Source organism: Phodopus roborovskii, unplaced genomic scaffold (assembly GCF_943737965.1).
Source record: "Phodopus roborovskii unplaced genomic scaffold, PHOROB, whole genome shotgun sequence".
NCBI lineage: Eukaryota > Metazoa > Chordata > Mammalia > Rodentia > Cricetidae > Phodopus > Phodopus roborovskii.
Genome location: NW_026125489.1, coordinates 8754121 through 8815178, shown reverse-complemented (window position 1 = coordinate 8815178; position 61058 = coordinate 8754121). Strand labels below are relative to the sequence as shown.

General features: G+C 42.9%; 1 protein-coding gene across 1 annotated transcript; it reads left to right on the top strand.

Annotated features, from left to right (window-relative positions):
• The first annotated feature begins 7700 nt into the window (after nucleotides 1-7700).
• Nucleotides 7701-11918, top strand: Il22 (interleukin 22). The gene is made up of 5 exons (XM_051176193.1): nucleotides 7701-7892; nucleotides 8263-8328; nucleotides 8444-8587; nucleotides 9436-9501; nucleotides 11841-11918. The coding sequence occupies exons 1-5, from the start codon at nucleotides 7701-7703 to the stop codon at nucleotides 11916-11918; spliced, it is 546 nt and encodes a 181-aa protein (XP_051032150.1).
• Nucleotides 11919-61058: the final 49140 nt, after the last annotated feature.

Below are 61058 nucleotides of genomic sequence, written 5' to 3'. Positions count from 1 at the left end.
TTCACTGCCAGCTTAGTTAACACAACCACTTGGCATAAGCCAAATTAGTGGTACCCATAAATCTTCCTGATACCATGGAGACCTCAGGTGGTCCTCACACCCTTTGAATTTCCTTCGACAAAGGCATTCAGTCTCATACTCCAATCCTCTTTTCTCCGTTTTGCTTTTCTTTCTGTTTTTCACCTTCTTGCATGCCCATGTCGTCATGGAAATAGGAGACTCAAGCAGGCTATATTGTCACATGATAAAGGTCAATGCATTTCCTACATCACTAAGGAAACCAGACATGTATACTACTAGACCTCCATTGTGGATTTAAAAAAATTTTTGACATGTTATTTTGCATGGCGTGTTTACTGGTTTCTAAAGATGACTAAGAGTTTCCTCAGCCTTGTACCACCACCACTAGACAGCTACCAGTGGGAGCTAATATTTTGAGATGGGCAGATATGGGGAGCTCTTGTAAATTTGCAGCTGCTGAAGCCAAGTCTTGGGAGAACACAAATCCCAACAGGGACCGGAAGAATAGCTTGCCAGGTGCTAGACAAGCTGCTGCCTGCAGGCAGCAAAGAGAATCAGTCTGCTGGACCAGGGAGCTGGAGACAGAGATGCTCTGCTTAAGCAAGCTGGAGATGGAGATGAAGATGCTCTGCTTAGGCAGGAGATGGAGATGCTCTGCTTAGGCAGGAGATGGAGATGCTCTGCTTAGACAGGAGATGGAGATGCTTTCCTTAGAAAGGAGATGGAGATGCTCTGTTTAGGAAGGAGATGGAGATGCCCTTACAGGAGATAAAGATGCTCTGCTTAGACAGGAGATGGAGATGCTCTGTTTAGGAAGGAGATAAAGATGCTCTGCTTAGACAGGACACTGGAGATGTGGTTCCTCTAGGTATTTATGTCTGGTGTCTCCAAACCTATCTTTCTCTAGCTGAGATAGAATATTCTTTCTTTTCTTGCTGCCGGTTATTGTTTCTGCCCCACTGAGCCCTGGGTACTCTTGTTGTTGTTGTTTTTTTTTTTTTTTTTTTTTTTTTTTTTTGCCTTTATTTTTCAGTTACAGTGATGCAGATGGGCTAAGAATGATGAACAGGTTAATGTCACCTCTTTCCAAGTTCTTTTAGGTGTTATTGTTCTCTGTTAGCCTTTTTAAATGGAGAATTCACCCCAAATTCTTACTGTGCTTGCTTCCTGCTTAGTTGGGAAACACAATATGAACTGACACTAAAAACTGGAGGGAAAGGGTTAAAGGGAAAGTTTAAACATCCCTTAATATCCTTAAGGGGATGTTAGTGGTTTAACCCATCAGGGAGATAAACAAAGAAACAAGGTAAAGAAGTCCCAAGGTCTCAATCTAAGGAAGGGAAGTCCATATGTCTTGCTACAAGTTGTGATCGTGGACACCTATATAATCACCAGACACTGGGTGACTTCCCTGGCATGTGAGACTTATTTACTCCTCAGGATTCTTTTCAATGATGGATCCTGAACAGGTAGGATAAGATAGACCAGGATAAAGGCAGAAGGAATACATTTAAGGTCACGGGGTAGTAAAGAACCATTTAGAGTGAATGATTTGAATAGGCTCCCTTTCCTTATGGGTGCTGATGAGGAAGGAGAGGATACTGGTGTCCAGGACCAAATGGGTAAAAGAAGTGATTAATATGATAGGTGCCTCCTTCTCTGATGAGCAAAGAACCAAGATCTAGAACACTCTCCATAGGATGCTCTGGAGAGGGAGATAAAGAAAATCTGGAGTATGTCCCACATTTTATTGTCTTTTGTTGAATAGATGGGTAGTTATCAACAAAGGCTCCTAGAATGTGTCCTTACCCACTGAGACCTCTTAGATCCATAGGACTGGAACTGGACAAAGGGATGGCTGATATTTTTCTGCACTCAAGCCTAAACTAGAGTTAGGCTAAAGGAAAAAAAATGGCCTCTTTAGGAAAATGTCAACTAGAGTATTATATTGTTCTATATTGATTTCTTTGTAGGAGGGAAGGTATTTATTAAGCTTTTTCAGGTTGTTTTTCTCCATTTACAGACATGAACTAACTGATTGTTGTAAAGTATTGTAAACAGTTGGTCCCCTTGGGTCTAGCCAGTGAGGGTCAATGGTTAGACACTGGCAAAGGCTGATAGTTCTGTTGTCATAATCTTCCTTGAGGATGAATGCCACTCACCCATGAGCCTACAGAGGACAACCCTTCAAAATTTATTGCTCTGTGTCTTATCAGACTCTAAAAGGAAGAAAACACTTCCCATCTCTTGTCAATTCTCATCCCCAATACACGATCCAACAGATGATAAACCCATTAATTATGCAGATTATATGCAGACACTTTGGGTCCAGCTACTTAGCAATGGACTCAACAGCACATCTCCCAGCCAGTAAAAAGCCACTGTGTTCAGTTGTACTGACGAGCACATGTCTTTTGTGTATACATTATACTGACTAGTTGCCATGTGTTATTTGCGCTCACTGGGAAGGTGGCTTTGGAAATGGGATTTGGCTCCTCTGCTTCAGATGCAACACATTTGTCTCAAAGAGTCCTTCAAAGACCTCCTCCTTGAGTCAGTGATAGTGAGAGAGGAGAACAACAAAATAGAATAAGAGCAAAGGCATTGTGTTCTTTAGAGTGGTTAAAGGGAAATTATTGCTAAAAGCAATTACTAGTGCTTATCTCATGTTATAAGAATGACTACAGTAAAGCATCTGATGAGATGTCATCCATAGAGAAGACCCTCTGTCATCGTCATCATCATCATCACCATCATCATCGTCAAACTTCAAGTGTAACGCCACCATTGTCATCCTAACAGGGTTTCCTTGGCTGATGTCTGCTCCTTCTTAGTTGATGTTTTTGCTGTGTATCTATCAATTCTATCTGCTGCCCACACTCATTCAAAACCAGAAGCATGAGATTACTCTCTGTACTGCATTTGAAGAGAGTTTTGATTGTCTTGGGTTTTCTTTAAGGTTTATCTGGGAACTTACTATGCCCCACAATTTAGCAGAATTTCCATGGATAATATTAATTATGTTATGCTATGTATGTGGTTTTCATTAAACTCTCTTTTATTAAGGTGGTGGTGTGAATCTTCTGACTTCAGCTATGTTTGTCTGTAGAAAAGTACCACAGTTGGGATTTTAGATTCTTAGAAGGAGGGTGTGGGCAGGGTAATTGGACCACACCCCAGCTATTCCTCCAAGCTAGAAGTACTCAATTCTACCCTAATTGTATATGGCCTTGAGCTCTTTAGATGAGCTAGAGTATATAGTTTGGGGAAAACGAGGGAGAGGGGGCTTTTCCTATTTGACTATGAGGAAGCAACCAGGCACACAGAGTAAAGGCTTTTTCAGTATGGTTGCTTTTACATCTCCCATGCTCCTGTGAATAACCCCTTACTCATATTCTGCAAGTAAGCCCCAAAAATTAATTTGTTTTTCAGGGTGAATACTTGAAAGAACTGAACATTTGTTTGTTACTAGAACCTTATGAGGTTCTCAACAAAATTATTGCCACAACAAATGGTAAAAACAATGATTCATGTATGAAGATTAAAGTGGTTGGATGTTCCTAGAATGGGAAAGAAATCTGGAAACCTTATACAAATTACAAAACTCCGAGTAAAATATTTAAGATGTGCAAAAGACAAGACTTAGAGATGATATAGATGATCTTAAAATTTCTAAGATCAAAAGTCAGGCAATATTTCAATCAATGGAACTATTCCTCGGCTCTTGATAACAATTGCAACTGGCTTAAGGAACAAAGGTGCATGTCTAATCAAAGTTTACCCCAAAGATTCAACTTTGCCCAACCTTTATTTAAATACAACACAATGGTCAGTAGTTCTGAGTGGTGTAACTGACCTAGCTATTCAACAATAATACTTTGAAATCTATACTAATGAGGACAGAGGAATTTAAAGGGACACCATTTTGAGCCTTGCTCTCCAAGGTCAACGAGGTCTCAAGGAACTGTGGAGAAACTCTTGAGATGTCCTATAACAGTGGAAAGTTACCTGTTATCTTGTTCAGGGAGGCCATGCGGACCACACTGAATGGATTCTCACCAATGTCTAGTCTACACAGAGGAGTGTCAACACAGAGGGAAAACTTCCTCAGCACTTCTGAGTAAGGCTGTGATCAAGCAAGGCCTATGGCTTATCCTCACATAGAAGGAGCAAGCTGTTCAGAGAAAGGCAGAGGAGTGGGAGATCCTTCTCAAACCCAAGTGACTTCTGAGGAGCAATCCTCAACTGACTTTGACAATAAAAAAGAAAATGATTAAGTTTGTTCATTTGATGGTCTTAAACTCCCAACAGAAAGTTTATCTGAAGATTATGATTGTTCTTTCTTAAACATTCCAAAGGATTACACTCCAAAAACATTAACTCTTAAATTAATATGAGATGTTATTTAGATGGCTATTTCTAATTACTCTCTTCATAATAAGAATAATGCTTCTCAGATATAAGAATTTAGACAAGTAATTTTAAACCTTCCTAATACCCTTTAATATAGTTAGTTCATCATGGTGTGGTGATTCCCAGCCAAAACATTATTTTGTTGCTACTTCATAAGTATAATTTTGCTACTGTTATGATGTAATGTAATGTAAATGTAATGTAATGTAAATATTTGACATGCAGGATATCTGACATGTGGCCCCCAAAAGGGTCATGACCCACAGGTTTCGAACCACTGCTTTAGACTCTGGGTCAGTTCAACACTGCAGTGCTTACCTGCAACTAAGAGAGACAGGCCCACTTTTTAACCCAAGAATGGAATGATGGCTAATTTTTTCTCCCTCTCCATTCTCTGGGAGGCCATCTGTGAGGCACCTCACACTGTCATTCTCGTCACTCCGACACCTGTCAAAGTGCAGGAGCTCATCTCTTACAGTCCAAAAGGTGATTCTTGAGAGCCCATCAAGAGATCCTATTGGACTCTGACTTAGACATTATACAGGATCTCCTTAGTCTGCTCCCCCTGTTCCCTGCCTAGAAATCAGAATGCTGATAACTCTTCCCTTTACTTCTCCTTCACATCTTGCTCCAGGCACAAATCAATAACTTCCTTTCATCCATATGTCTGAGGTTTGTACAAACTAAACCACAGAAACACTTTTGGGGCCCTTGGACAGGACGGGTATATGGACTGTCATACATGATGCTCCTGTTCAGCTAGAAGAATCTAGAATGGTTACTACCCAATTCCTTATTGGCAGTTAGGGTTACCTCTTCAGGAGGAGGAACGATGAAAATAAGAGGTAGGAACTGGCTAGGCGTGCTAGAGTGGAAAGACCCCAAGGAAAAGCAAGCAGTTTCTTTCTTGGCTAAAAACCAAACTTGTGCCTCTTGGCTGTCTCATCTTTGCTAGAGAACAAAGTGCCTGGGACCTCTGCATTTTGTCCTGGTTCCTAAGTGACTTTTGAGATTACCTCTACAGAGTGGGGGATATTAGAATAGTCATTAAAGGCTTGCCAAGGGAGAATGCATTCTAGTTAAGAGAATTGAATCTCTGGCTTGAGTAGAGACCTTACATTAAAAAAAAAAAATTAAAATTCTTTCTTAAAAACACATTGAAAATGGCTTGGGTGAGGTTGCTTAGTGTTGCAGTGTCTGCTTTGTTAGCGATTGGAGGCTGTTCGTGTGCATATCATAGAAAAATAAGTAAATAGAATGTGGTGGTATTATAGCCTGTAATGCTAAGTGTGAAGTAGCGGCTACGCATAGCAACATCGATAGGTTGCAAGACCATAATCCTGGGTGGAAAAAGCAAGGAAGAGAACTGTTGCAATAAGACAAGAATAATCACGCACACACTAAACAATAGTGCATACAAATGCATATTAACATGTGTGCAACTTGCATGGAATAGCAATCATGCACATTGGAATACGAGGTCTGATGAATATAAATCTTTTACCTGAGATGACAAAAGTCTCTCTGTACCTTAAAGGTTTGTATTTTAAAGATTGCATTCCTAAATGTAGATTTTAGGGACCAGCCAACGAATGGGAAATAGATTCATTCAGTCATTCATTAAAAATCTATTCATCAACTGCGGTATGCCGGGTACTATTCTGGGTAGTACGGGGAGGGAAGAAGCAATAGCTGGACCTTCAGGTTGGGCATAGCACCTGGTTGGCTCCTTCTGGCAGAGATCCAGTGTCATCCATAAGTGTCGTCTGGGAGCATGGCGATGATGCTACCCTTTGTCTGGGGTGACTTGAAGATTCATGAAGAGACTGCTGCTGTGAACAGAAATTAGTCAGTAAATATATATATGTCTCTTGCTTTTGTCTTCACGGGGGCATCTCTATGCTTCATCTGCATTCTAGCAGCAATCACTGCTGATGTCCTCTTTGCTGCTGTTGGGAAACCTACATACATACAGCCCCAGACCGCATTTTGTTTTAGTGAATCTTAGTCACACTCATGGATTCTCTGTGTGCTAACACTGACATTAATGGTCTGTCCAATGGACAATGTGACACATAGGGCGCATGTTACCATTTGTAATTTGTTACTGCTTTGTAATTTTCTGTTGTTTTGTTCTGTTTCCTCACAGTTATTTATTCTCTACCCAGAGGCAAGAGTGAAGCTAGTAAGGAGAATCAGGTCAAATGCCAATCAAAGATGAGCCATGAAGGCAAATCACCTCTATTTTCTGTGAGTTCGAGGCCAGCCTGGTCTACGAAGCAAGTTCCAGGACAGCCAGGGCAACACAGAGAAAACCTGTCTTGAAAAACAAAACAAAACAAAACAAAATGGAAGGAAATGTTGACTGGATTGTTCACTACCAATATTTCCAAACTTAAATTGATCCTGGTTATGATTTTATGAGTATATCTTTATATTTTGACCTACTATAATTGTTTGCTCACTCAAAAAGAGTCTCTGTCTATGCACAACCTGTGGGAATAGAACCTGTGAGAAGGCAGTTCTATTAGCCAACACTGTTATTTTAAAAAAACAAAAAAAAACTAGTTGTAGATAAGCATTCTGTATCCTAAAAATAAGAGAGAGATAATTATTTTAACAATTGAAATTATCTCCAAAATTTTGTTATTGCTTATTTAAAAGCACAGTATATAGGGCATGGGTCTTTTATTTCTGGTCACTTCTAAAGAGATAAGAATCTATGAAGTTGAAAGGAAAATGAGTCCGTAACCAAAATGCTGACTCAGTTACTACAGGAGATCAAAGGTGATTATACTCAATCGGAACCTACTACGACAAAGCAATTGTTTTCTTTGAAAAACGTAGCGTTTAGACAGTTTCTGGGATTTGCCTGCAAAAGCACCGTCTGGGCTCGCAGAGTGACGTTTTAGGAAAGGCTTCACGTCTCAAGGTGGGAAGGCTGGGAGGTGGCATTCTGTGGCCTCCTATGGTGGTTAGGAAGTTCTCAGAAGACAGAACTGGAAATTAGATAATGTCTGATGTCATATGGTTTAGATACCAAAAAATTGGGTGTCCCGATGGCTATAAAAGCAGCAACTTCTGCCTCACCCATCACAAGCAGAGCCACCGAAGCAGGTAAGTGTACAAACTGATGCAAAGAACTGGTCTGTTTGGTGGGATACTATCTGGTTAACATGTTGCCCTCACGCTTTTGCCTCTTGCTCCCTTGTTAAAAGGGTCTCTCCTTCCTTGGTTATCAACTATTCACATTTGCATTGTCTGTGATGGCCGTCATGCAGAAGAAATCTATGAGCCTTTCCCTCATGGGGGGGCCTTTGGCAGCCAGCTGCCTGCTTCTCATCGCCCTGTGGGCCCAGGAGGCCGCAGGACTGCCCGTCACTTCCCACTGCAAGCTTGATGCGTCCAGCTTCCAGCGGCCATACTTCACCAACCGCACCTTCAAGCTGGCGGAGGAGGTACACAGGCGCCTCTCTTCCCCTTCGGGTCTACTTGGGATTCAAGGGGCCCTTGTCATTTTCTCGGGAGCATTTTATGAGCTCTTTAGCCACACGTTGCCTCCATAGGTAGAGACTTTCTATCTCTTTGAGGACCTGATCTTAATTAGAACCTTTTTCTAGTTGGCAGTTAGGAGGCATCCACTGCATTTTATCCACGGAGGAGCCATTTGAAAGTTAATCTGTTACTGACTTCTCACTTCTCTGGGCATTGTTCTAAACTCATACACTCAGTGGCTGGTCTTTAGAACTTATGGGAGCGTGCATTTCTACTTACAGGCTTCTCTTCTACCTCCTGTCAGCCAGGCACTTAGGCTTTTCTCTCTTCCAGGCTAGCCTTGCAGATAACAACACAGATGTCCGGCTCATTGGAGATGAGCTGTTCCAAGGAGTCAATGTAAGTTCTCTGGGAGAGGAGCAGGGAGCGTATCCAACTCCTGCTTAGCTGCTGGAGTTGATGGATCCTGTGTGATGTCCTGTATTATGACCTACTGCCTCCTTTCTACCTTCAGAGGCAGAATCGATGCTACCTGATGAAGCAGGTACTCAACTTCACCCTTGCAGAAGTGTTGATCCCCCAGTCAGACAGATTCCAGCCCTACATGCAGCAGGTGGTACCCTTCCTGACCAAACTAAACAACCAGCTCAGCCTCTGCGTAAGTCTTTCTCTTGGCTCCATCCATCCCCTCTCACCGTCTTCCCTACTCTTCTATTCCATTTAGAGCATGTGGCCCTCCTTCCCGACCCTGACAGTGAGTCTGGCAAGTGGGAGGGAGGGCCTCTAACATCAGAGGCCACTTGAAATTGGTCCCAAAGCGACTGCTTCAGCTTTAATTGAGTCATAGTTTGAGTTTGTAGGGGTAAGGCCTTATTAGTTTTACCTGTGGAAAGAAAGCAACTTGAGTTGTAACGTAATGAATAAATGCTTGGAACTGTTTTTTAAAAAAGCCCAGATGTGGAACTATATCCACTGAGTAGAAGTACTTGCGGGGATGGAATGGCACAGAGCAAAAAGTCAAAGGAGAAGAAGGAAGTAGGAGGTTCTCATGGTTTCTCATGGTCGGCTGGAAGTTGAGAAATATTAGTGTATAAGCATGATACCTCCAGACACCCTACACTGTGAGCCATGTCCATGAGGAGTAGCAGGTTGAGGGAGACCTTGCCTTGACTGGGAGGACCCACTTTTCATGTAAGATGCTTCCTGTCATTTCTTGTGCTTCATTCCCACCTTTGATGAGGTTCAGTTTAGGTTTCGTTTCTACCATTCTTGCTGCTGGTGGAAACCTCAGTAGGCTTCCCCAGATATGAGGACAGCTCCTCTGCAAGGGAAGTACCTGGACTTCAGTGTCCCAGAGAATCTAGGTCACCAGTGAAATTGAAATCTAGGTCACCGCGGGCAAAAATTACTGAATGCCTCCATTCCAGGTGAATGGTCACGTGCCTTTGATGCACCGAGGTGTAGGCTTTCACACGACCAGTTAGTGAGTTCTCTCTTATTTTGCAGCAAATCAGTGGTGATGGCCAGCACATCCAGAAGAACGTACAAACCCTGAAGGAAACAGTAAAACAGGTACTACTGAAGAGTGATATACTAAAGCCATTTAACTGAAGAAGCATAACTTTCTTTCTTTGCTTTTCATCCTCCCTTTCCTCTACCTTGTAGAGCTTCTTCTATGCGATCCATTTTTTTTTTCTGCATCTAGCTGGGCCTGTGTATCATTTAGTCTGTTTTAAAATCTGTAAGTCATGAAGTCTAGTAGAGAACTTTTAGCTCAGCTAGTGTCATTAGCATGGTGACAGAGCCAATGCTAGAAGTCCTGAGTCCTAGCTCAGCACTTAGCCAGCAGCCATATGTAATTATTTTAGCACGTTAATTCACTGGAAAAGTCTCGGTTCCCATTGGCTCATATAATTTGAAGAAGCATGCACTGAAAACCAGAAAGCTGGGTGCAAACTTACTTGATGTGATTTTTGAGGTCATTAAACGGATGCTCTGAGATGCGACCAAAATCAACCCAGAACTGTAGCAAAAGTGCTGGGCTTGCATACATGATGAATATTTGAATCGCTGATACTAAGAACTATAACCAGGATTATAGTACCTGGTAGCTACCGATTCAAGATTGAACACTAGAATACATAAGCATCTGATTTATTTTACATGGTTTCAGTAGAGCAGAAATACCCGTCATGGATTTATTACAGGGAAATAAATTTTCTTATGTTTTACTTCCACACCCTCAACAAGCCACTAGTGAGCACTCATCCGCTGTGAGCTAGTGCATAGCTCTACAGTGATCGACATCGCTTGCACGGCCTCTTTGGGGGGAAAGAACAGTGGCGTGGAGGCAGGCTCAGGGCAGAAGCGTGACTCACCCCCCACCCCCCCACCCCCGCCCAGCAGAGGCGTGATTGAGAGCAGTGAAAGGGAGGCCTTTCTGATTAAATACTCAGAGTTATCAGTGCTATGCCTGGCCTTGTCTCCGTCTTCTATCTAACTTAACGCTTTTCTTCTTCTCCAGCGAAGTCTGTTAGACATGCCTGTTTTCTTCTGCTGAGCATCAAAGGCTCTGTAGCTTTGCAGTGATGTGCAAGTTCTCTCGTTAAGGTGTTCATGACACTGACACACGGATTTGGGTGTTAGCATGCCAAAAAAAGGGCACACTTCAAAGGCATGTTTAAAAAGTCCTTGTTGTTCATCCCCTCTGTTGTCTTTGGGAAGGGGAAGTGTGTGAGGAAGATCTCACAGGAGATGTGATCTCCGCATAAAACTTTTTTTTTTTTTTTTTTTTTTTTTTTAAAAAGAAAAGGCCTTTATTGAACTTTCAGTCAATTTCAACCGCTGCCATGTGGGAGACTGGTTAGTCTCGATCAATTGGTTCGAAAGCACCGGCAACAGGGAAGGAATATTCTTCACAGAAGGCTGGTAGCCAGAGGGAACTGCTCTGAATTGCCCGGCATGGGAAGGGGCTTTGCCCTTGGCAGGTGTTAGGTAGGGACAACAGAAGGCCGGTTCATGGGGGTAGAATGATGGCAGAGTCAGGGAAAATAAGCCGTGAGATTTCATACATTTGAAAGTCATTAGGAAGGAAGTCTGGGAAGGAAACGTGGGAAGAAGGCAGGAATGGGAATGGGAACAAATGTAGAGGGCTGTCGAGAGAGGATTTTTCGTGGGACAACCTAGTACAAGGGCACTGATTAGGCAGAGGGATGTGTTTTGTGCTTGAATTCAGGTTTTTGTTTCCCATTGAGTTTGCGATTTTAACCCTTATCACACTTGGATGGGGAAGGAACAAGGGAATGTTATGATTCCTATCTGGTGCTTTACTAGTTAAAGCAATAGAAAAGATAAGCTTGCCAAAGCCTAACTATGTGGGTCCATATGTGGGCCCTTGGGTCAAGGCTGTTTGAGTTGAGCTCTCAGCAGGAGTGGGTCATGGACAGGTGCAGGGCTATGTCCTGGCATGGTAGCACTTACCATCCTTGGTGCCAGTGTGGGTCCCTGCCGCTCTGTATGGCTAGGAGCTGAGCGAATCTTTTCTCTGTCCCTCACTAAAATTTATTTTTAATTGGCGATTAATTGTGTGCGGGATACAGTGTGATGATCTATCTATGTGTGTATTGTGCAAGGTTCAAGAAGGCTGCTTAACCCACCCATCAAGAACTTTGTGAGTGAGAAGTGCAAGCAATATGGAGTGCCTGTGGCATCCTCAGGCATGATTTCGAGGTCTTTGGCAAACCACATTCGGCTCATGCTCAAAGTGCATTATTGCTGATTATTAATCTTTTAGAGAAGGCTGACACTTGGTTTTGGCACTCTGCAAGCTAACCACGCCATCTCCCCCTAACTAGTTCCTCCTTAGGGAACCACACACGTCCTCAAATCAGTTTGTGTTCTTGTTTTCACAGCTCGGAGAGAGCGGAGAGATCAAAGCAATCGGGGAACTGAACCTGCTGTTTATGCACCTGAGAAATTATTGTGTCTGAGCCGGAGAGACTAGAAAATGAATAACTGTCCCTTCCTACTAAAATAACCATAAGATCCCTGAACAGCCTTTTTAAGTACAGGAAAGTGAGAAGCTAAATTCCACCATCATTAGAAGAGCCTACAGGAAACCAATGTCACATTGTTTATAAGACCAGAGGTAGACTTTTTAGCTGCAAAGATTCATTTATAATATTTTATTGTAACTGATGATATAGGAGAAAAATGTTTTTCAAAGATTGTTTCCACATAAGAGATTACTTCTCAGTCCTTAAAAAAAAAGCCTATGTAACTCCAGTTCCATAATCAATACTTTATATGGAAGTTTATTTATTATAAGTATGCATTTTATTTATGCCAGTTTATTAATATAGGTTTATTTATAGAAACATTTTCTGATATTGCTATTTGAGTATAAGAAAAGTAATATTTATGATAATATTATGAAAACATGATATCTTAGGCTTCAATAAACACATGAATATCATAAATCTTCTGTCTTTGTTTTTCCCCCCCTTTAAGTGGTAATACCATCATCACCATCACTATCAAATCTGTCTCATAACTTTATGCTTGATCTATAAAAATGAAGTTTGTCCCCAGAGGCCCATGGTTTTGTGTGTGGTGTGTGCGTGTGTCTTTGTGTATTCATATGTGTGTTGTATGTGCATGGTCGTGCATGTAAAAGCCAGACTTGGATACTGGGTGTCCTGTTCTCACAGTTGTGTTCTGCATCATTTGAGACAGGGTCTCTCACTGAACCAATTACCAGCAAATTCTAGGAATTCTCTGGTCATTGTCCCCCACATCATCGAGGCTACAGCCTTGTGTGGCCATGCTTGGCTTTTTATATGGGTGCTGGGGAATCAAATCCAGGTCCTCACACTTTTACCCTCAGAACCATCTCCCAGCCCTGCAAAGCTTGCATGAAAGGCTTAGTTTCCAGGGCAGTAGTTACTGAGAGATGATGCAGCCTTTAGGTCTGGTCGTGATTTTCATGTCAAATGGGTATATGCTTGGGGGTGGGGGTGGTAACTGGATGGCAGCTCATTCTACTTTCTCTTTCTTTGCATCTTGGTCATGAGGTCAATGACTTTGTTCTGTCATGTACTCACACCGCGACAAGTAGCCGGGCTACAAGCCCAAACACAGTTGACCCAGTTGGCTAAGAACTGGAATCTCTGCTACTATGACAGAAATAAACCTTATCTCAGTGTAAGATGGTTGCTTCTCGTATTTGTTGCAGTGATATAAAGCTAATGTACACATGCATGTTCACACATGAACACACTCACATGCTTGCATACACACACACACATGCTCTCATATGTACACACATGTATGAGCACACACATACACAGACACACATACATCCTTACCTTGTGGATGAGAAAATGGAATCAGAGACACATGAAGAAATGTTTTATGAATGTAGTTGACCCTTGTTGAAGCGGGTTTATCTGATCTGAAGGCTCTCTTCTGTTTTTAATGCAGCATGGAATTCTGAAAGGAAAAAAAAAAGACGTTGGCTATGTTCCATTTATACTATTGACTGTTTATGGATGAATCAGAGAATCAATGTAAGGGGAGAGAAATGCATGTAGCCCTGGCTTGTGTTCAGTGAGCCGCTTCATTTCTAGGTGAGACCTGCCAGGAGGGGGCATTCCCTAGTCTTCCTTAGAAGAAGCCAAGGCACTATGTTTTGGTGGGTACGTTTCTCCGTTATGTGGAATTGTCACTTATATAAGCCTTTTGTACCAGGAAATGGGAATACAGCTGTGCATCTTCAAAATCCATACTGTGGGACAGAGGAGGGAGAGAGCAGGGGAAAAAGCATAGTGGTGAGCTTAGGAGACACGACACAACATCCAAGAGCCACCAGGGAGAAGGGAAGTTATCGACTGCGGGTATGTTTTCATACAAGTGCAGGGTTACTAGGTAGAAAGAGTTATTGACTGGCTGTCTAAAGTGCTCCCTTTTACAATCTGGCGCCATAAGTCTACTCCAGTGATTTTCCAGCCTCCCACAGCATGAGGTAGTGAGCGATGAGCTTCCTTCATGGCCAAATCAAAGTTAATGCTTGTTCTCCAAATGTGGAGAAATGTAACAAGAAGCAGCTTTGGGGGTCTATTGAATTGTCACGGTTTGATAAGCTGATGTTGTGATTTGAATGGGAATCACTCCTATAGGCTCATGCATTTGGATGCTTGGTTCCCTAGTTGGTGGAACTGTTTTGGGGATATGGCCTTGGAGGATCTGTGTCACCAGGGGTATGCTTAGAGGTTTCAAAGAGCCCACATCATGCCCAACTTCAGCTTTCTGTGTCCCCCAACTTTCTTATAAGGTGTAAGCTCTCAGATACTCCTCCAGTGTCATGCCTACTTCCCATCATGCTCCTCTCCGTGATGATCATGGGCTAACCCCTGAAACTGTAAACAAGCAAGCAAGCTCCTAGTTAAATGCATATCTATCTATCTATCTATCTATCTATCTATCTATCTATCTATCTATCCATCCATCCATCCATCCACCCACCCACCCACCCACTCACCCATCCATCCATGTGTGTGTGTGTTACCTTGGTAATGGAGCCTGGTTGCAGCAGTAGAATAGTGACTGAGACAGATGTTGCTTAGGATATTTGCCTTTCTCTTCTAAGTGAGTTCCAGTGCAATGGTTTGAACAAACTTTGAACTGCACTTGTTTTAGGCTAACCTTTTAGAAGCTGAGCCATGACTGGAAGAATATTTGCCACCAAAATATCGGGAGGTTTTACTAAGAGACTTTTAAAAAGTCTTTCTATGATGTCACACAACAGATAGCATCAACTCTGGCTTCCCCTGATTCGGCCTCATGTTGATTGTGCCAGAAATTTCTCTGTGTGAACTCTGAGATAGTGGCTGGGTGTTCTTACTTCTCAAATGGTTAATTTTCCTCCAAGCTGTGACTATTTCTCCACCAAATCATTCTAGTAATTAATGAATGTTCTTCCTCCAACTATTTGTTTTCTGTTTTACAGCCATGTAAATGAGAAAACACAAAAACATTAGCTTGGGCATTCCTCTGCCACTGATGGCTTTCCCCTACACTAAGAATGAAAACCATAGCTCTTATCATGTTCACCCCCATCCTGACTCCTTCCCAATCATGTCTTTCCTCTCTGCTTCAGCCCCACATCTCTCTACCTTTCAGGCTCTGCCACATGTCAGTCATCAAAAATGGCATCTGGAAATAGTACTCTAAGATATTAGAGGCAACAAAAGGGCTATATCCTTTAAAGCTGGTCTGTCACACAGGAGCTACAGTCATGCCAAATTTCCTCACTGGTTTAAAGGTTTGAGAGAACCACATGCTTGTCTTACAGTCTGCACTGATAGTCTGTTCTCACCAGGGATTACTGGTCTACCTTGTGGTGTTGGCGCTGGCTTTTCCTCCCTCAAGGGGGTCAGGGGTGGGGTCGTGGGCTGCTGCCTACTTTTATTTGCAGAGCCTGTCTCATTCTCCATGACTTACAGCTGTTCCGATGCCCTTTCCTCTGTTTCTTAGGTATAAAGTGTATGCTTTGCTACTTGAATGCTTTTTATTCACAGAGTCTTGTAGAGGGAGTTTTTAAACTGCTGTCTTTGCCCAGAAGTCTTATGGTCCATGATTTATACATTAGGTCTTGAGACAGCTATAAGAAAAGGAACAGTAGTGGACATGTTTTGTATGAATTAGCTGTAATTATTTTTTCACCTCTTACCCCTATATTAGTGATTCTCAACCTGTGGGTCACAACTCCTTTTGGGTTGAAAGACTTTTCACCACAGGGGTGGCCTAAGACCATCTATATGAAGGCAATCTGCATGTCAGATATTTACATTACAGTTCATAACAGTAGCCCAGTTACATTATAAAGTATCAACAACAATAATTTTATGGTTTGGGGGTCACCACAACATGAGGGACTGTATTAAAGGATCGAAGTAGTAGGAAGGCTGAAAATCACTGCCCTATATGAAGACTACGTATGGTGGCTAGTATTTTACTTTTAGGTAGAAATCTGACCGCACTGACATCATGTAATACTATAGTAGCTAATGAAATTCCTTGAGTTTTCTGTGTTGGAACACACTGTTTTTTACTTCATCCTTTCAGAGACAAGAGTGGGAGGATAGATGGGTTGTGCTGTTTGACTCCTTCAGCTCCCTCTCTCTCCTTCCCCAAATCATTTTGTGCCCATAGTGACTGAAACAGACCACCTCTACCGACATGCTCACTTTCCAGAGTTCGCTTGCATTGGGTTTATGGACTAGGTTAGCAGGAGGCTGAAGAATGAGAAGGAGGTCGCAGCACTGAGTCCCCAGAGCCCTCCTGCTGGGTTGCTGTTCTTCGAAAAGCCAAAGCTCCTTCAACCATTCTTTCCATCGCTCTTTTTGCTGTTGTTCTGGTAATTGCTCTTAACCTGTCCCCAGTGGGCTTTCAGCTTCTGTGAGCTCTACAGAACTGCTAAGATTCTTGTGGTTTCCCTTTAACTTTTCCTACAACTTAAAAACAAACAATAGAAAAATGAAACCGTCTCCTTAAACTGTTCCCTGTCCCCCAACAATACGGCGTCCTGGGTCCCTGCCTGGTGTGCCTGTCTCTCTCTGTCCTCTACTTACCCCTGCCTCGTGTACCCATCTCCTCTCTGCTGTAACCATCTCAACTTGACACAAGCTAGAGCGGACTCAGGAGACAGAGGCAAGTGAATCTCTGTGAGTTCAAGGCCACACAGGGCTACATGAAAGTGAATCAGTCTAAAAGAGAAACAGAGCACACACCTTTAGTCCTAGCACTAGAGAGGTATATAAGAAAGGAGCAGTGTCTCAGAGCTGGCATTTGGCATTCACTATTTGGCATTCAGTCTAGTCAATTAGTCTCCAGCCACGTTGAGAATATGATCACCCCAGCCTTGGTAGAGGTAAGAGCTATCTACTGGTTGGCTGCTTTGAGTTTCTGATCTTCAGCTTGAAGCCCAATATCTGTCTCTGGGTTTTTATTATTTGTGCTATACTAGAGTCATCAGAGGAAGGAGCCTCAGTTGAGGAAATGCCTCCATGAGATCCAGCTGTAAGGCATTTTCTCATTCAGCAATTAATAGGAGAGGGCCCAGCCATGATGAGTCATGCCTTCCCCGAGCCTCTGGTCCTGGGTTCTATAAGAAGGTGGGTTGAGCAAGTCAAAGCAAGCAAGCTCCCTTCCATGGCATCTGCATCAGCTCTTGCCTCTGGGACCCTGCTCAGAACTCTTGTCCTGACTTCCTTCAGTGATGAACAGCAATACTGAAGTGTGAGCCAAATAAACCCTTTCCTCGCCAGCTTTCTTTGGTCATGGTGTTTCATCACAGCACTAGAAACCCTGTCTAGGACATCCTGCTAAGTTATGGGACTCTGGGTAAGTTCATCATAGACAGCAAGTGGAACCAGTTGTTAGCATATTGGAGTTACTTCCAACTTGTAATACACAAGGGGTGCTTCTCTATAGACCAGAGACACGATGGATCGGTGACAACAGTTGTGTGTTTTTGGAGCTGAAAGACATGGGTCCCGCTTCCCTGGTTTTGTGCCTTTGAGTGAGACACTGACTTTCAGTGTTAATGCTCTCACTTTAACAACAGATACTCTTTATTGCTATGGTTTAAACAAAATGCCCTCATATGTGCTCATGTTTTGGTCCCAGCTGCAGGTGCTAGGTTGGAAGGTTCTGGAACCTTTAGGCGGAAGAATCTAATTAGGGAAGTCAGTAAGAGAGGCTTTTGGGGGGTTATCTTGCTCTTGGTTCCCCCTGCCTCTTGCCCTGATTTCCATCCACCCAGATGTGAGCAGCCACTACCCCGTGCCTCTGCCACTGTAATGCCCAAACGTGGATCCAGGCATTGTGGAGCGGGCCATGATGGACTAAACCACAGCTCAGCTAAATGTATCTTTGTTGCTGGAGCTTTCTGTCCTGGTTGATCCCACAGCCCCTGAGTCCCAAATAAACACACAGATGCTGTATTAGTTATAAAACTGTTGGCTGGTGGCTTGGGCTTCTTATTGGCTAGCTCTGTCTTAACTATTAACCCGTTTCTATTAATATAAGCATTTCCACATGGTCTTATCTTACCAGAGAAAGGTCCAGACCTGTTACTCCTTTGGCGGCCTACATGGTGACTCCATCTGCCTACATTTCTCAGAATTCTCCTCACCTCCTATACGTCCAGCCTGGCCAATCATCCAATCAGTGTTTTATCCACCAATAAGAGAAACATGTATGCAGAAGGACACCTTCCATTTTATCTTCTCTTAAGTTTTCCTTGCACATACTCTGTCACAGCAATGTGACAGCAAATACCAGTACTTGGTATCAGAGGCGTCAGAGGCTATGACAAAATCTGACCACACAGTCTCAAAGTGTTTGGAACTCATTTTCAAAAAGAATTTGGAAGATCTGGAGGGCTGTGGGCTGGAGACAGCCTAGAACGATGCAAACAGAGCTTAATAGGGGATTCTGCCAGGAACTCAGAAGACCGCGGGAAATCTGTTTCTTCTTCTTTTTTCTATCAAAAGCAGCTAGCCTGATAAGGGCCAGTATTCCACAAACCTCCCTCACCTTGTGACTTGCCTGTGTTTGCCCTTTTCTGAGACTTGATTCCCTCCTCACACACTTGTGGTTCATGCTGATTAAGCAGTCAGGATGACCATGGTATACCAAGAAGAGCTCTCTCCCATGGGGTGGGAGATGCTCACCACCTGTCTTGGAGCATGCTTGCCCTAGACTTGCAGGGTTGCCTCTGCTTTGTTAGTGTCTCACGGTGCAACAGAGTATCTTTTTTTCACAACAGGAATGTCAATAGGAATGTGGGTGGTGAAAGGTCAGGTTCAAGTTCCAAAGAGGAATGAAAACTCTGTCTGTCAACTGTCAATCAATCTATCATCTATCTATAATCTATTTATCATCTATTGATCTATCTATAATCTATCAATCGATCAATCAATCAGTCTATCTATCTATCATCGATCTGTCTGTCTATCTATATCTAGATTAGAGTAAAGGCCATTCATGTTATATTCTGGCAAATGATTAATCTGTTTTGTCTAGGTCTTGAAAGTTTATGTAAGTCTGAATTTATAGATAACGGACTAATGCAGTGGTTCTCAACCTGTGGGTGGTGACTCCCTTTGGGAGGACAAATGAACCTTTCACAGTGGTCTCCTAAGACCATTGGAAAACATAGATACCTACACTATGGTTCCTAACAGTAGCAACATTACAATTAGGAAGTAGCAATAAAAATAATGATTCCTGTTCTTTTGGAGACTCTTGGGGATTCCCTTTGGTGGCTTTGGAACTTGTGTGTCAAGGTGAGCACTATTCACACACACACACACACACACACACACACACACGGCTTCTGACGATTGGCGCCAGATGGTTGTGATCAATGGGTGGCAGCTTCCAAACTTAGCAACATATTGGGATATGCAAAGTGAAGCCATTATGGGATGCATGTAGTCTACCTTAGGTGATGATTTAAGGACATAAAACACGTATGGAAATAGAACTGCTAGACATTGAAAAGGCCACCCCCCCAGCTTTATTTAGTCACATTAACAACGTGGCTTGCTCGGAAGTTTTGTCGGGGATCCCGAGCTGGCTGCCGTAGGCAGAGCATTACTCCTGGAATCGTTTTGTGTGGCCTTTTTATTGCAGACTCATGGGGACATGTGCATAGGCTCCATAGTTAAGCAGAGTTTAGCTTGATGACAGTATGAGTATGTTAACCACAAGTGTCCTATATCCAGCCACAGGGAGTTTATGTTAGTCCCACGTCCTCAGCTGACGTGACATGAGAAACTTTGATCCCTGGGGCTCACACTCTCTCTGAAGGAACTCTGAATCCTAGCCCCTCTTTTGAGAAACGCATCTCAGGACTTGTTCCCATCCAGATAGTGTCCCAGTCACTCCCTACCCTGAATACGGTTCCTATAAAGGTCCCCGCTATGTCATAGAATATTTCTGCCCTCAGCTTGAGCTCTTCAAAGAATCCACTTTTGTTTAAACATCAGAAAAAATACCGCGTGCGCGCATGTGTGTGTGTGTGTGTGTGTGTGTGTGTGTGTGTCTGTGTGTGTCTGTCTGTTTAGACATCTCTCTTCTCTCTCTATCCTGCTTGCTTTGGTTTTGAATTGATTCTCTGGATCTGTTGCTTTTTATGGACTGTCCAGTTGTGACAAATTTGTCACAACCCCAATGCAGGCTCACTTGGCCCTTCTTCCTGCATTAATTCAATGCCACGATAGGCCTTGACCTAAATCTGCTTCTTTGTGTATAATACTAAGCTATGCTTGCTTCTTATACCGGGGCTGCTGCCCCAAAATGAACTTTACCATTCTGTCACAGATGAACGGAGGCAGAATCGGGTGTGAAGTCCCTACAGCTTCTGTCTCCTCGCCTTCTAGGACTTAATGAAGTATTTCTAGTTCCTTAATGAAGATGTCTGAATGGAGTAAATGAATAGCAAGATACACAGCATCCTGGGGCAAGGAAAGGGAAGTGTTTCTTCATCGAGCGCTGGATGCACTTTATTTTAGATAAGGCGTGGAGGTTAGGCGGTGAGATCTTGAGGAAAAGATACGGTCCTCGCCTCAAGAAATTCTCAGGATAAAAGTAAGGGCATAAAACATTTATGGAAACAGGAGTGCCAGAGATTAAAGACAGTCAGTGCCCAGGCAGCCTGATGTCAGTGGGAGAGAGCCCCAGTGAGAGCTGTGGTGTGGAAGCCGGGCAGCCTTTACTTGAGAGTCAGCGAAATCATGACAAGGCCGGGGTGTGGCTTACAAGTTTTGAACTAAACAAAGGCTTGGTATTGGCTTGGTATTGGAGTAAGCTGATGACTCTGGGTAGGAGATCAGGGAAGGGGGTGGCTATGGGAAAAGACTGTCACCCTACTTCCCAGTTCACGTGAAGGGCTGCCCCTTTCACGCCAACGTTAAAGGGACTTTCTTTTTTTTTTCCCTTTCCTTTTCTTCCTTTCTTTCATTTTATGTGCATTGGTGTTTTGCTGTGGGTGTCAGTTCCTCTGGACCTGGAGACAGTTGTGAGCTGTTATGTGGGTCCTGGGAATTGAACCTGCGTCCTCTGGAAGAGCAGTCGGTGGTGCTCTTAACTGCTGAGCCGTCTCTCCAACCCTCAAAGGGGAGTTTCTTATGAAGACTTAAAAATAAGCACACGGAGGTCTCATCTCGTGCTTACCATTATCACCACCACCACCTGTTAGCATTCAGGCATCTGTACTGGCCTGTCCTTCCGGTTCTAACAGGACACATCCTCAGCTGCAGCCACTAAGAGCACCAGCTGTGCACATTCACTAGGTTCCTTTTTAAAAGAGCCCTGCCCACTTCCCATCTCTCTTCTTCTCTCTCTCTGCCCCTTGTTTTTCTCTCCTACTGCTCCTGTCCCTGGAGGCAGGTCTCCCCTCCCTGTCTTACAACCCCTTTCCCTGATTTAAAAAACAAACAAACAAACAAACAAAAAACAAAACAAAAACAAAACAAAAAAACAAAAAAAAAAAAACCAAAAAAAAAAAAAACCAAAAAAAACCCCTTGAATTCTGTCACATGGTGTCTTTCTCTCTGGAGCCACTTTTGAATTTATAACACCATCACCATCACCACCAGCAGCACCCATCCTTTCTCTCCCCCCTCCCCCCTCTCTCTCCAGAGTTTCAGTACACAGCCTTAGCTGTCCTGGAACTCACTCTGTAGACCAGGCTGGGCTGGAGCGCAGAGCTCCGCCTGCCTCTGCCTCCCAGGTGCCAGGATTAAAGGCGCACGCCACCGTGCTTGGCTTTAATGATCATATCTCATTGTGGCAGCACAACTTTTAAAGCCGTGTGACCTGCTGTGGCAGTGCACCCCAACTTATGATTTTTTCCATTTCAAACAGGAACCTGCTCTTGCCTGTAAATGTGACCTTTATCTAATGTCATGGGTGGTGTAGTCAATGTTTTGATTACAAAAATGAACCTTAAAGAAGAGGCATGTGTGTGTGTGTGTGTGTGTGTGTGTGTGTGTGTGTGTGTGTCTGTCTGTCTGTCTAGACCTCTGAGCATGTGGGCTTTCCTCTCATCTAACCCATGTGACCAGGGAGACGTAGGTAAAGTGCATGCTGTGGTCTGTGTCTCCTGCCAGTGCCAAGCGCCAGCAATCATAATTGTCAGTCACTAAGAATGGTTATTCAAGGGACTCACTGTCCCAAGCTGTGACAGGCTTTAAGTCATGGCAGCCAACTCAAGGCAATAATTCCAGTAAGAATTAAGTTCTGCTGTGTGGCGAGAGAGGGGTTATAATCCCGGATACAATCTATTTGTCTTTTCTTCTTCTTCTTCTTCTTCTCCTCCTCCTCCTCCTCCTCCTCCTCCTCTTCCTGTTTCTCCTCCTCCTGCTCCTCCTCCTCTCCCTCCTCCTCCTGCTCCTCCTTCTCCCCCTCCTCCTCTTCCTCCTCCTTTTGGTTGCAGGAAGGCTGCATTAGAAATCTATGACTATTAAAAAAGAAAACAAAAAAGGCATTTCTGGTAAAATAGAAAACCATTTCCATTTTTATTTTTTCTACTTGTTTGATGTGCCTCTCTGTGGCTTAACTTTCCCAGACAACCTGGGGGTTAGCGCCGTGACATTAGAAACAAACACAAATGCATGACTCACCTTAGGCAATTTCTCATACTTCATTTGCAGAGAAACTTCAGACTTCAGGAGCAGCTCCATCCCTCACGGAGGATGTCTTTGCTCAGTTCCAATTACACGGTCATGGGAAACTGCGCTTCCTGGGAGACTTTCAAAGCCTCAGGCAGAAACCTAGCAAGTTTTCAAGTTCAAAACCTACCTAAAACAGCATATGGGGAGCTGTGTCCATGGGACATTGGTCTCGCTCTTAAGGTCACTTTTGTTAGGTCTTAAGGAATACAACATGACAGAAAAGGGCTGGAAGGGCATGGGATGCCTCAGGGACAGTCGTATTTTAGTCATTCTTTGTCCACTAACAAGGAAGGTATGATTAATGAGTTTCGATTATGAAGCAAACTTTCAGAAAGACAGAACAAATAAAGTTGTTCCCTTCACAAACCTCACTGCATGTCACCAGAGTGAAGGAAACAAGACACAGATATTTGAGCACCAACTTTGTGCCAAAATGATATTCTAGAATGTTCTCTCTCTTTTATCCTCTCCTCCCCCCCATCTGCTTCTCTTTTCTGCCCATTCCCATTAAAATGGGAGCTTTTGGTCCATCTCCCACCCCAAGACAAGACTCCCCAAGGCTCCTCAGTGCCTCAGCCTCCTCAGTGCCGGGATTACTCACAGGTGTGGCCACACTCATCCTCGTGTAGCTAATTTTTAAAACTATAGCTACCATAAAAATTTAAAGACCCTGTCTCAATCCCTCCCTCCTGGGAAAAAAAAATGAAAATGAAGGATTCGTCTTATTCCGCACCTAAATGGTCCGATTGTTGTCACACTGAATGATGCTGAGCTATTTGAGAAGGTAAAAGGGTTCCAGTTCTGGTTAAAATGTCCACAGGGATAAGGGGATACCAGTGGGGGAGGGGCACAAAGCCATGATCTGTGCCCCAGCAGTAAGGGTGAGGCGGGTCACATTGGCAGCCTCGGAGATGCCCTCACCACACGCTTGAGACATGGGCAGAGATGGAGGTCTTGTTTGTTGGAGTTAGGATGTCTAGTCTATTCTATTCTTAAGGCAGGATTTCTCGGTGTAGCTCTGGCTGTCCGGGAACTCACTCACAGAGATCCCCCTGCTTCTGCCTCTGCCTCCCAGGGGCTGGGATTGAAGATGTGCGTCACCACTGCCCAATTTATGGTCTAATATGCTCATGATAAAAATGCCCGAGGCTTAGTGGCCAGGCGTTTTAGGGTTTTAGGGTGGGAGTCGGTTGGATAATGAAAGATTTTCAGCAAATCCATATCCTCGTTACTCTCTTTAGCTGTGCTTAAGTTACATCTTTTGGTAGACTGATTGCCATTTCCCTGAGGAGCTGCCATATTGATTTCCAAAGTGGCTGTAGAAGTTTGCACTCCCACCAGCAGTGGAGGAGTGTTCCCCTTTCTCCACATCCTCTCCCGGTAGTGGATAACTATTTATCCCTAGTGTACGAATGGACTTTGGGAGCCCATTCCACATAGAGGGATACTCCCTCAGCCTAGACACATGGGGGAGGCCTGGGCCCTGCTCCAAATGATATGACAGACTTTGAAGACTCCCCATGGAAGGCCTCACCCTCCCTGGGGAGCAGAAAGGGGATCAGTGGGGGTCAGGGGAGGAGGGGAGGGAGAGGGAACTGGGATTGACATGTAAAACAAGCTTGTTTCTAATTTAAGTTTTTTTAAAAAAGGAAACAGAAAGTTAAATGTTTTGTAGAGACTTGGGTCTCATACTCCCCCCCCTCCGCCCCCAAATCTACGTATTCCCCAAGGTGGACTTAGCAAAATAAAAGCTACAAACTAAAGCCTTTACATGGAACACAGAGGAGAGAGGGCTGGGGTGGGGGGATGTTCCCCTGCCTGAAAAGATGGGAAAGTCATCACTTATGTGTGGATTGCTTCATTTTCACCCACACAGTCATCTTATTGAGACAATGCATAATTTAAACAAGACTTCTTATGTCCAAGTTAAATCATTATTCGAGTGTACATTTCGCTATCACCAGCTTAGTACGCGACTGCCACCCCCCCCCCCCCCCCGACAAGAGAGTTTTATGTCACCCAGAGAATCAAAGAGAAAGGACTTGATGTCCTGGAGAGGTGAGCTGGGTGGAGGATCCAGAAAGGGGAGCTATTCTGGGATGCAGGGACCCCTGGGCTGTCTAAAATGGGGATTTGGGGGGGGGGGAAGGTGCTCAATGTTTGCTTTCTTGCCAGAATCTTCAGATTCTGTTTGGATGCTGTTAGCCATCCGATTTAACTTGATACTCTAAATGGTAGTTTGTCTGTCCACGCTTTCGCAGACCTAACTCCGCCCACGAGCTGGGGCGGTGGTGTGCTGGGAAGTTGTCGCTTATTACAGTGCCTTGCGCCCTCTTGTGACCAAACGCTCGCACAGCAGCCCATCTGTCTCTGCTTTCCTTGGATCTTAAGCCAGGCTAGTTTCAGCTGATTTGTTTCACAAGCCCTGGACCCCCTGCCCTGGAGTAAAGCAATCCCCCACACTGCTGTGGGAGGAGAGACACCGGCTTCCTGTTTACTCTTCCTTATTTGGCAGAAAAGTATGTATCAATTTAACATAAATTTATTGAGCCTTTTCTGTATGAGAAATTCTTATGTTTACTCGGGACAGAGTAGCAGGAAGAAATCATAACATATAAAAAGGGACATTAATTTAACATTTTCTTAATAAAAATGGATATGTAAGTATATATAAAGCATGTAAACAGTATATGTTGTATACTGTATATATAAGTATATATACTGATGTTTTTACTTTTGTATCTTCATGCACCATAATACTGTACATGGCACGGTATTATTGTAATTAATAATAATTACCATGTGTCTTGGGGTGTCCCTGCCTCTGTGCACTCCTCCTTTCTGCTCTTAGTTTCCTATGTTCTACTAGACAGCTTCATGTCTATAGTCTATACATTTTATTTTCTTGTGTATGGGATTTTAAATGGTTTTTGACTGTGTCAAGTTTTTACTTTTATTGACAATTTGTAATGGTTACCAGAATGGTTCAAAAATGGATTACTTGGTAGAGAGTGAAAATATATATTTGAAATATATATATATATATATATATATATATATATATATATATATATGGATATATTTTAAATGTATGTGAACATATTTCAGATATAAGAAAGTCATGCCCACAATAAATATTTTAATTTCAGGTAATGATCCCACCATGCAGTGTTCTTGGCATTTTATTCTAGAATTCGGTAAAGGCCCACACAGACTTGGAAGCCTCACTTGAGGAAGTTTTACTTAGCGTGAAACAGCAGAGAAGACTGAGTTCGCCACTGGGGAACAGAGGACACACAACAGACACAAGATCCTGACGGCCAGACACGACAGACAGACACAAGATCCTGACGGCCAGACACGACAGACAGACACAAGATCCTGGGGCCCTGATTGCCAGACACTTGGGGTTCCCTTTTATGGTGTGCAGGAGAAGGACCCGAGTGAGGGTGGGTCTCTGTTTTGACTGACAGGTTGTGTCATGTGATCAGTTAGCTACACATGCCCCCTTCCCGTGATGCATCTGGTTTTAATCATGCATAATCTCCATTGTACTTAGATGCGGGAGGGTGAATAGGGAATTTCTCTCTGGACGGTTGTGCCTTGTTTTTTTGGGATCCAAAGCCAGTTCAGACTTGATCACACTTTCTGTTCTTCCCACCTGAACACAGTGGGAACACACATGAATAAGAGCTGTTCAGAGAGGGGTGGACACATAGCCTGACGCAGGTGAGCATCTGAGCAGTTTTGAGATTTCTAGGTGCATTGTCCACAGAGGAATGTGTGTGAACAGTATGTGGAAGCAAGGAGCTAGGCTAACAAATGAGTTATTAGAAGGTGCATGTGTGTGTGTGTGTGCATGTGCATGTTTGCGCATGTGTGCCTGTGTGTAATGTACCTGTGTATGCACAGATGTGCGTGTGTGTGTGAGTGCACGTGTGTGTGCATGTGGGTGCACGAATGCATGTGTGTGCATGTGTATATATATGTGTGCATGTATGTGTGTGCATGTGTGTGTGCATGTGTGCATTGTATGCAACCTAAGCTGAGTAGAGTCCTAGGTTACCAAAAGTTTCTTATAGCTTGCCTTTCTCACTGAGATTTGACATTGGGTAAATTTGTTAGTTGCAGGTAGAATTAGAAGTAATTTTCCACTTACCAAGAGCCAAATACTCAATTTCTGCTTTAACATTTGCAGTGGCCTTCCCTAGGAGAATTAGGAGAATCTGGGGTGGGGAAATTCTGCTTCTAAATCTTATTTTCCCAGGAGAAGCTGAGTCGGTCACATATACTGGCTTGCCCTTGATTTTGTGCCACCAGACAGAAAACATAAAGGGCGGCTCTAGTGCCAGCAGGAGCCCTATGGAGGTTACCCAAGGCCAGCTGGCCGAACACAGCACCTCTTTGCCCACGTGGCTGGTCACATACAGGGAACTGTATGATCACTCGCCACAGATGCTGGCTCAGCAACAATGACATGAAGCTCTCCAATTGACCACTGACCAGTTTTAGATTTCAGACTCTCTGGTTGGACATTCAGATATAAGAAAGTCATGTCCACAATAAATAAGGTCATGTGTTTCATAGCTATGCTCCAGTCAACAGTGGACTATGTCCATGATGGTGGGCTTATGGGAGTGTGACAGAGTTGAATGATTCTTATTGCCTACTGATGTCACAGCCATCTGTCATCATAGGACACCATATCTCTCACCTGCTTGTGGTGACACTAGTGTCAATAAGCTTTGTACGCTGACAGTCATGTGAAGAAATTGCACAAGGGGCTGGAGAGACGGCTCTGTGGTTAAGAGCTCTTGTAGAGGGAGGGCCCGAGTTCAATTCTCAGCAGCAGGGTTGGACAGCTCATCACCACCTGTAACTCCAACTCTTGGGGGTCGAGAGCTCTCTTTGACCCTCACAGGTAATTGCTCTCGCACGCACAGTTACACACACACACACACACACACACAAATACACAATACAGTTATCAAAATCTTAATAAAAGAAGATGGGGCAGACCTTGCCTCGGCTCAGGTGCTCTGCTCAGGTACTGTTACTTCACAGTGTGTCTCTCATTCTAGAGAAGGTCGCTGTAAAATAGCATGCTGTGTAGTTCCTGCGGCTCAAACAGACACAGCTGTGGTCCTTCCACCCCGCCCCCCACATTTGTTTTTTCCCAACTAACATGCCTGCAGTCACGGCTATTCATTTAATTTTAATTAAAATTTATTAGGAGTTGTGAGTTGACAAACTACAGTTTGACATCCCTATGAGGCACCAAGTGGTGTGGTGGTGTGATTTGTAAATGCAATGCAAATTAAGGGGAGTCAATTGAATCCTTCATGTTTAATACTTACCCTTTTTTTTTTTTTTTTTTGGTGAGATCACTTGAGTGTACTTTTAGTAATTCTGTAATGTCTAAAAAGAGTTAGTTGCTGCATACGCATATGATGTCTCTAAGTGAAAAACAAAACCATGCATTCCTTTTTCTCAGACTGTGAACCGGCAGACCATCATCTACCCTCCTTCCAGTCCTGGCCTTTGAAACTAGCATCTCTCTCTCTCTCTCTCTCTCTCTCTCTCTCTCTCTCTCTCTCTGTCTGTCTCTCTCTCTTTGTCTCTGTCTCTCTGTCTCTAATCTCCTCCATATTGTCACAAGTGACAATTTATTTTGAAACTTGAGTCGCATTCTGCTGAGCACATATGCTTTCTATATTATTCAGCCTTGCTGGATGCCTTGGTTGAGTCTTGAAATTAATCCCTATGAATAGTGTTAAATAAACACACACATGTTGAATTTCTTGAGAAAACATCCAGAAATAAAGTTATAATAATAAAAATATAAAAGTAATCCAGTTTTAGATTTTTTGAGGGGACCCCCACATTGTTTTCCCTTAAGGGTTACAGTGATTGACAAGCCACCGACCTACATGTGTTCCCTTTCTTTACACTGTAGCCCTTTGGTTAAAGGCATTGAGACAAGGTGGGAAATGATATCACATGGAGAGCTTTTCACACGTATCTCTTTACATGTCTTCTTCTGGAGGAAAAAAAATCTATTCAAGCCTCCCACACATACTTTGAGTTATATAATTTTCCCATAACACTGTTTATAGTCCCTACTTTTTTGTTACTAATTTCCCATCAGATTTCTGGCCTCTAAACATCTTCAAATGCACACCTTGTCTCTCCATGGTGGCTTCCTTTATTGTACAACTCTTAAAAAATAAAATCACTTTTGTTTTATTATTCATTCCATCGACAGAAACCCAAGCCAGTCCCATAACCTAGCTATTGTGGGTGGTGCTGTGATAAACACTGCCATGTGAGTGTTGGCTCGTAGTCTTCTGGGTAAACTCCCAAGATGCACACCTGGCTCCTGGCTCCTATGGTAGTTGTAAGCTGTATTCTTAGTTTGTTGAGGAGCTTCCATGCTGATCTCCAGTGACTCTGCTAACTTCATTCCCCTCCAGTAGTCTATATTTTTTTCACTTTTGTTGGCATCCCTCCCAATATTAGTTGTTATTTTTTCCCTTAACAAGGTCCCTTCCAACTGAGGTGGGAATCTCAGGGTGGCTTTAATTTGCATTTCTACGCTAGCTAGTGAGCTTGGATTTTACTACTCGTGGGTTTACCAGCCTGCTTGCTGTTCTTTACTTTTTAAGAACTGTCTCCTCATTTCATTAGTTCATTTACCAACTGGGTACGTATTGGTTTCTTGTTATTTAGTGTTTTCGAATTCTGCGTATAGTTTGGATATTGAGCTTCTGTCAGATGCATGGCTGGCAAAGATTTTCTCCCATTCTGCAGGCTGTCTCTTCATCCAGTTGCTGTAGGCCTTGTGCTGAAGTTTTGCAATTTCACAAGATCACATTTGTCAATTGTGGTGGTTTGCATAAGAATGACCCCATAGGCTCACATACTAGAATGCTTTGTCAGCATGGAGCAGCACTATTTGAAAGGATTAGAAGGATTAGGAGGTGTGGCCTTGTTGGAGTAGATGCTATCTGTTGGAGGAAGTGTGTCACTGGGGTGGGCTTTGAGATTTCAAAAGCTCATGCTTGGCTCTGTCTCTTTGCCTATATATAGATCAGGATATAATTCTCAGGCAAATGTCTCCAGCATTTTCCTGTATACCTCTATGTTCCCTGCCTTGATGATAATGGACCAAGCCCCTGAAACTATAAGCACACCTTCAACTGTTTTCTTTTTCTATAAGAGTTTCCTTGGTCATGTGTCTCTTCATAGCGGTAGAACAGAGACCAAGACATCAATTGGCGGCATTATTTCCTGAGTGGCTCGAGTCTATTTTGCAAGTACTTGTTTGTGTTGATATTTCACAGGGTTTTCCCTACATTTGCTTCTTTCACTTTTAGAGTTTCAGGGTCTTCCATTAAGACCTTTTATATACTTAGGTGATTTTTCATACAGGTGAGAGATAGGTATCTAGTGTCAATCTTCTATGTGTAGACATGTTTTCTCAACACAGTTTGTTAGAGAAACTCTATTCCTCCAATGTGCATTTTTGGTATTTTTGTCAAAATCGAGGTGTCTGTAAGTGTGTGTGGGTGTGTGTGTTTTATCTGGGTCCTGTACTTTGGCTATATACTTGTTTCTGTGCCAATGCTGTGATGTTTTTTTATTACTATGGCTCCCTAGTATAACTTGAGATCAGATATGATATATCCAGCATTGTCCTTTTTTTCACAGGATTGCTTTGTCTGTTTGGGGTCACCTTTGCTTTTATATGAATTGTTTGTTTTTTTTCCCATCTCAATAACAGATGACATTTGATTTTGATTGATATGGCCTTGAATCTGTAAATTTCTTCAGCAGTATAACTGTTATCACTATTAATTTTTCTAATCCATGAGCATGGGAAATTATTCCTTTTTTTTTTTTTTTTTTTTAGTATCTTCTTCAGTTTCTTTTCTTTTCTTTTCTTTTTTTTTTGGTATTTAAAAGTTTTCTTTACAGAAGTCTTTCACTTCCTTGGTTAGGTTTACTCCAAAGTATTTTGTCTTATTGAATGGGAGTGTTTTTCTGATTTATGTCTTAGTATTTGGTATATAGAAAGGCTACTGAGTTTTATTTGTAATTTTTGTTTAATGGCACTTTGTTGAAATTGTGTGATCTAAGAGTTCCTTGGTGTAATCTTTGGGGTCTTTTATGTATCTAGTCAATATCATCTGCAAATAAGAATACTTTGACTTCTTCCTTTCCTATTCACCTTCCTCTGGTTCCCCCTCATGCTATTTCTCTAGCTAACATTTCTAGAATATTAAATAAGGATGGAAAATTAGACATTCTTGTCTGGCTCCTGATCTGAGTAGAATTGCTTTTATTGTCTCTAGTTTAGTAGAATATTGGTCCTAGGTTTATTGGATGTAGTCTTCCCCATGTTGAGTTCAGAGTATTTGACATCTTTGCTATTACCAGGCATGGTTAATATTTAACGTGTTATCCAGGGGAGTTGAAGATTATCGATTTGACTATCTTTTGGTTCACTTATATCCCAGGCATAGCCTACATACCTTCTTTGGTGAGAGGCCGGTTCAAATATTTTGTCCTTAAAATTGAGTTCATTCTTGTTTTCTTATTGAAGCTTAACTATTTAAAAACATACATTGGTTACAATTTCTTTATCAGATATGTAGATATTTTAGCTCTAGTACCCATTTTTGACACCTTAATGTGTGTCTTTTGACAGTTCAAATTGTATGATGTCTAATTTGTCAATATTTCTTCCACTGGGGCACACTTCTGTCATATTCAAGAAATCTCCATTTAAACAGAAGGAATTTTTCTTTGTTTTCATGTAGAAAATTTCTAGTTCCAGGCTTCCTTTCAGGTTAATAACAGTCTACATCTGAGATAACCAATAATTTTATTTTTTTATATAATCAAAACAATGACTTCCACTGACTGATTTTTTTCAAAGTTAGGTCAACTTTGTCGCTTTGGGCCTCACCCAAGAAATAATGTATCATTCCTTTCATATAATACTAGGATAATTTGTTAAAATTTATTTAAATTTGCATCTCTATATAGGAGGGATATCAGTTGACAGAGTTTTTTTTTTTTTTTTTTTTTGTATTAACTATCTCATTTACATTATATTTTTTTTTAAGTGTTTAGTTCCCTTTATACACATGGAACCTTTTTTTCTGAGTGTTTATGTTGATTTTGAACCACATAGTTTTACTTTTAGAGTATAGAAGCTGTTCATGTTCTTTCTGCGTGAAAGTTAGTAAATTTTCCTCTCAGTCCTTTTGTTCACTAAATCAAGACTTTCAACTGCGTTAACATACTTTAAATCGATACCTATTGACAGGCAGCGCTTTTCATTTCCTGACACTGTGCCTTTTGTCTTCACTGTTTTATTCTCTCCCTGGGCTGGCTGCTAGAAAGTCTCCGCTTGAAATTTCCGTGGAGCCGCTGTTCCATTTTATTGATTGCCTTTCTCTTTTGTATTTCAGATTTGAATTTTATCATTTCCCTCTCCTATTAGATTTGGGCTTTAATTCCGTCTTTTTTAGAAGTAGTTTCTGAGAGTGAAATTTTGGATCTTGTAATCTTTTATCTTTTGGCTTAAGTGAAATCTGAGGCTTTGAGATTTTCCAACTTGTCATTGCAGGCATTTTTGTGTGTGGATGTCCTCCTCAGTCTGTCTTAGAGTTCCTGACATGCTGCATTTTTATTTTCATTAACTTTAAATCTCTCCAGTCTCGCTTGATCTCTTATTTGATCCCTGGGCTGTTTAGAAGGGTGTTAGTTTCTGTACGATTGGATTTTCTCTCATTTTGATTTCTAGCATCATTCCATCTTGATCATAGAACATACTTTCCATACTTTTGTCTCTGCTGTCCCATGAGTTATGATCTGACGTCTGTCTGAGCAGTAAATACCCTGAATAGCTCCGAAAAGAGGGTGGCCTTCGCTGTTGGGTTAAGCGAATTCTATGAATTTCCGTTAGCTTTAGTTGTAATGGTCTAAAACAATTCCCACATCTTTACTCCTTTTACACATCTTGTTGGGTGGGGTTTTGGTGCCTCTGATGTGGTTGTTTCCTTCCTTGCTCGGACAGCAGGGCAGGTTTTGATTCAGTACATTTAGAAATAGTGCTATTAGGGACATAAACTAAGGAGAGTCATGTCCGTCTGATGAACTGCTCCTTTGTCTTTAATGTTACTTTTTTCTCTCTAGAACCTACTTCCGATACCAATAGATTCAATCCGGCTTTTAAAGAACTCACTGTTTGTTAGTGTGCAGTACCCATTTTCACCTGTTGGCTTCTTTCTAATTTAACGCAGGCTCCCTGCGGGCAGCGTCTGTTTAAGCTGTGCTTCCTAGGATTCCACCCTGGCGTCTTCTTGCCTGTGCTCTTTGCCATTCACATTTAAGGTGAGAGATGAAGGGGAATGTGTGTGCTATGCTGAGGTCTAGAGAGAACTCTAGAGAGTCATTTCTTCCCTCGTGGGCTCTGGGGCTTGACCTCAGGTTTTCAGTTAACAAGGCTTTTACCTTGCCCCCCCCCCAGACTACTCACATTTAAAGTGATTAGGAATCTAGTTTAAATTTACCAATTTGCTCTTTATTTTAACATGTACTTCGTGCTCTTTGATTTATTTTCCTCTTCCTTCATCTTCTAGATAGATAAACAGATTCCATTTTATCATCTTTATTGACTTATAAACTCAATTTGCCAATTTGAGATCAGGCTTCCTCTTCACATCAACATTTGAATAATCCTATTTTTCATAATTTGATATGCAGATTTATACAGAAGCAGACTTGATGTCTTTGGCTAGAACATTTCTTTCTTTTCTTTTCTTTTTTTTGAGACAGCCTCCAAAGCCACAGAGAAACCCTGTCTCAAATACTTAGTCTTCCTGTAGGCATCCAGGCCATCCTGAAACTCACAGTGTACCTAAAGCCAGCTTAAACCTGTAATCCTCCATCTCAGCTTGAGTACTGGCATTGAGTACATCTATATAAAAAGAGCTACATCTTTCCAGCAGTCTCCAAGAGGGTGGCTTTCCTGGATCCTTTCAGGGGTGCAGGCTCCCTTGGACAATACATTAATTTACAGCAGCACTTTGGTTTAAGTAGAAAAAGATAATTTATGAGCAATTGCCTTTAATCTTGAAGGATACATGTCCTCATTCTGTGTTAGAATCTTTCTGCCGACAATTCCATTGCTGGCTAATGATGCAATGTCTGTCTGTTGAAGTTGTGGTGCAGAGAGCCACTGAGGGGCTCAGAATTTTCTTCTCATTTTGATAATTAGATGTTATACTGAGAATTAAAAAACAAACAAACAAAAAACCAAAGTTATCCCACCCAACACTCTGCTTGTAGTTCAGCTTTTTGAAAAGTAGTTTTTTCTTCTCTGTGTTTGGAAAATGGAAAGATCCCTTGTGGGGGTGTACAGATGCTCTACGCAAGAATGACTGTATTCTGCGTAGTTCAGCAAGTGTGTCTCTTACGTAAGCAGGGCTCTCTCCGTGTCTAAGCCAGCACCGGGGAACCTGCGAACAGTTCTTAACCGGCTGGGCCCATGCGTGCAGCCCTTGAGTGCAGAGACCCACTTTTACAGTAAAAGCCTCTTTCTTCTTTTCCAGAATGGATCTGAAGATACAGGCTCCGTGTGAGAAGAGCTGGGACAACAGCCAAGAGTCACTCGAGATGGGTTGGGTGAACTTGCCATGTGCCATTCACTTTAATGGGCATTGACATTTAGTATTTTGTGAGTCTCAGCTGAAAGTCTCGACTAACACCCTGCCCCCCCCACATTATTTTGTTACAACTTCAAGGGACTGTCCAAAACAGCAGTTCTCAAACTGTGGGTCTCGACAGCTTATTTTTGGGGGAGGTGTCGAACGACCTGCATATCAGATACATGATTGATAACAGTAGTAAAATCACAGTTATGAAATAGCAATGGTAACAATTCTATAGTTGAGTGTCACCACAACATGAGGAATTGTATTAAAGGGTCACAGCATTAGGAAGGTTGAGAACTGCCGACCTAAACTATCCGACCTTGGTTTCCTTTCTGGGAATTAAGGATAATCCATGTTAAAAAAACAAAACAAAAACAAAAACAAAACAAAAAAAAAAAACCAAAACTGTCTATGTCAGCACCAAGATTTTATGGATGAAAACTGAGCAAGTAGCATTTTTACCTTTGCCTTCTCTTCCCTTTCTTTAGTTAATCATGTGACGATCTGGGCGAGGCTCCTATTGAGTTTTGTTTCCTATTTAGTTTCTGTACTCAGATTGGGTTTGCAAACTTCCCTGCATGAGGGGACTGGTGGGGACCCAGCCAGGCGAGGCAGCTCGCCATGGCATCAGCTGGCCCTCCGAGACACCAGCAGTCACTCACCAGCAAACGCCTTCCTGTCATTGCCCACGTGTCCATGTGTATAACGCGTACGGTTTTTCCGACTGCCGCCGCTGGTCTTGTCCCACCGCCGCGCCAGCCCCAAATAATGAGACTCTGTATTTGATATTATGCTGTTGGCCAGGTGCTAGTTTCTTATCGGCTAGCTCTGTCTTAATTATTAACCCATTTCTATGTATTTCCACGTGGTCTTACCGAGAGCGGAGGAATGGCGGTTCTGTTCTCTCCAGGCTCTCCATCTTGACTCCTTCCCTTACTATTTCCTCTCTCCTCCTTGTCTCCTAGTCCCTCCTATCTTCCTTTCCTATTGGCCAACAGTGCTGTATTCATTAACCAGTATGAGAAACATATACAGAATGACATCTCCCATCATCTCCTCTTTTCTGTCTAAATAAAAAGAAGGGTTTTAAGCTTAACATAGCAAAATATATAACACAACAGTTATCAAATAAGAATCACAGTAAACAATATTTAGTCCATTAACATTTAGTAAGATTTGAAGAAAATATTCCATCATCTATTTTATCTTGTGAGTCTAAAGTCCTATATGTAACTTTTCCCCAGTAACTTGTCCTTAGACTTAAATTTTTGAGTCAAAGCATTTTTAAAACATAGAAATTGAATTAATTCAGCAGCATTTCCTTTAACAGTTATTGTTTCCTCAGCAGTCAAACAATGCAATACCATACAGTATCCAGATTCTCTCTGAGCTTTTCATCTTTACGTGGCTTTATTATTACTCCGTTTCTTTTACTTTTTATTTTTTTGAGACAGGGTTTCTCTGTGTAACTCTTATCTGTCCTGGAATTCACTCTGCATACCAGGTTTACTTTGAAATCACAGAGATCTGCTTGCCTCTGTCTCCCAAGTGCTGGGATTAAAGGCGTGTGCCACCACACCCAGCTCCTCACTCTCTTTTTAAAACCATTTTATTTCTTTTCTCTCCCAAGCCTACTTATATTTTAAAACACCCTGTAAACCTTTAGCGGTTTTTCTTAATATGAATCTGTCTTTACTGTAAATCTTTATCTTTTTCTGGCCACGAGTCTTTTATCTGGTAAACAACAACATTGCTAAAATGAAAATCTTTGTTGTTTCTGCCATGGTTTATCAAAGATGGTGGCGGCTATTTTACCGCCAGCAATGAGAGCTGTGGTCACTGCCTTAGTCTACGGGCAGCAAGCAGCAGGTTGCCAGCTTGGAGATGTGGTCACTGCCATTGCCACCTCTGATACATATCAATAAATTGTTAGCAGTGCTTTTTAAAAGCCCTGCGGTTTTTTGCTGCTTATGCTGAGTCAGGAATCTTCCCTTAAAGGAGCTGCGGAAATTTTTGCTTGTCTCACACAAAACAGAGTGCCTGTTTGTCTGTGTTCTTTTGTTTTAAAACCCTTTTTTAAGCTTCTGTTAAATTTTAAATGGAAGTTCTTATTAGCCACGTGGGCACCATTTGTAAGGTGTATGGTTTTTCCGACTGCCGCCGCTGGTCTTGTCCCACCGCCGCGCCAGCCCCAAATAATGAGACTCTGTATTTGATATTATGCTGTTGGCCAGGTGCTAGTTTCTTATCGGCTAGCTCTGTCTTAATTATTAACCCATTTCTATGTATTTCCACGTGGTCTTACCGAGAGCGGAGGAATGGCGGTTCTGTTCTCTTCAGGCTCTCCATCTTGACTCTCCTTTCTACTTCCTCTCTCCTCCTTGTCTCCTAGCCCCTCCTATCTTCCTTTCCTATTGGCCAACAGTGCTGTATTCATTAACCAGTATGAGAAACATACTTACAGAATGGCATCTCCCATCACTTGTGTCCATGTGCCCATGTCCATCCCTCTGCTTGATTCCCCTAGCCATGATTTCTTTCTCCTAGTTTCTGTACTCAGGGCTTTGTAAGCCTCCCTCTTCCCCTCCAGCTCTAGTTACCCGCCTCCATCCTTCCTCTCTAACTCTGTCTCCTCTCCTCCTCACTGGCTCAGATAACTGGCTCCCTCCTCTTTTTTCGGATCTCAGCTTAAACATGAATTTTCAAAGCTCTCCCTCACCACCCAGAGAGTGTAGGTTAACACTATAAATCTCAGCCACAGAGACCCATGCATCGCAAGGAGCTGTGGTCTGTAATTTTAATTTTTAAATTCATCATCTGGTTTGCTCCATGAAACTGTAAGCTGCCTGAGAAGACAGACAATGAATGTATTATTTATTCTCCAGCACACACACAGTGCCCAGACCCTAATACTTCTGTTGGATGGATAAAGGTGCATGATCAGAGCCTCCTTAGCAATTTGGCTTGAACTTCCTATAGATTTCTCAGAGTTCCTGTGATGGAAAGAGTGTTTTCAGTGTGAGCATTTGAAGTCCTTATCATTCAGTGTTTTGTTTTAAATATGAAAAAATGTTTTTCATCTCTTTTTATTATTACATTTAATTTTTAAAAATTTTATATATGTGTACTATATAAATATAATTTCCCCCTTTCTTGCCTGTCTCCAACCACTTCCATGGCCTATCCCCCCTCAACTTCATGGCCTCTTTTCTTTAATTATTATTATGTTACATATATGTAAGTATGAATAAATATGTAAATGCAGCCTGATGAGTCCATTGCCCGTCTGTTTTCAGGTCTGATCACTTGGTATTGGATAGGCAATTGAGAGCCCTTGCCTGGGGAAGACTATTTCTTCTCTCAGATCATTAGCTCCCTGTAGCTCTTCACCTACCAGTGAGGCCTCATGAGATCTTCCCCATCCACTTTGCATGTCAGCCTGTGCCATTGTGAAGGTCTCAATGAAGCATCCATGTTGCTGAGATTTCAGAGGTCCAGCCTCCCTATCATATCCAGCTCCCTGGTCCTACAGCTCTTTCAATCTTCACGTCTCCCTCTTACCCTACATTCCCTGGACTGGTTGGTTTTGTGTCAGCTTGACATAAGCTATAGAGTCATCAGAGGAAGGAGTCTCAGGTGAGGAAACATCTCCATCAGATCCAGCTGTAAGGCATTTTCTCAACTGTGATCAATGGGGGAGGGCTCAGCCCATGGTGGGTGGTGCCATTCCTGGGCTGGTGGTCCTGGGCTCTATAAGAAAGCAGACTGAGAAAGCCATGGGAAGCAAGCCAGTAAGCAGCACCCTCCATGGCCTCTGCATTAGCTCCTGCCTCTGGGGTCCAGCCCTGTTTGACTTCCTGTCCTGACTTCCTTCAGTGATGAACAGTGCTGTGGAAGTGTGAGCCAAATAAACCCTTTCCTCCCCAACTTGCTCATTGGTCATGGTGTTTCATTGCAGCAACAGAAACCCTGAGACATTCCCTGAACCTTAAGCAGGATGATAAAATTCTTTGAACACTCTAGCATTGTACACACCAGGGACAATTTCCTTACCTCTATGACCTTCCCATGGCAGAATTTGAATCACACAGCACAGCTCCCAGGCAGCCAGTTCAGTTCTCAAGGCATTCACTGTGCCCCAGCTGCATCCTGGGAACACTGTTCCGTGTCCCGGGCAACAACTCTCTCTGCTATTTAGGAACAACCCTGTCTGCTTAGTCCCCCATACCAAAACCGCCTCCTTTGGCCTCCGCCACATCTTACATCCGTGTGGGGTGATGCGCCATGTCCCTCCTTGTTCCGCTTTTAGGGTACTCAGTGTTTTCCAAGAGCTACCTGGGACATGGCTGCGACAGAGCTCTCAGCGGTCTGTCTTAGTGATGTATGCTCTTAAGATGCTCCCCCACCAAGGGGCTCTGGTTGTTAGTAGTGCTAGGAAGTGTTTATTTGCCACCAGCAAAGAAGCGCTTATTATATAGACTTTAGTTGTTTAAAGATAACGTTCTTCCTGCCTCCCTACATCGTTTAGGGTGGTTCAAAGTAGATGACTTAAATCAATGTGTTCTTAAGCAAAGCAGCACTCCCCCCAGGCCTATGCTGGCGGATGATCTCAAAGCTTCCAGGTAGACAGACTGTGACTTGGGTGTTGGCCAACACTGCATTTTAATGAACTTCCACTGCCTCATCTCGGTCCAGCTTAGACACACATTAAAATCAGAACGAGCCCATTTGAAACTGCCCACAGATAGCAGCAGCTTAGAAGAAAGTCAAGCCATGACATTCAGCTTTGAAACCGATTCAAGCTTCCTGTCACTGTTTCCAGAGATGGCGAACAGCCCTTACTCACCCCATCAATCATTCCATGGTTCTGATGACTGTGGCTCGTGATGGAGGACATTAGCCTGGTCCTATGGCCGTGCAGCCGTGGGGGACACAGGGAGAGCATCGTCAGGGAAACTCGGAGGCAGAGGTGCAATGGGGTTGGCAAGGGTGGTGCATTGCAAGACTGTTGTGTGCCCTTCACAGTGCCTGTGAGGCGTTGACTAACAGGAAAGCCAACCAGCTCTGTGACTACGAATGTTTGTGATTGGCCATGAACACAATCGTGGCTGAGGGAGCGATGAAAACTAAAGCCCCAAGTTTCTTTGTAGGCACTGAAAGCCTGAGAGAAGACGTGGGTACCTCGGTCAAAGAAAAATTAAATCCAAAAAAAAAAAAAAAAAAAAAAAAAAAAAAATCGTGGCCCAAAACACCCAGAAAGCATGGACACTATGAAAAGGCAGGAAATGCCTTCAGCACAAGCATAAAAGAAAATTTCCCTAATCTAAAGGGAATGACTGTAATGTTACAAGAAGCACACATATCATAATATTCTTCTGGCCTTTTCTAATGAAATGAATACTTCCAAAAGAAGTCATAGTAATCTAGAACAGGGCTTCAAAAATGCAGGAAAAGAAAACTCTGCTTGACCCAGAATTTCTATATCTAGGAGTTAATATAAAAGATGGAAGTGAGTGAAATAAATGATCAAGACTTCAGTAACTAGCTATAAATAGATTCATAAATATTGCTCCTCATAGGGAAATGTTCAGAACAGCTGGAGTACAAATAATGACCAAACGATAAACAAGACATTATTTGGTCACCAAAATATTACTGAACTTCCACACTTACAGGAGAAATGTTTAAGTAGTATCAATAAGAAAACTCTTAGAAAGTAACATGTAGAGTGTAATCTGGCTTTTTTATAATTGCATGTGCATTTTAAAGGGTTTTGAAAGATGTATCTTCTTGAAAGTTTACACAAAGCAAAGCTCTGTTATTTAATATTGGATATAACATCCATTAGAAAATTTAGTTGTGAAATTTTGTATATGTGTTTTTTTTAAACAGTATTATTGTGTCTTTACTTGGTGGTGAGGAATGCTTGGCAGTTAATAAAAAGTGCTTCCTTCCTACTAGATGTTAATGTTGGATAAATGAGACATTGATAGGACTTCTCTGCCACATCAATGAAGAAAGCTTGCTTAACACCAGAAGACGAACGTGGCTCTCAGTAAAGTTATGAGGAGCACCACAAACATGGTCTCAGAATAAATGTCTTTGTAGATAGATTCTCTTAAAAATTTACTTGAACCTAAACACAAATGGTACATTTCAGTTACTTTTAATATATTGCATAATTTCTCAGCATAAACTCTGCCCAGGATAAGCATGATCTGCATACTTCCCCTCACCCCAATAAGGCTAACACAGCTCAGTAAGAGCCTGCTAAGTGTCAGCCAACCCCAGCAGACTGGGATGGGTGATTTCTACTCCACTCGCCAGCAGCAGACTCTGATCCATTAACTTTAAGAATCGGGCTTGCCCACCAAGGACCCCTGGATCCCCATTCTTCCTCTATGTGAAGTATCTCCATGTACCTCAAGGTGTCCGCCTTTACCTAATTAGTAGAGACCCAAGTACTTCATAGATAAAGGGAGATGACACAAATAGACACAGTCTTCATACAAGAAATGCAGAAAAGATGTGTCAAAAAGAGGGGCAATCATCTTTCTAATCTCAAACCATGTCATTACACGTCGTTGACTCATCTTCTATGATAACAGATGCTGCTTTTATTTAGTGTTACCAGTTTCTCCTAGTAGAATCTCAATTTCTGGACGGGGGGGGGGGGATTTCATTTGTTCTGCTCACCCAAGCATCCCCAAGCCACTGATGAGCCACTGAGTGGATGGCATTTTCATAGATGAAGGGGGAGAACCCAGAGATCACTGTTACTGAACATGCTTGAATCCCTGGCAGGCTCCTGTCCTCACCTTCTGAGACAGGACAGAGACCCCTACAAAGGGGTGGATGAATTGGCTTCCCAACCCGTGGCCACGTTTGTTTTAAATAGAATTCTTTCAAAGCAGTAGATTCGAGATGAGTTGCCGGTGACTTTCTATTTTCCACCTGCCCTTGTCAATCATGTTCAGGTCTTTCTAGATCAGGTGCTGGGGCCTCAGCTTGGCAGAGCATGTTCCTGAGACAGAAGTGGACAGCATCACATGTCACTAATGTTTGCATAGTAAGATGGCCTCTTGGGGGTACCCTTTTCTTTTCTTTTTTAAGAACCAGTGAGAAAGCATTCTCTCCACAAACCTCATGCCCCTCTGATACCTGTGAATTTTGTTAAATAACGAAAAGGTGTTATTTAAATAATTCTCGGGACGGGCTGGAGTGGTCACTCAGCGGTTAGGGTACTGGTTGTTTTTCCAGATGACTGCTCTCAATTTCTGGCACCCACATGTGGGCTAACGACCATCTTTAACTCTGCCGGCACTTCATGTATGTGGTGCGCAGGCACACATGCAGGAAAAACACCTACACATACGTCTTAAAAAGTTGAGGTGGTAGTTTCTTGGGGGGTAGTGGTGAACAGGGCCTGGAGGGGCAGCATCTTTTTATTTATACATTTTACACAGAGTCCTCCTCCAGGGGCCCCAGTAACAATGAGGGTATAGGATTTGAGAATAAGTCGATGATCTGAGAAAGCCCAATCAGTGGATTTCATATATTCATAAACGAGCCTGGGGGATGGGATCTTTTTAATGAAACCTGAGCCAGGACTATGGCAGATACCATGTTACTATGAGTCCAGTCAGGATGCAGATGAAAGTTTCTGTCCAGCCTGGCCCCACAGCCACTTTGCCCCAAATAAATACACAAAGACTTACATTAATTTGTAGACTGTTTGGCTGATGGCTAGGGCTTCTTATTGGCCAGATCTCTACTAATTATTAACCATTTTCTATTAATGTAAATATTTCTACGTGCTCTTGGCTTACCTGGTAATGCCCCAGCATGTTATTCCTTCTGCTTGTACATGGTGTCTCCTGCGGCCTCTCTCTGCATCCTGCGGCCTCTCTCTGCATCCTGCGGCCTCTCTCTGCATCCTGCGGCCTCTCTCTGCATCCTGCGGCCTCTCTCTCTCGGCATCCTGCGGCCTCTCTCTCTCGGCATCCTGCGGCCTCTCTCTCTCTGCATCCTGCGGCCTCTCTCTGCATCCTGCGGCCTCTCTCTGCATCCTGCGGCCTCTCTCTGCATCCTGCGGCCTCTCTCTGCATCCTGCGGCCTCTCTCTGCATCCTGCGGCCTCTCTCTCTCTGCATCCTGCGGCCTCTCTCTCTCTGCATCCTGCGGCCTCTCTCTCTCTGCATCCTGCGGCCTCTCTCTGCATCCTGCGGCCTCTCTCTCTCTGCATCCTGCGGCCTCTCTCTGCATCCTGCGGCCTTTCTCTGCATCCTGCGGCCTCTCTCTGCATCCTGCGGCCTCTCTCTGCATCCTGCGGCCTCTCTCTGCATCCTGCGGCCTCTCTCTGCATCCTGCGGCCTCTCTCTGCATCCTGCGGCCTCTCTCTCTCTGCATCCTGCGGCCTCTCTCTCTCTGCATCCTGCGGCCTCTCTCTGCATCCTGCGGCCTCTCTCTGCATCCTGCGGCCTCTCTCTCTCTGCATCCTGCGGCCTCTCTCTGCATCCTGCGGCCTCTCTCTGCATCCTGCGGCCTCTCTCTCTCTGCATCCTGCGGCCTCTCTCTCTCTGCATCCTGCGGCCTCTCTCTCTCTGCATCCTGCGGCCTCTCTCTGCATCCTGCGGCCTCTCTCTCTCTGCATCCTGCGGCCTCTCTCTCTCTGCATCCTGCGGCCTCTCTCTCTCTGCATCCTGCGGCCTCTCTCTGCATCCTGCGGCCTCTCTCTGCATCCTGCGGCCTCTCTCTGCATCCTGCGGCCTCTCTCTGCATCCTGCGGCCTCTCTCTGCATCCTGCGGCCTCTCTCTCTCTGCATCCTGCGGCCTCTCTCTCTCTGCATCCTGCGGCCTCTCTCTCTGCATCCTGCGGCCTCTCTCTCTCTGCATCCTGCGGCCTCTCTCTCTCTGCATCCTGCGGCCTCTCTCTGCATCCTGCGGCCTCTCTCTGCATCCTGCGGCCTCTCTCTCTCTGCATCCTGCGGCCTCTCTCTCTCTGCATCCTGCGGCCTCTCTCTGCATCCTCTCCCCAGAGCTCTGTCTGGGGAGACAGTCTATGCCCCGCCTATGCTTCCTGCCTGGCTACTGACCAATCAGTGTTTTCTTGATCAACCAAAAAGAAAAGCATATATGCAGAAGGTCATCCCCCATCACAATATGTTGATCACACACCTTCTAGAATCCGCACTCCCTGAAGATTCTTTCTCCTCCTCACCTGACAGTTGCTTCTTGTTCTTGCAAGTGAGTTCTTCCCATTGGAAGATTCAGACAGCAGGGATTGGGGCTAGTTAGGGATGTCTTCTAATGGCGCTGTGTGCTATTGCTCCAGCTCAGTTCCAAGGCTCTAAATATGGCCAGTGTGCTCATGTTATCAGGGCTGGCCTAGTCCTTGAACGGTGTGCTCATGAGTCTGTTACCTCCACCCAATGGAAATATCTGCTCATCTAACTTGCCTGCACCTGGTTTGTGCGTTGCTTTTCATGCTTATCATCTTCCTTCCTCTGGCCCTACTGTAGCTAAGTAAGGGAGGAGCTTGGCCCTGCCTCAACGTGATGGGCCATGCTTGGTACAAGCCCATGGGAGGCCTGTCCCTTTCTGAATGGAGATGGAGGAGGAAGGGATGGGAAGGGGGTGGACAGGAAAGGGGAGGCGATGGGAAGAGAGGATGGAGGGGAAATGGTTGGTATGTAAAACAAACGAAAAAATGTTATTTAAATAAAAAACTAAAGATAAATAAAAAGACTCTACTCGCTGTTGCCAGCTGGGACGCTCTCCACCCTATTCCAAGCCCAGATGATGTCCCCTAGATTCTTCTGGTTACTACGGTATGTGGTATGTATTTACAAATGCCACATGTCACAGAACTTTTGGAATCTTTTGTCTTAACCTTTTGTTCCCTGAAAGCAGGGCAGGTGTTGTGAGATGTTGTTCTAACCAGGCAAAGATGCGTTACATTTGTTTATGCTGCAGACTACTATTTTACCTTCGGAAAGGTGTGTTACTTTTGTTTGTGCTGCGTCTGTTTGATTATGTGAGGATGTGTTGCCTCTGTTTCATCTTGCCTGCCTAAGGCACCTGATTGGTCTAATACCAGCAGCATGGTCAATAGCTAGTCAGAGAAAGGATGGGCAGGGCTGTCAGGCAGAGAGGGTAAGCAGGAGGAGACATCTAGGATTGAGGAAAGAGGAGAGGATCTAGAGAAGAGGAGAGACCGAGGGGCGTGCCTAGGACAAGAAGCCAGGCATCGCCAGCCAGCAGATGTCAGAAGCAGTGAAAGTAACGCCAACAGGAAGAAAGTGAAAAGCCCCGAGGCAAAATGTAGATAAAGAGAAACAAGTTAACTTAAATGAAAGAGCCAGCCAGAAGAGCTACACTAGGCTGGGCATTCATAACTAAGTTTCTGTGCCATGGTTTGGGAGCTGTTTTGCAGCCTGGAAGAAAAGCCTGTTTACAGGCAGGAGTATTGTTGGTTGAGTATTGCCAACGTTTAAAGGACAGTTGAGAACACAGGCAAGCCAAATGGATGATTAACTGGGCATCGTCCATTGCACTAGAAGGTTCTCATGAGGTTTTCAGAATGAAAAGAGCCATGATGATTTCACTGGGAGGGAAATAGTTGTCACATCAAGAGCTATTTCTGAGAAAAATGAGACTTGTGAATTCAATAAGTGGTGGAGGAGTCCTCTGAAGAACACGGTACTGATTTGTTTTCCTTTGCTCTGTTTTTTTTTTTTTTTTTTTTTTTTTTTTTTTTTTTCCGAGACAGGGTTTATCTGTAGCTTTGGAGGCTGCCCTGGAACTTGCTCTGTAGATGACATTGGCCTCAAACTCATAGAGATCCTCCTGCCTCTGCCTCCCGAGTGCTGGGATTAAAGGCGTGCGCCACCACCTCCTGGCCTGATTTGTTTTCTACAAGACCCCAGTAGATGCTGGCTATTACAGACTCGGCCTCACAGAGATGCTGGCTCGCATAGATGCTACCTGCGTCTGCTGACACGTGTCAGTCCCCAACTCATCCGCTTGTGAGGAAGCAGGTGAAGCTTGTTGTAAGTCCAAACTTAGACAAACTGGGCTTAGCACTTACTTCCAGCAGTTTCTATTTCTTGGCGGCTCTTTGACTATATAGTTTCTGGATTTTCCATTTTTCTCACAACTGTGAGACACTATTTCATCTGCAGAAATGTGTTGGCTGTGGCGCCCTGATTACACGCGGGGTCTAATGTGCTTCTCTCCACCGGTCGCCCGGTGGATAACGATCCAGATGTTTCTTAAATCGTAGAAGGAGGTGGCTCACAGAGTGCTTTGGGTGCGCTGTTTTGTCAACCCCCAGAATAACCTGGTGACACAGTGTGACATCACAGTCCCTCATCAAGAACTCTCTATCATTAGCCCTAGCAGACCTGGCATAAGACGCCGAGTGACCCTCGGTGTCTTTGTGCGTCTCCCGTGACCACCCATGTCTAACACGTGTTCTCTCCATAAGACAAGCTCATCTCTTCCCACATGCTGCCCTGTTCACCTGTGACACCCTACACTTTTGTAATTCTTGTCATCTTTATCTTCCTTACACTTCCCTCTGGTCTACAGCGTCTTCATCAGCTGTGGTAACGCATGCTGAAAAGTACCTTCCAATTCTTTTCCGAGTGTCGGCAAACATTGTTTGTACTCATGCCTAGTAAATCTAATATTATTCATGTTGTTTCTCATCTTTGTAAATGTGCTCTTATACGGCCTTCCACGCAAGCATGGACCCATTTTAAAAGATCGTTTATCCAGCAGGGACGTATTTGTTTTTGCTTTAGGGATGAAGTGTTGGACTCTGCTCTGGAGTTACACAGATGAAAAATGTCCTTCCAGCTGGAAGGATGAAGACAGGAAACACCTTAAAAAGTAAATACAAAATGTATCAGATGACCACAAGTGTTGAGAAGGATACGCAAGGAGGGGGTGAAGCGATAGAGATTAGCTTGAGCAAATCTTGGCTTGGTCCTCAGCGCCACAAAACAAACCGGGAGAGGGTAGTGGTGGTGGCAGTGATGGTGGTGTGGCGGCAGTGGCGGTGATCGTGGAAAGGGGAACAGGGCAGGGAGGGATGTGGTATTTGCTTTTTGAGGAATGCTGGCAAGAAAACTTTATAATGTTTCACACACACATGGAAGGTTCTCACAATGGCAGAGCTTGACAGCAAATGATTACTGTTGCTATGTTACTATAATTTATGTGGACATAGACACAGACTAGAAGAGGTTAGGTGTTTTCTGTAATATGGTGTATTGTTACGAAGAACGCACATCTATACTCTAGAAGATTTTATACTCTTGATTCACTTATAATGCCTTTTTTTTTTTCAAGTAAGCACTTCATGGAGGAAATCCTTCCTTCCTTCCTTCCTCCTTCCTTCCTCCATTTCTATTTTTCTAATAAAATATTTATTTTAATTTTTATTTATTTATGTGTGTATGTGAGTGAGTGTGTGTGTGTGTGTGTGTGTGTGTGTGTGAGAGAGAGAGAGAGAGAGAGAGAGAGAGAGAGCACATGTATACCTGTAGAGGTCACAAGAGAGCATTTGCTCTCCTAGAACTGGAGTTGCAGGCAGTTGTGAGCCACCTGAAGTAGACTCAGGGAACAGAACTCGGGTCCACTACAAGAGCAGAAAGTGCTCTTAACCACGAAGCCATCTGTCCCCCTCCTTCCCACTTCCCTTCCTTGCTTTCTTTCAATAGGGTCTCATATAGGCCTTGAATTTGCATTATACCAAGGATGAGCTGATCCTTCCGACTCTACGTCCTGGGTGTGGGGTGATATCTCTGGACCAACACAAAGGGACGTCTTAGAAGTCACTTGCCTCCTTTCCTCCAGGGAATGTGTTTACTCTGCTTTTCACCATTTAGGTTTTTTTTTTTAAAGTTAATTTATGTGTATGAGTGTTTTGTTTACACACACACACACACACACACACACCACATGTATGCAAAGAAGTCAGAAGAGGGTATTAGATCCCCTAGAACTGGAATTATAGAAGGCTGTGAGCCACTATGTGGCTGCTAAGAATTGAACGGTGTCCTCTGCATGAGCAGCAGGGGCTCTTAACGGTAGATGGGTTTTTCTAGCCTGACCCTGTCTAGGTTTCCATTTTGAAGCAGTGCTCAATTAATTCACTAACTCAAGGTCTTTGATATAGATCCTCTTTCCAGGTTGTTTACTTTTAGCACAACCTTTATTAGATGTGTGTTTACTGAGTGGTCATTGTGTAGTAGATACTATTCTCAAGTTGGGAGAAAAGGTATTAACTTAGGCATTACCCTCAAATGCCCGAACTCAGGGAAAGCAGAGAGCAACAGCAGGTCCAAAACAGGTTACTTCCTCATGCAGGTGCTCTCACTGAAGTTCCCAGGCAATGTCACGAGGCACTGAGTGAGTGTGGCTGGCTGTGCAAGCGCTAGGCTTGGACTTGAGGGTGAGGGATTTGAGCTGAGAACCAGAAAATCAAAGCTGAGTTGGTAGTATGAGCTATAGGGCAAAGAGCCCCATGGAAGGGGAAACAGTGAGTACAGAGGGCCTTGCAGTCGGGAAGGCCTCAGAAAGTTCCAGAAAAGGTAGAGCGTGGTTGCAGTATAACACTTGGTGAAAATCGGGTGAGATGGCCGAGAGAAACAGGAACTAGATCACCAAGGGAAAGGGGCAAGATGCGGAGTCTGGAAGTTGTTATTTATAGAGTTTCTTAAAAACACCTTAAACAAGTTTGTGTAAACAGCCATGATGCTTGACATGAAGGGAAAACTATCTAGGATCATTTTTAACAAGAGTAATTTATCTCTTCTTGAAGACAGGCTGCCCTACATGTAACAGATATGTATAAAAAAGGTATAAAATTGTCATTGGTTTTATAATGACAAATGAAGAACATTAAAATTCTCCAACATTAAAATTCTCCAACTGAACAAAGGAACACAAGGAGGTTTTTGTTTCTGGGGGTCTTTTATTTTGGAAAAGGAGAGAGGAAAACAACTTATTGGAATATGAAGATACAAGCTGGATGAGCAGGTGGACTTCTGTGAATGGAAGGCCAGCTTGGTTGATGTAGTGAGTACCAGGATAGCTAGCGTTATGCAGACAGGCCCTGTATCAAAAATACAAATAAATGAAGCAAAAAATAAAAAGAGCTGGATGAAAATGCCTCTAAAGGGGATGTTTCCATAGAACCAGTGCTTTCCCACAGACCATCTTCATCTGATGCCAACTGAAAATAGACAACTAGCCATTTGGTTAAAAAGCGAAACACTCAGTGTGTGTGTCATTTACTTTATGGCCATTAGCGTAGTGGAGAGTAGAGATGACAGAATAAAGCAAACTGCATGGCAGTAGTCAGGATGTGGTAGAACCAAACGGTGGCTCTCCCTAATTGAGAATGCATTCTTGGTCTGCCACAAAGTTCTGGGGTAGAGCAGACGCCTCTTGTCTGCTGCTGGGACACATCAATCATGTCTTGGTCCTTCATTTCCAGCTGTTCAGGTGCATCTGTGCCATTGGTTGATGCTTTATCAAGTTGGAATCTCACCTGCCTCCTTGACAAACCCTTCTGTTCACGATAGGCTTTCAATAGTTCATGCCTCTTAATTTTAAGCTGTACCACTGAACCATCCTGGCTATTACCTTCACATTAATATGACCCAATTCTTCCTTGGGTTTCTCATCGGCCATAGTGACCTGGAGTCTCCTTAGCTGCCATGTCACAAGAGGCATCAGGTCCTGTTTTTTGTTTTGTTTTGTTTTTTCTCAATAGTCATAATCATAGTGTTTTTTAAAAAGTTGAGAGAAACATTGTTTACAGGAAATCCAAAGTAGGTGAGGGAGATGGCCATTGGTTAAGTAATTGCCACAGAAGAATGAGACTGGTCCCCAGTGGGCACAGCAACACACATGAAAATGAATAGCTATTTAATACCACAACATTGAAAGTGCTATTGTTATTCTTTTTGTGTTTGACCTGGTGGAAGAGAAATTTGAGATCTGTAATCCCTCCCCCCTTTAGCTGTTGAAAGAGCCGGCTCATCCACCCTGTAGAGTTTTACAGCTGTTGGATCATAATGAATGTTAACTCCAACCCAACCCCTGAATATGCCATAAAGTGGTAATTAGATGGGTAGACATGATCACCTTGAGTTCTGAGCTGGGGCAAGGGGATTTTATGGGTTGCATTGGCCCAGGAGATACAGGTTGACTGGTAGTTCCCAGGTTCTCGATGTTAATATACATAAATAGTGTCAAGTGTTGTCAGCCAGGCCTGACTGTTCTATCAGAGGAATGGCAGCGGCCACTGTGGTCAATGTAGGGCGAGGGTTGGTAAGAAGGGATATTTTTATCTTCAGACTTCAGAATGGCCCTGAGCTCAGCTGCAGAGGACTGTGTGAACACTCTTGCCTGGGTCTAGGCTTGGAAGCATAGAGGTAATTAAAAAGCTCTGTGCTTGTGTATTTGATAGATGACAGGGCCTTGCCTAGGGGAGAAGAACATTGAAGAAGGGTCTGTCCACAAGCTTTGGAAAGACCTAAGCGTTCTCATCATTTGAGCTGCCTAGACAGTAGCAGCTACGTACTTGTGAACTTATGAATTAAACCCTGCCATAAATTTCTTTCCCTGGGCTTTTCTACTGTGGAACTGAAACTAAACTTGGTTCTAAAAACAAGCAGCTTAATTTTCAGGCTCTCTTTTTCCAAATTAGTGGGAAAATAAAAAATTGGCAAGAGAGAAAGTCAAAGAATTGGTGTGTGAACCTCAAAACAAATCCAAATAAATTATGGGATTTTTCTTTTAAAAATATGTGTGTGTGTGTGTGTGTGTGTGTGTGTGTGTGTGTGTGTGTGTGTGTGTGTATACATGTTTTTCTGTGCACGGTGTACATGTCTTTCCAGGTGTGTATGTGTCTGTCCTTGTGTGGAGGTCAGAGAAAAACTTTAGGCTTTTGTCCTTACCTTCCACCTTCTTTGAGACAGGGTCCTTCCTTTATCAATCTCTACTCCAGAATAATTGGTCTTATGAGTTTCTGGGGCATCTCCTGCTTCTTCCATCTTGCTAGAGGAGTGCTGGACTCACAGGTGCATGGTGCCGTGCCTGACTTTTATTTTGATTGTAGAGATTTCAACTCAGGTCCTCATGGTTGGCCAGCAAGTGTTTTAACAAGACACAGCCATAAATCACCTCCCCAACCTCAACTCTTTGTCTTTTTCCAAAAAGAAAAAATACTCAAAGAAACACCATTTTAAATGTGAGACACATTGTTTTGACAGAGAAAATTTCATAAGCTTGTGGACTTTACGTTAAGCTTTTTGCATTTTTGGAAACAAAGTGAGTGTAAAACTTCATTAATGATACACCCCAGGCTGCCGTTTCCTGCTTCACTCGTCGAATGAAGAATGGGTGTGTGTCACCACAGTAACTTGTCTTTAACCACAAATGAAGAAATGAGTTTTATTTCCTAGACGAAATGTAAAAGCCAACAGTATTCACTTTTTTTTTCTGTTGGTATGCATCATCCCGGGAATGGCCCAAGACACTTTCCTACTGAGAAGGAAAACCTCTCAAGGAAGTACCACAGGGTTGGTGAATTACTCACTTTATTATATTAGTGACATTTTTGTTCTCTAAGTCCTCCTAAGGAAAAAAATGCAGAGTGTAAAAACCACAGCCCCAGCTGTCAGTGGAAATGATAGTTAATGGCACCTTGCTGTTGCAAGGGGGCTGGTTCTTGGAAAGAGGAGAGCCATGAACTCAGTTTCCAAATCAATGACTGCTAGCATGCTGTGGCAAAAGCTAGCTGATCCAGTTGCTTATCTCACTTTAAAATGAGTTTTAAAAATGTAAGTTATATAAGAATACACACGAACCACAAAAAACTGAAAAAGGCCCATGGTATAAAAGCAACTTGTATTTTCTAGAAATTCTTGCAAATATTGTTCCAAGTTAAAGTGGTGATAATTTGGGGTCTTAAAATGGCAATGTCCAATTTCCAAAATAGTTAAGACAAATTCTAACACATCTAATCAATTTTCACAAACGTCAATTAGATAAATTATGCTTTAAGATTGGATGAGTTTTCTTCAGTGGTGTCTTCACTGGGAGAGTACAATTTCCAAAAATCCTGGGACATCTGAGGTCTAGGGAGATATAGCTCATTTTGTCAAATGCCTGTCCTGTAAGCATGGCAACCTGAGTTTGACTTCTAGTATCATTGGAACTTAATTAAAACAAGAATGGGCTGGGCATGATGGCATCTGCCTGGGGTTCCATAAGTGAAGAGAGCAGATCTCTTGAGTTTGCTGCTCAGTCAGGTCGCAGTGGTGAATTCCAGGCACAGTGAGAGACTCTATCAAAGAAGAATGAAGTGGAGAGAGATTGAACAAGGTAGCCAGTGTCCACATCTGGCCTCTGTGCACTGTGTGCACATACATCTACTCTCTCACATACATACCAACACACACCCACTTACACATATGCATACACATAAAATTATTTTTAAAAATTAAAACTTTGGATAACTGTTTTCTTTAAGAACCACTCAAAAGAATTTAGGAATGCTTCAAATGCATGTTAAATCTATGAGATGTCTTTGAAAAGATCTTCTCTGAGAGTATTCCAATGGTAAATTCTAAAGCTAACAATCTAAAATTTGTCACATAACAAGAAATTTTATTCAGAGGCCACAGTTTTTACAGCAGCACCAAATTCGAAAAACAATCAACTTATACTATTCTGTCATGTGGATTTATTAGAGCCATGGCTGACACAACTCCCAACAAGAACACGCAGCAGAAGTTTTATGCAGACAATGAGTCACATTGTCTGCATAATTTTACCCATTATCATTAGCAGTTTTCTGAATAAATTCATGTGCCCTTTAATGGTTCCCCTTTCTAAGATATATTATACATAGGTTCCTACTTACATTGGATCCACTAAAGTTCATGTTCCTCCTCACTGAGGTGAACACATTCAGTGAAAGACCCCTAAAACTTCTCACAGCTCTAATTGCTCTCTGTGGCTCCAAGCATGCTGGCCCGTGAGAGAGGCTCACATTCATTTCCTCCATTTTTGTGGTTTGACATTCTTAAGAACCAATGGCTCTGTCTTCTGGCACCCATAGAGATGTAGACATCCCCTTTTCCAGGTGTATCGGAAGCTCAGAGTTCCTATCTTTCTGGGAGATGTGGTCATTGTTCTTTCAACCTCTGGGAGATATTGGTGGGGTGAAGAAAGACGAATAACGCTAGTCTCTGTGCAGGATTTCCCACACTCAGTTTGCCAACCACTGCTGTCCCAGAGGCTACCTGCAATAATTCTATGATGCTTTTTATTCCTTTTTTTTTTTTTTTTAACACAAATGTCCCATGAAGCTTAAGAGACCACTTAGTCCCAGGCTTTCATTTCCACATTGACTAAATTCCCTCTTCTCTGGCTGCATCTCACATCTGTTTCCAACTTTAACCCTTTCCACTACGTCCTTTGAACTCACTGTCAGTTACTTTATAGCTTTAACATTTTCCTTCAACTTCATCTTCTTTCTTTCATTGATCTGACCCTCTCCTCTTATGCTGGATACCTTTTAGCTCTCTTTTATATTGCTGTCTTCTTTCCATGTCCTCTTGTACATCAGGATATGAGGATGGAGAAAGTTTGAGTTCTTTGATTTCATCAGGATACATGACATTCCTGTAGCTAAATCCTGAAAGTCCTTAGCTTCTTTCTGTTTTGAAGATCATAGCATCTCACTGTATCCTGCACTAGACCCCTGCAGGTGGTCCCTTTTCTAGGAAGGTTTTATCCACTGGCTTGCTCCATGTTGTCATTGTGCATACTTCAGGGCTTTAAACACACTGTCTCCCAGCCCCACGATCTCCTTTCCATCCCTATCTTGTCCTTTACTTTTCCCCACAGGAAGATCCTAGAACTTGTCTTATAGCAAGGATTGTTTTCATCCTAGAATTATTTCAAATTCATGAATATACTCTACAGCTTTCCAGCTTGCTTCCTAGAGGAGTCTCCCCAAAAGTCATTCCATGCCCATGAAGTTGACAATGCCCCAATATTACTATCTTTTCACCATCTCTAACTCGACTGACTTGCATCTTCATTTCCCTTGATATCCAGCCAGAATTCAATGATCTATCACTTGCTTTGCCTTTCCCGATTATATTCACCAGGCAAAACTTCACTTATGATTAAATTCAGCTCTTTGCTGCTGAACTTGAGCTCTGTATGTGGTGACAATTTAAATGCCAAGGCAGGCATTTTAAATACAGTGTGCAAATCATCAAGTTCTGTCAGAAACCAATGATAATGAGGTTCACCACATCACCGTCACCATCATCAGTAACATCCAAGGTCATTATAGGACTGGTAGGCTTCTAATTGTTTTATGTCTGCTCCCAAATCCATTCACTTTCAGGAAAAAAAACCAAGCATTTTGGAAAAAGTTTTTTTTTTTTTTTTAAACTTCTGCAACTTAGACAAACATGTTTTAAGCCTGAAGAGGTAGTTGTGCAATGCAGAGATCCTCTATAGCCAGAGCCTCTGCTGCACTCTGGTGTGGTGCTGAGTGGCCTTATCTGGTTCTTCACAGGCTAACTATAGCCTGAGAATAGTAATGCCAATCTCAATGTCCAGGTATCCTACCAAGCTCTCACATCACTGATCTTAGTACTCAACCCTTTCAGTCCCCATATCTGTCGCCCTCTCTGCTGCCTCTAAGAGTATTTCCTCAGAGTTTTGCTCAACCAAGCAACTCATTTTCATCTGCTCTGAGATCCACTCCAGGCGTAGGCAGCCTTTCTCTTTGAAGCAATCCAAACACAAAGAAACTACCTTTTCATTCTTTCTTTTCCTTCTTCTTTCTCCAATATTTGCTGGGTGTAAACTCTGACTGCTCATTTACACTGGCTACTGTAATTGATATATAGTAAGAGTCACCAACTAAGAGCCCCAGTATTGTTAGATGAGAAGTGATGTCCTCACCATTGTATAGAAACACGACTGGCAGCCAAACCAGTCATATGCATATGCTATTCAGCTGCTTGTTGCTATGACAAAATATCTAAGAAAACCGACTTTAACAGAAGGAGGATTTATTTGGCTGTGTGAAGGCAGTCTGCATTTTTTTTTTTTTTTTTTTTTTTGTACTTCCATCCTTTATTAAGGGCAGCGCTTTACGGCTTTTCCTTCGGCATATTCACATTGCTAGCAGCGCCAATTTTGTGCTTTCGGAGCAGCGCCAATTAAGCAAGAGTTGGTTGAAGGCAGGCACAGCAAGGATGCCTCAGATGGCTACTGATGAGTAACAAGTGACATTCACGGTGCCAATGTGTTAGACGAGAGGGTGACTCATGTCCCTCCACATGGAGAAGAATGGCGTGAGACCTTGCTGTCCTACTCAAGATGACACATAATTGAAAGCCTTAAAGTTTTAATCCATTTCCTCTTAAGTATTAGGCTGCAGTTGATTGTGGGTAACTGAAATTGAATAAGGGAGGCTACTATATCAGGAGGAAAAAAGATATTTTCTATATAAGCCCTGAACCCTCATTAGATGTGTGTGATAGCCTAATCACACACCCCAAATTAAACATAATAGCACCAAGATCATGTTTAAAATACATTTTCTGGAAATAAAATAATATTGAGATAGCCTTTTTTAAACCACCGTTGACTCTAGTGTACTTTCTAGAAAATCAAGATCTTTCAGAAACCATGTCTCCAGTAGGGATAAAAAGATACTTTAGATAGAGCTGTGTTCTCATTCAGTTGGACCAGGTTGTTAATTTGGTCATCTGTGACATGGCTGCACGCCAAAATGGACAGATAACAAATCTGAGATATCTGTATTGATCACTTCCTAACAGTTTCCTCTAGGTGGGGAAAAGTCTACCCGGGGAACTATTCAGAGCTAAGATGTATCTGATGTGGCCTGTCCAGCTGGGAAAACTGATTTCACTAAGGGGAGTGCACAGTGAAGCCAGAATCTAGGCTGCATGCTTACAGATTCACAATGGGCAGAAACCCTGGAAGTACAGGACTGCAGATGGGAAGACCAGAAGTCACCTCAACAGCCCCAGGTGACGGCCCCTCCCCTGGCTCTGTGCACGTGTGCAGCCCGCTCAGTGCATTCTCTCTTCTGTCTCCTAAAAGCCTCGTTTCCATGCACAAAATCATTTATAATACATTATACTTACCATCCAATATACATCAAGCACTACGATAGATTTAGAAATTTAGTTGGTGGCTAAAATAAACATAGAAACAAAATGATCAGATAATACGATGAGGAATGTGATGGCGTAGTAGACCCTAACCCTAACCCTAACCCTAACCCTAACCCTAACCCTAACCCTAACCCTAACCCTAACCCTAACCCTAACCCTGTAGAGGCCAAGTGGGAAAGAACGGGATTGGTCCAGAGGGAGCCAGCAAATGCTTCATTCTGCACCAGCAACAGGTGGTGTCAACACTGAGCCCTAAAGAGTCATGAGGTGACAGAACATCGATTCTCAACCTGTGGATCGCCACCCCTTAGGGAGTCCAATGGCTCTTTCACAGGGCCACATATCAGGTATACTGCAATCAGATATTTACATTATGATTCATCACAGTAGCTATGAAGTAGCAATAAAAATAATTTTATAGTTGAGGGGGGGGGGAGATCACCTCAACATGAGGAACTGTGTTAAAGGGTTGCTGTGTTAGGAAGGGCGAGATCCACTGTAATAGAAGGTTCAGCCCCAGTTGGATACTGGAGTCCACTTGGTGGTGTTGCAGTTTCAATTGTGAGTTCGAGAACATGGAGAGGATGTAGGCAGCAGTCAGTGGGTAGTCTCTGTCATCGCGTTCAAGGGACTGTAGTAGGAGACGGCTGTCATGGGGGGAGAGGTACACCGTAGCATCTTACCTTTGGGGAAAGGCTTTCTGGGCAGTGGAGTTGAGAGGCCCACAGTAGAGACAGGAGGCGGCTGAGGGAGCAGCTAGTGTTCAAGAAAGATGGCAATCTCATTTCCACAGATGGATAGAGGCTAAAGTATTAGATGAGGGGAGTGAGCGAACACAGGGTTTCTCTTGGAGGACTGGGTGTGGCTGAAGCCACCAGGAAAGAGGGCACAGGAGGGCTGGGGTAGGTGACTGTGGTTGAGGTGACCATAGGACAGCTATGCTGAAATCTGCTTTGACCCTGGCCTTGTTTAATAGTTTCCCTATAGTGTTACTGTCAGGAACTTATGGTATTTTGTGTGCTCATCTCCCCCCCCCCCCCAGACAAGGTTTCTCTGTGTAGCCCTGGCTGTCCTGGAATTAGCTATGTAGTCTAGGTTGGCTTTGAACTCATGGAGATTCACCTGCCTCTGCTTCCCTGAGTGCTGGAATTAAAAGTGTAGCATTTAAAAAAAGAGAATTATTTTTATATTATTTTATTTGTATGGGTGTTTTTCCGTGTATCACATGCTTGTGTCCCAGAGGCCAGAAAAAGGGCACTGGGTGCCTGAAATAGGAGTTATAGTGTAAGACCCTCAGAATGAGGAGTATCCCAGGTTCAGTGGATACCCCAAGAACTCAATGTCCAGTCCAGTTGCTGCAAAATGCAAGAGGCTTTAATGAACAGGAAACGTTTGCGCAAACGGGCTCCTCCAGCACGCAGGCTAGAGAGAAGCCCCCTCCCCTGGGCCCAGGTGTTTTTAAAGGCAAACCCACAAGCTTAGGGAGGGGGTGGGACCCTCTGTCCATTGAGTACATGACCCTTGGAGGCCGGATGGTCTGCTATTAGGGTCAGCAGACCTTAGGGCCTCAGAGTGTGCTAATTAATTTTGTCTGGGCAAACCAGAGTTATAGCTATCTCTTTGTTTCCTAAGGACCCTATTTACCACCTGTTGACTCACAGGAAAGGAAGGGCAGAAAGGAGGGGCAGTGTGAATTCTTGTCATCTCAGGGTCTGGTGAGAGGAAGCTAGCAAATTCCAAGGAATAGATATTGGTTAGCTTTCCAGGTCAGACCATCCTTTATTTAACTTCACTTTTTGATCTTTCAATAGACAGCTGTGAGTATCCATGTAGGTGCTGGGAATTGAACCTGAATCTTCCAGAAGATCAGCCAGTGCTGTAAATGCTGAGTCACCCTTCCAGCCCCAGCATGTGGGCAAACTTTTAATGAAGCAAACCAGAATTAGATTCACTTACTGTTGGCAGATGTGGTCAGGCAAGCTGCCACTTGCAATGCCAACTGCAACACTGTGCTGCATGACTGGAAAGTCAAGGTGGTTGTCAAGACCGGATGGGATGCTGATATGAAGCATCCTACAGCTCACAGCAGGGCTGTACGCACTCCTCAGGAAGCCGCTCTGCATCTCAGCTCTATCCACGTGCTGCTTCTAGGGAATTACAGTATCTCCTCCCTTCTTCCTTTTAAGTCTCCTGCCAATGTCTTGAGTAGCCAACCCTTGGGGAATGCAAGAGAGATTTTGGGAAGTGTGGTTTCTGGTTTGACTGTGCCACAGTGAAGAGAGCCATACATGCTGTTGGTTCCAATATGAGTTGGTCCTGTATGAATGTTGGTATGAAGCTCCTCAAAAAACTAAAACTAGAACTGCCATAGGATTCAGCAATACCATCCCTGAGAATACACCAAAGGAACCAGAAGCAGTATACTACCAAGATGTATGCACAGATACAGAGCCAACTCAGGTTTTTCTCAACAGATGAATGGATAATGACCATCTAGAATGTGGACACAATACAATATTATGCAATCTCAAATAAGAAGAAAATTACATCATTTGCAGGGTTATTGATGAAGTGGAGATCATCATGTTAAGAAAAATGAGCCATAATGTGGTAGATAAATATCATCTCTTCTATACGTGGAACCTGAAAGATCTACTTTCTCTCCTTCTTCTATCTATTCTATCTATCTATCTATCTATCTATCTATCTATCTATCTATCTATCTTCATCATCATCATTTATCATCAATCACCTATTACATCCATCTATCATCTATCTATCATCTATCTTCATCATTTATCTATCATCAATCACCTATTACATCATCTACCATCTATCATTATCTATCATCTATCTGTCTGTCTATCATCTATCTATCTATCTATCTATCTATCTATCTATCTATCTATCTACCTATCTATCATCTACCTAATGTAAATGACCTGAGAGTAGAGAAGGATTATTTGGGAAGTGAAAGAGGACTAGCTGGAGGGTGATGGGCCTGGAAAGGATAATGGTGGTAAATACGGTCAATGTACATGATATACTTGAATGTAAATGTTATTATAAAACCTATCATTTTGTGCAATAACTATGCTCTAGTAAAATTAAAAATTAAACAAAACATGATTGTTTGTGGTGCAGACAGTTAGGTGTCTGTTTCTGGAAGGAATACTCACATTGAGAAATGGCTGACATATCTTTTGTGGGAAGAAAAACTGAAGGGGGACAGAGAGAGGCACATGCAGAGAGACAGACAGAGACAGAGACAGAGGATAATGATCTCTTAGACCATGATTGAAATTTCTGATTCGGACTCTCTGAGCAAAATCTAAGGTCTTAGACTTAAATTGCTTTGTGTTTCTGTCTCTCTCTCTCTCTGTGTGTGTGTGTGTGCTTAGTCTAACATTGACTAGTAACACCCTCCTGGAGTCTCCGTGCATGCAAAACACACACACACACACACACACACACACACACACACACACACACGCACGCACGCACACACACACACACACAATAGATAGTCCAAATTCCACATATAGGAGAAGATATTTGTCTATCTCATCATGGCTTGTTTTACTTAACATGAAGATCTGCACTTTATCCATTACCGCACAAATGATATAATTTTGTTCTTCTTTATGCTACACAGAAGAGAAATGCTGGGTCAGAAGTTCTGAAGAGAGACTGTTCCTGGAGATGGGATTTAGAAACTGTCAACTTCTGGAGGTCATAAACTGAGAACGAAGTGTGGGCAAGGGCTCTTACTCAAGGGTGAATGGTGATGTGATATTAAAAGAGTTAATCTTTAAAGTACATTAGTGCTGATCTGATAAAGGATAATTCGTATTGGAGTATAAAATTGGAATGGTAAATGTAAGTAAGTATACATGTATTTGACAAATGTATAATACAGTAAACTTACTTGCGGGAATCATCTTTAGAATTTGACATTGGGCATTGCCATTTGCTCATGAATGGAAAAAGGCAATTTAAACTTTTTAGCACAGCTAGGAATAACAGCTATCCTAGTTTTCATGTAGTTCTGATAATGCTATGAATTCTTATAGATTTGCTTACACAACTTTAAAATAAACAATTCAGTTTTACATGTGCACTTAAGGGATAATGATGCTATTGTTAAGGCAATATTCTCATAAACTTTTGATTTAGCAAAGCTAATAAAGAGGTTTTGGAATGCTCCCAACATAAGGAGATAATAAATGTTTGGCATTATATGTACATGTATACACATCCACAGATTAATCCCGATATGATCATCATACATTTTATACATATATCAAAGTATCATACTGTACCTCCAAATATGTACTATCATTACATACCAATTATAAATTAAATCTATTTAGAACCAGAATATTCTAAATTAATTTTAAATTTATGTGTGTGAGTGCTTTGTCTGCATGTATATCTGTGTACCATGTGTGTGACTGGTACCTGTAGAGGCCAGGAGATGATGTCAGATCCCAAGAAACAAGAGTTACAGATGTTTGTGAGCCACCATGTGGGTACTGGGAAAACCCGGTCCTCTTAACTACTGAGCCATCTCTCCAGCCCTGCAAAATATGTTCCTGGAGTAACCCAATCTAAGTAAAACGAATGAGACGAGCAAATACGGCTTGTTAATCAGGTTGCAAATCAAAAATACATGAAAACAAAATAAAAATAATGACCACATTGTGCTTACACACAATGATCAAGCATTTTTTCAAGTCTTTCACATCTCTCTCTGTCTCTGTCTGTCTGTCACACACACACACACACACACACACACACACTGCTTTCCAGGTTGATGCCGTTATTGTCAGCTACATCCAGAGGTGTGTTCTCAGGTCCACACAACTGGTGTAAGTGGGAGTCAGGATTCTGATGCAGTCTATTTCCCACACTGGGGCTGCTTATCAAAATACTAAACTGAAAAAAAAAGTTTTTAAGAGAATGGCGTCATTAATGCCATGCTATCATGCAAGTATTGAAGACAATTAAATTGCACACGCGCGCACGCGCGCGCACACACACACACACACACACACACACGTGAATAGTCCATACTGCTAGTGAAATTTGATGTTGCTGTAACCTCAGAGGTAAGGAAGCCACCACACAAATAGAAGTGGTTAGGAAATGAATCATATTTTTAAGCATCTATTTTGGCTAATATTAGTTAACTGTTTGCTCAATAAAGTGCTTGGGTTTAACATCTTCCAGTGAATGATCACCAGCACTGGCCTCTGTAGCTGATAAAAGTGTAGCCCCTAGGAAGACAGAGGGTAAATACGGTGTGATGCTAAAACTTAGCATGTATTAAGGAGCACGTGTTTTCTGGGTTGTTTGGCACTGATTTACAGCTTAAATAGTGCGGACTCTGAGCTTGTAGCC

What these genes read in the sequence shown, in the direction of transcription:
- Il22 (XM_051176193.1), top strand. Translation starts at nt 7,701, where the DNA reads ATGGCCGTCATGCAGAAGAAATCTATGAGCCTTTCCCTCATGGGGGGG. An exon ending in AGCTGTTCCAAGGAGTCAAT is followed by an intron (nt 8,329 to 8,443) that starts GTAAGTTCTCTG and finishes TTCTACCTTCAG; the next exon opens with AGGCAGAATCGATGCTACCT. An exon ending in ACAACCAGCTCAGCCTCTGC is followed by an intron (nt 8,588 to 9,435) that starts GTAAGTCTTTCT and finishes CTTATTTTGCAG; the next exon opens with CAAATCAGTGGTGATGGCCA.